Here is a 70,662-nt window from a genome sequence, read left to right as displayed (position 1 = left end):
TGTGGAGCATACCTCCATCCCATATGAGAGTGTGGGAGCTGGACTTTTTAAAGATCATGCCCTTATGGGTGTTTTTTCATTCCCACCTCCTAACGTCACTCCTATCAACATGATTTCCGTTCGCTATGATCCGTGGGTTCTTCCCCCCACTGATCAGATAGAATCTTGGGGCGATGAGATGCCGTTGAGTCCTACTGAGCTCAACTATGTCGAAATTATTTCTGCATCAGCTCCACCTGCTGAACCTGCTCCCTCAAGCAGAGCTCCCAACTCGTATGCTCATTCCCCTTGGCTTGGAGATGACGCTTCTTCGGATCCCTTAAAGGAAATATTTCCTTCTGATGAAGGCATTATCGAGACCATGTCTCTCGAGGAACCCCCTTGGTCTGATCATCACCATCGTTCCTCGTTTCTCCCTACACACCGGGAAATGCTTAGCTGTCTCGAGCAGTTTGCTCCTTGTCTCCCATCCCAACCCCTTCAGACACCCATTCAAGTTTATCAAGTGTCTTATGAAGGAAATATGGGAAACGTCACGTAGACGCAGCCTATCGACATCTTTGTGAAACCAGGGATTGTCAAGCATATCCATGTCGGAGTAACTTGTACTCCAGAGGAAATTCAGCTCTATACTGATCTTTTTTGCAAATTTCATGATGTTTTTGCTTGGTCATACGAAGAAATGCCCGACATTGATCCTAGCATAGTGGTGCATGAGATACCTGTTAGCCTCCTGTTGCGGCAGCTGTTCATATTTCATGATTGACAGGGGAAGTGCCAAATATGTTCATCTTTTCATGCTGCAAAGGTTCCATATTTTGTAAAAAGGCATTAGTGAAAAGTTTAAAAATGTGAAGAGGGTATGCCCTAAAAGAATTATCAAAGGGCAAAAAGAGTAAATTGGTCAAAAAGAATGATAAAAATGAACCCCAAAGAAAGACCAGGAAAGTGACTAGTTTAAATGCCACCGCTAGTTTGATGGATGGCCCAACAGTTCAATCTGGACCATGCCATGTTTAAATTGCTTGTTTTAGACTAGAGAAAGAATACCTGTCCAAACAGTTCAAGCTTGGCAGAAGAGTAGATAGGCAGAGAAATGGAGGAGCCCAACTACTTAATCTGGGTCCTTGGAAGAGATAAGGGTTGATTCAGATAGGAGGGCAGCCAAAAGAAAAGAGGATAATCATGGTTGGCAAGTCTATGTGCACCCATTCAAAAGGAAGAAAAAATGCTAGGTGTATTAGGTTGGGTAGGTAGTTTGAGGTTGCAGAAGCAAGGTTTGGATCACATTTTCTATTATCAATCAGAACTAGTCTCATCAATGAAAGAAATGCCAAAGCAGTTGTTTGATGGCAGAATGATGGAAGCATGTCTAACTTCCTTTCACCTTCCCCTCAAAGTTTCTTACTAACACCCCCTTGAGGACTTTGGGATCTTCCCAACAAGTCCTGTTATCACTTCATTTTTGTAAAAATATCAAGTCAAGTTTTGGCTTTCACAATGAAAAGAAGCCACATTTCTTGTGTAAAATAATTTCTCCATATCCTATTCAAATCTCATGTCTAAGTTTCAGATCATAAACTTGGCATCATTCCCCTTACATTTCCATTTTACAAACTCATATTAACTTCTAATCCTATTATATAGCTCCCTGACTAAATTTTCCCATCCCTATTGTTACAAAAAACTATATAAAATCCCACCCTATAGCATTATAGCTGTGTATATACAGTTTAGGGAAATAATAGTCCATCTGGGACTACTAGTAACCCTTTCGCGTTCTAACCCGGGGTTGTTTTAACCTCTGGTTAAAATAATAACCATGGTCTTCCCCTTTTGTATACAAACCTAACCCTTTTTAGCGCTCATTATTAATGTTTGGCGTTTAAAAAGTTTATTTTAACATTAAACGCTGCCGACGCACATAACACACCAACCCACATTTTCCAAAGTTTTTGACCCCCCGCGGTATAGTATTATTTTATAAATCGGGCGGGTCCCGCGCCTAACTACACGACACCCCGATCGTTCCACCAGCCGTCCGATGCCCAGCGCCCCAGATCAACGGTGGGCGGTCATTTTGAGCCCCTGATCCGCCGGAGGTTAACGTCCGGGGGATGGGCGGTTTCCCTACCGTACCCCCGCCACGTGTCGCCTCCCTGGTGTGTTCGGAGGCCCCTCCCCCAATACCGCCTGTGCCGAAAGGTGGTGCGGGGAAAACCGGATACCACCTTCCGCCCTCCTATGTCAGCCCTGCGTCGCTTCTAACGTCATGTCTTCGTATCCCCGCCGGTGCCCCGTGTCATTGCCACCTCACCTGCTCATGTCATCACCCCGCCAGAGTGTCCTCTACCACGTCTTCATCTGAGTCAGCTGCCACGTCACCCATCTGTACCCGGGACCCGCCGATGACGTCATGCTGACGTCATCACGAAAAAGCACCAAAAGCGCTAATATGCCAAAATTTTCATAAAAACATGCCTTTTCGACCGTTTTGTTTCATTTTCATTGGTTGTGTGCGGGAGCTGTTGTGCCGTTTTTTCGCCCGTTGGTGTCAAAATTCGAAATTCGAACAAATTGCGCTGTCGCTGCCTGCAAATATGCCACCATTGTTCACCATTGCACCAGCTCGACAACCCTCGGTGCCATTTTTACCAGGTATTTGCCAATTTCACCTATTTCACGCTGTTCTTACCATTTTTCTCCATTTTTCATGCTGAAACCGGCAAATTGCTGAATTGAAATCATTCATACGCCTAAAAGACCTACCCAAATTCACTCACTACTCCCCACTGTTAAAAGAAAACCCTGCCAATCCCCGGCAATTCGCGAAATCACCGCAAGAAGCTATTTTAAAGCTCGGGTTTCCATCAAAACTCTACAATAAGCTCAGCATTATCCTTTCTGCCACATTCTACTCATAAACCTCTGCAATCTCACTATAATACTCCCCATTCCCTTGTAAAAATTTTCCCTCATAGTCTTCTATCCAAGGAATTTGCCAAAGAAACTAAAGCCTTATCCGAACTCTGCAAAGTTTTCCTTTTCATCATAATTACAGATATTGAAGGCCATTCCCTCACTTGAACTCATTTTGCAACTCCTTTGCAAATCCTCAGAGTTAGTTGTCAGCAATCTGTTACTGCTGTAAAACTTCATTCCAAATATAACATCAAAAAGTTTATAATGGCCACTCCAACAGCGCTCAGTGTCACTCCTATGAATCCACCAAACAAAAAACATGAAGCCATGCCTCTGGCTAATAAGGATTACCTCATTCAAGATCTAGTTGGGGACAAAAATCACTTGAATACCTTCTGCCAACTAAGAAACAGCTTTATAAACAACTGTGACATGTATGGCATATGGGAATCCAATTTGCCTTATTATTTCCTTCCCTCTGTTAATATTTTTCCTGAGGTTATCCACTTGTGTGCTGAGAACTATGAACCAAATCAGAGAGCTGTCAAGTCTCCATCTGGGAGCATACTCTTTCATATTACTCCTGACTCCATCAACCAGATGCTTGACTTCAAACAGACTCAGCTATTGTTTCCTTTCTCCATGAACTATTTGCTGGATGAAGGCGCCAAGCTTTCCAGCTCTGAAATTGCAAGAATTACCAAGACATTCATGAGAACGGACTGCCAGCCTACAGGCTCGCCTCCTTTCTTATATGACAATTTCAATGAGGTGGGAAAGCTGCTTATAGATATGATATCCTCTGTGCTGGGTTTTAAAACAAGTGAGCACATTGATGAAACAGTGTTGGTCCTGTTGTCTGCATACAGCCCAGGACAGCCCCCTGCTGTCAAGTATAATTATGCCAAGTTCATAGCCAACAAAATACATGATCAGCTAGTGAAGCTGGACAGGGAGGGAGTCTTTAAATACTCATCATATATCTATCATTTTTTCATGTATTACCAGTCTGAATGCTTCCAATGCCACATTAAAAAGTTGGATTCTAAGGGGGAAAGAAGGTCTGTCATCTTTTGGTCATCAGTTTTCCATGAGGTTCAAAACTCTCCATTTTCCTACTGTGAGTTCATTGACCAGTTTGTATACACAGTCTCTTGTCTTCTAAAAAGGTCCCCTCCTCCTAGATTATCATATGACATACAGAAGACCTTGCAGCTGTCCAAGAGTTACAAAATAGGTGATTGGTATCTCTACCAAAATCACATTGTCATTAGAATCTATGGCTGTGAGCTCTGTCCTTACAGGCTCCCAAGATATGTACCAATGAGACTATTTGTATTGGAGTACTATAGGCAGTTCATCAATGCTGATCTTACTCATTTTCATAGTGCCAAGAAGAAAGCTCATCTGAAATTCAAAGACCATCTAGGCCCCTTCATTATGAACAAGAAAGAAGGTTGGCAAGATGCCGATCAAATACTGAGGGACAAATACAAGTTAAAGAGGAGCTTCTGGTGGGTCCCTTATGACCCGGAGGGTTTTATCAGTGCCAGAAGAGTTAAATACAGGCTGATGGCCTATGACCATTGTAAATTCCCACAAATTGAACAATATGCCAACCAAGATGAGTGGCTACAAGACACATTAGTTGAGGAATTGACCCAAGAAGAAATTATGGAAAGAAATGTCAAAGATTTAGAAAAAACTCTTGACTTGGATTCTGCTGACCAGGTAACTTTCAAACTGCCGCACCAAGTCGGAGAAGGCACATCCACTGCTGCAGCTTCACAAGCTACCCAAGGAGCATCTACATCAGCAACAGGTACAGCTAAAGGAAAAGAGCCAATGGATACAGAACAAGGAATGGTCACAGAACAGCCTGCCACTTCAATGGAACAATCTCAAGGACAGGCTCCTCCACAGCAAACAGAGGCACCACAAGTGCCTGTTTTACAGACTCCTGCCCATGAGGAAAGAGGCAGAAAACGAGACCGAGAAGACTCCACACCTGCTAGTGGGTCTACACAACAGCCCGAAGCCAAGAGGCAAAAGGTTGACTCTCCAATTGAGGAGGAAGTCAGTGAGGAAATCCTTGGAAGTCCAAGGAGAGACAGAGAAGGAAGTCAACAAACAGCTACAAGCTCTTTCCAACAAGAGCAAGACAGACAGCATGGCATGGAGGTATCTTCCTCTACACAGCAAAGTAAGAAGCCAGCTAGCATCAAAGCCACCTTTAAAGAAATTAAGGCTCAAAATGAGCTATTAAGAGTACAATTGTATGACCAATTTCTTAAGGCAACACCTGCCAAGCAGGAAAGATTGATGGCAGCATATGACATTAAAGAAGAAAGGATGATTCTCGCCCACTTCAAGCCCAAGGTTCAGCAGCCACAGTCAGCTGCAGACTATGTCAAGAAAATATTAGAGGTCCTGGCCAACGACATTCACCCCATGGATCAAATAGAGTTACATAAGCAAATAGGGGAAATGGTCTATGCCGCCTTGGCAGATGAGGCCACGCTGGCTCATGAGTTGAAGGAATCTTTAAAGAATACAAATACTCAGCTTGATTTGGAAAGAATGTCCTCCACAACCAAAGACAACAGAATTAAAACATTGGAGGACATTATTGTGGACCTAGGGCATGATCCTAAGAACCCCAAAGCCATCAAGGCCCTAATGAAGAAAAAGGAGGACGATATTGTTGCTCTGAAAAAGCAAATGAGGCTCACCTCGACTATGCACCCACAAACAGGAGAATTGGTTCGAGAGAAAGAAGCTGAAGATACAATGGACCTGCTAATGCAAATGAACCAGAGAATAATTGAGATGGAGGGAGAGTTGGAGAAAGCACTACAAGGCAAGCAGGGAGAGTCGACCTCCCAGCCACCTCAAACAGTTCCAACTGTTGTTACTGTTCCTCCTACACAAGCAGCAGTGACCCCTCCCATTATTCCAGCAGCTACAATAGCTACAGATGCTACAGCGGCAACAACAACAGCTCCTGAGTCTAGCATGAGCATGGATGAATTGACAAAAGCTATCAAGGAGCTAGAGCTTCAAGAAACAGAGATAAAAGAGGCTAAAGAAAAGTTGGCCAATCTAGAAGGAAAATATGATAAGTCCAAAATGACAGTGGCTGAGCAGACAAGGGAAATTAAGGCCCTGAAGGACAAAATAAATGCCTTGGAGGAGGGGCTAACTTTGGACAAGACACTAGCAAAAATAAAGAGGATTCTGTGGGCCAAGATTAATCAATCAATCACTGACCAGTGGCGGTCCATTCAGGCCATACATGAACAAATAGATCTAATTGGCCTAGCTCAGTTTGAAAATCAGAGAGCCAGAGCAGCAATGGGAACCATGCCTGAACAGGCCAACAGAATGATTAATTTTTTGAACCATCAAACTAAGGAAGAGTTGGCAGCAATGAAAATTATGAATAGGACGGAGGCCATACTCACAGCAAAGAAAGTGTTGACTCTGAGAGGTTTTGTACAGACACTGGAAAGAAAGTGTCAAGAGGTGCAAAGGGAAATAGATGATTTTAAGTGGAAACTTGCAGCATTACAAAGCAAAGGTTTTCCCAGCTTGCTGACCAGTACTGGAAGGCTGTTAACACGTGAGCAATATTCCACCAGAGTGAACAACTATGTCACAAATCAACTTACTGCATCCTCAGGCTCTACAGCAGAGGTGGGGCCACCTTCTGGGCAGAATCTCCACGATAAGTTGGAAAACTTATTTTTTATTGAACATGAAATTAATCATTTGTTTGAGATGCAACCCAACTATTATAGGTATACAGAGGCCAATGAAACACTCATCAAAATACAAAAGCATCAGTTATCTCCCGAGGATTGGTGGCAGGCAATGCTGGCCATTTTGACCAGGTAATTTCAGTTTTTGCCCCTTTTTATTATTTCAAATCTTGGTTAGCTATGAGTCAGCCAAATGAGGCACGAAAGCACCGGACAGAGCGGTTAAAGAACAGGCAGAGCAGGTTGGAGCAGTGACAAAGCAAAGACATGGACGGCAAGCCCAATAGACCGCGGATTTTAAAAACGCATCCCAGCCAACTCAAATGGACTCAAAAGTCAATTTTCTCTGATAGAATGAACAACTATTATATTCATGTTTACTACAGCATTTACTCTTTCAGCTACTATCCCTTAAGAGTTGGCGAAGAAGTTATGAACTATTAACTCATCATCTAGATATTTTTGTATCTTGTTTTTGTATATATACCTCCCCACAGAACGTATTTGGGGTTGGTTGGTTGATTCGCTCCACTAGAGACTCGCTCTGTATACTTGATGTTTTCCTTGATCAAAGACTGCTGAAAAGCTTGGAGGATGGACTGTTTACTGTTTGTTTAGTGGTTGAAGAGTGAATATGGAATTCTCGTGCTGCAACATCACTCAATAAGTGTTTTCTACCTCTGTTTTACATTGATATATGCTCATATCATACATATGTCACCATCTAAAATAACAAGAAAAATGAATAGCTTAGACTTTGTTTAACTGCACTCTATGCTCAATTTCTGCTGTTTCTTTATGTTTTCCTCTGAATTGGTAATGAATATGAATTCCCTTTGGCTCATATTTCCCCTAATTCACCCATGTTTGACAGTTATCTATGAATTCTTTACTTCTCCTAGATAGAGCTCATTCACCTTCCCTCTGTTACGCTGAAAGAGAGATTCTTAATTGCCTCTCATTCCTTAGCCTTCAATCCATCTCCATTTAGCTTGAAAGTTGTTTCATGTGTAGCTATCCTGCTCCATATTCCTCTTGTGACCAAGAAAACGCACCAGCAGTCCTACTCCATGACTCCATGCCCAATGGTTTGAAACTCTCATATTATACCTACCTCTCTACTTAGAAGCATCATCCTTCCCACCAAAACTTAAACAAAACCCCTTGAACTCAATAACTAGCCTAAAATCATCATCAAAAAAGCTAAATCATTAAGAGAGAGCCCTCTCTGATTGCAGGTAGGCTAGGACCTGCAGTCCAAAGATTGGTTAGTGGTTACCTCGGCCGTATTCCCTTGGGAGTCAAAGGGAACAACCTGAGTGATAACATAATGGCGACTCCACTGGGGAGAATCCTTAGATAATTTCACAAATCAAGTTGGAAAGCTCCGCTGGGGAAATTCTCAGAAAAATCCAAGAAACAACCTAGAAGGTTGCTCCAAAGAGGAAATCTTGTTTTCTGGAGAAAGTGCTCCTTTTCTTCAGAACTTTTTCATGTTTAGATCTGATCTATGATGGTGGACAGAGATCAGACGCACCAAAAGATAAATCATCCACCTGGCGACTCCACATCATCTTTTCAAACAAGACTCCACTGGAGGAGCGAACCCGAAAGAGAAATAGGATCCAGAGCTTCAAGTTTTCCGATCAATCCTACAACCAAATAGTCCATATTCAAAGAATTAATAGTCAGACAGGATGACCGGGTGTGTGGAAGATCTTGCAATAGCTCGAGCTTTAGATGAATTCAGGAAGCTGTTATCCGAATATGAGCTTGATGAAAATTTTTTGAGATTGGTGTTGTTAAAGGTCAAAGCAATACAACAGCCTCAAATCAAAATGTATTTTCTTGATTTAGTTGTTGAAGAACATGAAAATGAAATTGAACTTGTGCATTCTCAAATTCAGTCATGTGATTTTCGTGATCCTAAAAAATTTCTCCAAAATCTTCCTTCTCCAAGTCATGAGGAAATTGTACTACCTTCTGACTTACAGATTGAGGATAATCTTGCTTTCAAGACAAAGACTGAAGTATTGGTTGCAGGGTTTGTTACTGAGGATACAGCTGTTCCATCAGACCAAGAAGGCCCAGAAGAAACTATCCCACATGATGCTTTCGTGGATCCTGTAGCACATTACATGGAGGATCTTCTCAACTCAAAATCTTTAACATGTTTTCTCTATGAGGGCCAAGTATATCAGCAGTGGCCTTTATATGTCACAATTTTGATTATGGGGGCACATGACCGAATAATGTTTCTGATTTCACCAACTGTCAGTCAAGCAGTTCGTTTCTTTCTACAATTGCTTAAGTGGTTGCACTGGTTGTTTCATTTTACCTAACCAGCAAACAGAAGGCTGATTAGTGTAAGTAGGTAGGATTTTGGTTTTTTTTTGTTTGGATGGCAAGCTTGCTACAGTTGAAGCCCGAAGTGAAGGCCCTAAGCTCTTCAAGTCTGTTGTCATATATATAAATAAAGCAGCCAGCGAAGGGAAGTTTTCAGAGTACAGCAACAGTTGAAGACTAAGGCATTCTGACCTGCTGTTCTTGACTTTTCACAAGGAAAAGCCATCCCCAAGTGGAGCCACTGTTAGCCTCCTATTGCGACAGGTGTTCATATTTCATGATTGACAGTGGAAGTGCCAAATATGTTCATCTTTTCATGCTGCAAAGGTTCCATATTTTGTAAAAAGGCATTAGTGAAAAGTTAAAAAATGTGAAGAGGGTATGCCCTAAAAGAATTATCAAAGGGCAAAAAGAGTAAATTGGTCAGAAAGAATGATAAAAATGAACCCCAAAGAAAGACCAGGAAAGTGGCTAGTTTAAATGCCACCGCTAGCTTGATGGATGGCCCAACAATTCAATCTGGACCATGCCATGTTTAAATGCCACCGCTAGCTTGATGGATGGCCCAACAATTCAATCTGGACCATGCCATGTTTAAATTGCCTATTTTAGACTACAGAAAGAATACATGTCCAAACAGTTCAAGATTGGCAAAAGAGTAGATAGGCGGAGAAATGAAGGAGCCCAACTACTTAATATGGGTCCTTGGAAGAGATAAGGGTTGATTCAGATAGGAGGGCAGCCAAAAGAAAAGAGGATAATCAGGGTTGGTAAGTCTATGTGCACCCATTCAAAAGGAAGAAAAAATGCTAGGTGTATTAGGTTGGGTAGGTAGTTTGAGGTTGCAGAAGCAAGGTTTGGATCACATTTTCTATTAGCAATCAGAACTAGTCTCATCAATGAAAGAAATGCCAAAGCAGTTGTTTGATGGCAGAATGATGGAAGCATGTCTAACTTCTTTTCACCTCCCCCTCAAAGTTTCTTACTAACACCCCCTTGAGGACTTTGGGATCTTCCCAACAAGTCTTGTTATCACTTCATTTTTGTAAAAATATCAAGTCAAGTTTTGGCTTTCACAATGAAAAGAAGCCACATTTCTTGTGTAAAATAATTTCTCCATATCCTATTCAAATCTCATGTCTAAGTTTCAGATCATAAACTTGGCATCATTCCCCTTACATTTCCATTTTACAAACTCATATTAACTTCTAATCCTATTATATAGCTCCCTGACTAAATTTTCCCATCCTTATTGTTACAAAAAACTATATAAAATCCCAAAAAATATTAAAATCCCACCCTATAGCATTATAGCTCTGTATATACAGTTTAGGGAAATAATAGTCCATCTGGGACTACTATTAACCCTTCCGCGTTCTAACCCGAGGTTGTTTTAACCTCTGGTTAAAATAATAACCATGGTCTTCCCCTTTTGTATACAAACCTAACCCTTTTTAGCGCTCATTATTAATGTTTGGCATTTAAACGTTTATTTTAACATTAAACGCTGCCGATGCACATAACCCACCAACCCACATTTTCCAAAGTTTTTGACCCCCCGCGGCATAATATTATTTTATAAATTGGGCGGGTCCCGCGCCTAACTACACGACACCCCGATCGTTCCGCCAGCCATCCGATGCCCAGCGCCCCAGATCAACAGTAGGCGGTCGTTTTGAGCCCCCGATCCGCCGAAGGTTAACGTCCGGGGGATGGGCGGTTTCCCTACCGTACCCCCGCCACGTGTCGCCTCCCCGGCGTGTTCGGAGGCCCCTCCCCAAATACCGCCTGTGCCGAAAGGTGGTGCGGGGAAAACCAGATACCACCTTCCGCCCTCCTATGTCAGCCCTACGTCGCTTCTGACGTCATGTCTTCGTATCCCCGTCGGTGCCCCGTGTCATTGCCACCTCACCTGCTCACGTCATCACCCCGCCAGAGTGTCCTCTGCCACGTCACCTGTCCGTACGCGGGACCCGCCGATGACGTCTTCGCGAAAAAGCGCCAAAAGCGCTAATATGCCAAAATTTTCATAAAAACATGCCTTTTCGACCGTTTTGTTTCATTTTCATTGGTTGTGTGTGAGAGCTGTTGTGCCATTTTTTCGCCCGTTGGTGTCAAAATCCGAAATTCGACCAAATTGCGTTGTCGCTGCCTACAAATACGCCACCATTGTTCACCATTGCACCAGCTCGACAACCCTCGGCGCCATTTTTACCAGGTATTTGCCAATTTCACCCGTTTCACCCTGTTCTTACCATTTTTCTCCATTTTTCATGCTGAAACCAGAAAATTGCTGAATTGAAATCACTCGTACGCCTAAAAAACCTACCCAGATTCGCTCACTACTCCCCACTGTTAAAAGAAAACCCTGCCAATCCCTAGCAATTCGCGAAATCACCACAGGAAGTTGTTTTAAAGCTCGGGTTTCCATCAAAACTCTGCAATAAGCTCAGCATTATCCTTTCTACCACATTCCACTCATAAACCTCTGCAATTTCACTGTAATACTCCTCGTTCCCTTGTAAAAATTTGCCCTCATAGTCTTCTATCCAAGGAATTTGCCAAAGAAACTAAAGCCTTATCCGAACTCTGCAAAGTTTTCCTTTTCATCATAATTACAGATATTGAAGGCCCTTCCCTCACGTGAACTCATTTTGCAACTCCTTTGCAAATCCTCAGAGTCAGTTGTCAGCAATCTGTTACTGCTGTAAAACTTCATTCCAAATATAACATCAAAAAGTTTATAATGGCCACTCCAACAGCTCTCAGTGTCACTCCTATGAATCCACCAAACAAAGAACTTGAAGCCATGCCTCTGGCTGATAAGGATTGCCTCATTCAATATCTAGTTGGGGACAGAAATCACTTGAAGACCTTCTGCCAACTAAGAAACAGCTTTATAAACAACTGTGACATGTATGGCATATGGGAATCCAATTTGCCTTCTTATTTCCTTCCCTCTATTAATATTTTTCCTGAGGTCATCCACTTGTGTGCTGAGAACTATAAACCAAATCAGAGAGTTGTCAAGTCTCCATCTGGGAGCATACTCTTTCATATTACTCCTAACTCCATCAACCAGATGCTCGACTTCAAACAGACTCAGCTACTGTTTCCTTTCTCCATGAACTATTTGCTAGATGAAGGCGCCAAGCTTTCCAGCTCTGAAATTGCAAGAATTACCAAGACATTCATGAGAACAGACTGCCAGCCTACAAGCCCACCTCCTTTCTTATATGACAATTTCAATGAGGTGGGAAAGCTGCTTACAGATATGATTTCCTCTGTGCTGGGTTTTAAAACAAGTGAGCACATTGATGAAAGAGTGTTGGTCCTGCTGTCTGCATACAGCCCAGGACAGCCCCCTGCTGTCAAGTATAATTATGCCAAGTTCATAGCCAACAAAATACATGATCAGCTAGTGAAGCTGGACAGGGAGGGAGTCTTTAAATATTCATCATATATCTATCATTTGTTCATGTATTACTAGTCTGAATGCTTCTAATGCCCCATTAAAAAGTTGGATTCTAAGGGGGAAAGAAGGTCTGTCATCTTTTGGTCATCAGTTTTCCATGAGGTTCAAAACTCTCCATTTTCCTACTGTGAGTTCATTGACCAGTTTGTATACCCAGTCTCTTGTCTTCTAAAAAGGCCCCCTCCTCCTAGATTGTCATATGACATACAGAAGACCTTGCAGCTGTCCAAGAGTTACAAAACAGGTGATTGGTATCTCTACCAAAATCACACTATCATTAGAATCTATGGTTGTGAGCTCTGTCCTTACAAGTTCCCAAGATATGTACCAATGAGACTGTTTGCATTGGAGTACTATAGGCAGCTCATCAATGTTGATCTTACTCATTTTCATAGTGCCAAGAAGAAAGCTCATCTGAAATTCAAAGACCATCTAGGCCCCTTCATTATGAACAAGAAAGAAGGTTGGCAAGATGCCGATCAAATACTGAGGGACAAATACAAGTTAAAGAGGAGCTTCTGGTGGGTCCCTTATGACCCGGAGGGTTTTATCAGTGCCAGAAGAGTTAAATATAGGCTAATGGCCTATGACCATTGTAAATTCCCACAAATTGAACAATATACCAACCAAGATGAGTGGCTGCAAGACACATTAGTTGAGGAATTGACCCAAGAAGAAATTATGCAAAGAAATGTCAAAGATTTAGAAAAAACTCTTGACTTGGATTCTGCTGACCAAGTAACTTTCAAGCTGCTGCACCAAGTCGGAGAAGGCACATCCACTGTTGCAGCTTCACAAGCTACCCAAGGAACATCTACATCAGCAACGGGTACAGCTAAAGGAAAAGAGCCAATGGATACAGAACAAGGAATGGTCACAGAACAGCCTGCCACTTCAATGGAACAATCTCAAGGACAGGCTCCTCCACAGCAAACAGAGGCACCACAAGTGTCTGTTTTACAGACTCCTGCCCATGAGGAAAGAGGCAGAAAACGAGACCAAGAAGACTCTACACCTGCTAGTGGGTCTACACAACAACCCGAAGCCAAGAGGCAAAAGGTTGACTCTCCAATTGAGGAGGAAGTCAGTGAGGAAATCCTTGGAAGTCCAAGGAGAGACAGAGAAGGAAGTCAACAAACAGCTACAAGCTCTTTCCAACAAGAGCAAGACAGACAGCATGGCATGGAGGTATCTTCCTCTACACAGCAAAGTAAGAAGCCAACTAGCATCAAAGCCACCTTTAAAGAAATTAAGGCTCAAACTGAGCTATTAAGAGTACAGTTGTATGACCAATTTCTTAAGGCAACACCTGCCAAGCAGGAAATATTGATGGCAGCATATGACATTAGAGAAGAAAGGATGATTCTCGCCCACTTCAAGCCCAAGGTTCAGCAGCCACAATCAGTTGCAAACTATGTCAAGACAAGATTAGAGGTCCTGGCCAAGGACATTCACCCCATGGATCAAATAGAGTTACATAAGCAAACAAGGGAAATGGTCTATGCCACCTTGGCAGAAAAGGCCACGCTGGCTCATGAGTTGAAGGAATCTTTAAAGAATACAAATACTCAGCTTGATTTGGAAAGAATGTCCTCCACAGCCAAAGACAACAGAATTAAAACATTGGAGGACATTATTGTGGACCTAAGGCATGATCCTAAGAACCCCAAAGCCATCAAGGCCCTAATGAAGAAAAAGGAGGATGATATTGCTACTCCGAAAAAGCAAATGAGGCTCACCTCGAATATGCACCCACAAACAGGAGAACTGGTTCGAGAGAAAGAAGCTGAAGATACAATGGACCTGCTAATGCAAATGAACCAGAGAATAATTGAGATGGAGGGAGAGTTGGAGAAAGCACTACAAGAAAAGCAGGGAGAGTCGACCTCCCAGCCACCTCAAACAGTTCCAACTGTTGTTATTGTTCCTCCTACACAAGCAGCAGTGACCCCTCCCATTATTCCAGCAGCTACAACAGCTACAGATGTTACAGCGGCAACAACAACAGCTCCTAAGTCTAGCATGAGCATGGATGAATTGAAAAAAGTTGTCAAGGAGCTAGAGCTTCAAGCAACAGAGATAAAAGAGGCCAAAGAAAAGTTGGCCAATCTAGAAGGAAAATATGATAAGTCCAAAATGACAGTGGCTGAGCAGACAAGGGAAATTAAGGCCCTGAAGGACAAAATAAAGGCCTTGGAGGAGGGGCTAACTTTGGACAAGACACTAGCTGAAATAAAGAGGATTCTGTGGGCCAAGATTAATCAATCAATCACTGACCAGTGGCGGTCAATTCAGGCCATACATGAACAAATAGATCTAATTGGCCTAGCTCAGTTTGAAAATCAGAGAGCCAGAGCAGCATTGGGAACCATGCCTGAACAGGCCAACAGAATGATTAATTTTTTGAACCATCAAACTAAGGAAGAGTTGGCGGCAATTCAAATTATGAATAGGACGGAGGCCATACTCACAGCAAAGAAAGTGCTGACTCTGAGAGGTTTTGTACAGACACTAGAAAGAAAGTGTCAAGAGGTGCAAAGGGACATAGATGATTTTAAGTGGAAACTTGCAGCATTACAAAGCAAAGGTTTGCCCAACTTGCTGACCAGTACTGGAAGGTTGTTAACACATGAGCAATATGCCACCAGATTGAACAACTATGTCACAAATCAACTTACTGCATCCTCAGGCTCTACAGCAGAGGCGGGGCCACCTTCTGGGCAGAATCTCCATGATAAGTTGGAAAACTTATTTTTTATTGAACATGAAATTAATCATTTGTTTGAGATGCCACCCAACTATTATAGGTATACAGAGGCCAATGAAACACTCATCAAAATACAAAAGCATCAGTTATCTCCCGAGGATTGGTGGCAGGCAATGCTGGCCATTTTGACCAGGTAATTTCAGTTTTTGCCCCTTTTTATTATTTCAAATCTCGGTTAGCTATGAGTCAGCCAAATGAGGCACGAAAGCACCGGACAGAGCGGTTAAAGAACAGGCAGAGTAGGTTGGAGCAGTGACAAAGCAAAGACATGGACGGCAAGCCCAATAGACCGCTGATTTTAAAAGCGCAGCCCAGCCAACTCAAATGGACTCAAAAGTCAATTTTCTCTGACAGAATGAACAACTATTATATTCATGTTTACTACAGCATTTACTCTTTCAGCTACTATCCCTTAAGAGTTGGCGAAGAAGTTATGAACTATTAACTCATCATCTAGATATTTTTGTATCTTGTTTTTGTATATATACCTCCCCACAGAATGTATTTGGGGTTGGTTGGTTGATTCACTCCACTAGAGACTCGCTCTGTATACTTGATGTTTTCCTTGATCAAAGACTGCTAAAAAGCTTGGAGGATGGACTGTTTACTGTTTGTTTAGTGGTTGAAGAGTGAATATGGAATTCTCGTGCTGCAACATGACTCAATAAGTGTTTTCTACCTCTGTTTTACATTGATATATGCTCATATCATACATATGTCACCATCTAAAATAACAGGAAAAATGAATAGCTTAGACTTTGGTAACTGCACTCTATGCTCAATTTCTGCTGTTTCTTTATGTTTTCCTCTGAATTGGTAATGAATATGAATTCCCTTTGGCTCATATTTCCCCTAATTCACCCATGTTTGACAGTTATCTATGAATTATTTACTGCTCCTAGATAGAGCTCATTCACCTTCCCTCTGTTACGCTGAAAGAGAGATTCTTAATTGCCTCTCATTCCTTAGCCTTCAATCCATCTCCATTTAGCTTGAAAGTTGTTTCATGTGTAGCTATCCTGCTCCATATTCCTCTTGTGACAAAGAAAACGCACCAGCAGTCCTACTCCATGACTCCATGCCCAATGGTTTGAAACTCTCATATTATACCTACCTCTCTACTTAGAAGCATCATCCTTCCCACCAAAACTTAAACAAAACCCCTTGAACTCAATAACTAGCCTAAAATCATCATCAACAAAGCTAAATCATTAAGAGAGAACCCTCTCTGATTGCAAGTAGGCTAGGACTTGCAATCCAAAGATTGGTTAGTGGTTACCTCGGCTGTCGACACTACCGCATCAGGCTCAATCCTCATAAGTGTGTCTTCTGTGTTGAGTCAGGCAGACTACTCGGGTTTATCGTCTCCCGAGAGGGCATCCGTTTGGATCCCCTTAAAGTCAAGGCTATTCTGAATCTTCCTTCCCCTGCTTCCTTGCAGCAATTGCAGAGTTTGCAGGGCAAAGTGAATTTTTTATGATGATTCATTATGAACTATGCCGAAGTGGCTAAAGGCTTCACGTGGTTATTAAAGCGAGATACCCCTATTCATTGGGATACCGCTGCTCAAGAGTCATTCAAGCGTCTCAAGGGTCTCCTTGTTTCTGCTCCATTGTTGCGTCCCCCGAATTACCATCGCGACTACACTCTGTATTTGGTCGCTGCCGATACCACTATTGGCATGGTTCTCGTTCAAGATGACGATGATGACACTGAGCATGTCATATACTATCTCAGCCGCAATCTTCTAGATATGGAAACTCGATACACTTACGTAGAGAAGTTGGCCTTGGCCAACGTTTCCGCCATTATATCTTGTCGCGCACTATGATAGTGGTTTCTAATTGCAACCCGATGACGTACATCCTGTCACGTCAGCTGCTGGGGTGCAAGTACTCGAAATGGATCGTTATCCTCCAAGAGTTTGACTTGGAATTCACCACCGCCAAGTCTAAGAAATCCCTTGTCTTTGCTGAGTTACTTTGCTCTTTTCCATCTCTTACCGCGCCCTCTCGGTCAGAGGACCATATCTCAGATGAAACTCTGTTCCTAATTAGCACCCTCGATCCCTAGTAAGGGGATATCATTGTATATTTGCAGACGTCCTCTTTTCGTCCCGATGTGTCTAAGGATGCTCGGCAACGGATTCATCATCAGTGTTAGCCCTATCGTATTATAGGGGACACCCTGTACCGTCTCGGCGCCGACTCTGTTCTCCGCCAATGCCTAACATTTGAGGAAGCTGAGCGAGTTTTGAATGATTGCCATTCTGGCGCTTGTGGTGGTCACATGTCCGGATATGCTACTGCTCAAAAGATCCTCCGCGTCGGTTATTTTTGGCCCTCCATCTTTAAGGATTGCATTCTTGCTATCCGCTCCTGTCACGAGTGCCAGATCTACCAGCGGAAGATGCGTGCGCCTCCCGCTCCATTGCACCCTGTTGTTACCGTCGGCCCTTTTGCAAAATGGGGCATTGATTATATGACCTGTAACCCTTGCTCGGCCGAGGGGCATGGGTATATCATCGTTGTCGTTGATTACTTCACAAAATGGGCCGAGGCGATGCCCACATTATCTGAAGACGGTCACACAACAACGCAATTTTTGTTTAATCATGTTATTTCATGGTTCGGAGTCCCTCAGGCTATCATCACTGATCACGGGAAGCATTTCCGTAATCACATGATGACCGAGCTAACAACCCAGCTAGGCTTGCGGCATGATAGTTCGACTCCATACTATCCTCAAGCCAATGGCCAAGTAGAAGTCGTCAACAAGGTTCTAGTTACGATGCTTCAACGTATCGTTGGCATGCACAAGTCTAACTGGCACTTGATGTTGTTCTCCGCCTTGTGGGCCTACCGAACTTCTATGAAGGATGCCACCGGTTTCACTCCATTTCAATTAGTTTACGGACTGGAGGCTACCCTTCCAATCGAGTGCAAGATCCCTTCTTTGAAATTGGCCGTCGAATTACTCCCCAACACTACTCCGGTAGAAGAACGCCTTCTTTACCTAGAACAGTTGGACGAGACCCGTCGGCTAGCCTCTCTAGCTATCAAAGCATAGAAGAAGAGAGTGAAAACTCACTTCGATCATATTGTCCATCCTCGTTCTTTTGTTGAGGGAGATTTAGTCCTGCTCTACGATCAAGCGAATGATAAGCTGGGGGCAGGCAAACTCGAGCCCATGTGGCACGGGATTTATATTGTAAATAGAGTTTTGCAGAAAGGGGCCTACGAGCTAATTGATTATGAAGGGAATCCTCTCGATAAGCCCCGGAATGGGCTTTACTTGAAAAATTACTATGCGTGAACTCCTTGCACTTTGGTTTGTACATACGTGTGTTTTTAGCAGGTGTGCTGTGTGTGTGTTTTCATGTTTTTGGCTTGGTGTGAAGGCGTGATTGCCACTTATTGTGTCTTTTGCTTCTTGTGCAGATGTCTGGTGCACCTTACATTGGTTTCGCCGATGGTGCCTACCGCAGTACCCGCAACTTGTCCTCTGCGGCGTGGGTGATCTACGATCCTCATGGTGAGTTGATAGACCTTCAAGGTGTTTGTTTAGGTTGTACCACAAACAATGTCGTTGAATATAGTGTTGTGATTGAGTTACTGGCCGAGGCAATTAATCTCGATATTCATACATTGGTTGTGAACCTGGACTCTCAGCTTGTCGTCCACCAGCTCAATGGGCGATATTCCGTCAGAGACCATCGGATTTTAAGGTTGTATTTACGTGTTAAATTGTTAGAGAGGAATTTTGATTTCATTACATATCAGCATATTCCACGATGATTAAACACGTTAACTGATGCATTGGCTAATCATGTATTAGACAGACATTTGCGTAACATGTAATCAAAACAGCATACAAGAAGCATGTAAAACACAATAATAGACCATAGGAATATATATATATATATATATATATCTCGTGTGGCGCACCGAGGCGCTCAAAAAATAAGTGTACATGTCCAAATAGAGTCTGTGTTCTCTGTACATCTGAGACACATGTCTCTCAAAAAATCACTAGCAGGAAATAAAAAACCTAGGTGTCTACTGCAGTGGGTTATGCTCCCTATAGCATACCATCGCTCGTGTCACCCGCCTCAATAGGTAGTGCATCCTGGGTTCCACTCCTACTGTGTGGATCTGGAACGCTCTGGGGACCTCCTCAATCCCCATATAATCTGGAATCCCTGTTGTGAGACCCTCAAGGTTTCGGGTCACTGTCTCCACCGTATCATCAACTGGAGGAGCCAAGGCTAGTGCTGCAATGCCCTGCGCATCCCTCCGCGCCTCTGGAGCCAACCCGACGGGTCTCACTGGTCCTACATCTGCATACCATAGCATTCGTCATTAGGACATATACATGAAAAAATCAAAAAAGCATCATAAAAATAAAAATGAAAAAATGTGATCAAGTGTCTTACCACCGTCATCCCACTGCTCTCCAGCGAGCAGCTGCATGTCAGGATCTCCGCGGAAGTCCATGCCGACATACGGCCAATCCTCCACGAAGATCGTCTGGTGCTCCAGCCACTCTCGGAACAATGTCCCCCACGCCACCGGTCGTCCGCCACCTCCTCGTGGCATGACGTGAGCCCATCGTGTGGCCCTTGTCTCACATGGCCTGGGTAAATCCAAATCCATGTCCTGTAACTGTAGTGTCGGCACCCGCTCCAGCATGAGCGGGACTAAGATGGATCCATAACCAAACTGCTTTGTCTCTCCTCGATAGCAGTTGGTGAGTTGCCTCTTCATGTTTGCCGCCACTGTCTTTGCCCAGTTAAACATGGTGGGATTGAGACACTCGAGAGCCAGCCGGAGATGGGTCTTCTAAGCCTCATGTTGGGCTTGGGAGCCTGCTCCCTGTGTCACCATGAAAAACATAGCATGAAGGACCACATCGTCCACTGTTGGGATCGCCAAGTTCCCACTCCTCGTCTTGCGTGCCCGTGGGCACACTTGAGCCATCAGCATCTCTAAGGAGTCGCCCCTGGGTCGCTGCCCCTCCAAAATGGGCCTCTCACCTCGACGGGACAGCCCGGTCAAAAAATATATGTCTGTGGCATCAAACTCGATATCCCGGCCTCGGATGATGAATTTCCCATCTGTGGGATTCCAAGCCCGAATCAGTAGCTCCAGCAAGTCAGGTTGTGATCGCAGATGCGGAGTTAGGAAGAATTTGAGCAATCCGCATGCTCGTAATACGTTTTAGCACCCCACATCAGCGAAAGCTTCTATATCGTTGTCATCATGCGTCCGCTCCTGCCAAACAAATGCCATTGTCACCTACATGACGAAGAAAATTTGAATTAGCACTTCGTTTATCAAATTTCAACACGTCATTTGTAAAAAACATAAGTTCGCGTCGTCATCGCGTCTGTTTTAAAAACAGATGCGATGACGCGAGGTCTCTAGTTCATTTTTTCCGCGGTCATCGTGGAAGTACACCACTTTTCCACAATGACCAGAGCGCGCTATGTGTCAATTTTTTCAGTCATCGTGGACCCGAAGGCCATAGCCGCGATGACCGAGCGACGGAGCTTGGTTCAAAAACCTGCCCAAATTAACACATGCAACATTCAAAATGCATGAAAAAGGTATGGAATTGAAGCGTAGGACAAGGATTACTTACCTGGAACAAGTTTCGAGGTGAATGATGGACGATCAAAGCCGAATTTAGCTTGCCAAATTCGGTGCTCCAAAGTGCTCCACAGTGAAATGAATAGTAACTATGGTAAAAATGGTTGGATTAACCCCTTTTTATAGTAATTTTTGGAAATTAAAAATTATATTTTACAAATGTGGGTTTTTTCTCATTGTTTTGCCACATGGATAGTCAAAATATGGTTTTTACCTATGTTGTTATGTATATTGTTCATTTTATCTCGAATGGGTTTACGCGTGACGTTTTTTTGTGCAGAGCTACAAGTAGCGGAGTTATGACAGTCTCATATACACTTGATCCATAAAGTCGTCTTTAAGCTCTTTTTCGACTTGAAAAATGAAAAGATAGCTGAGTTTTCCTCTTGACTCGTTAAAAGAAACGAGAGGCGATCGCCTTTAAGCTCTTTTCTGACCGTTTAAACACAAAAAGATTGTCGGACTTTTGTCGTTTCAAGCTCGTTATCGGTTACGAAACGACGTGCTTCTAACCGCTTTTCTACTTTTTCGAGTCGAAGTCACTAGTTACGAAAATTACTCCTCGATCGTAATGATCAGGGGGTTCTTTCGAGTATCGTTTTATACTTTTCAGGCTCGAGAGACACAAATTTACGAAAAAGGACCCCCCTGGAGTTTTCTTTTCCGTGTCTTTTTCAAACTCTCTAAACATGAAAAAGACTCTGAGTTTTACCTATGTCGGACTCGTTAAACCCTGACGACATTGGACTCGTCACCATGATGAGACTCGAGCTTCTCCTCCCTAGGGCTCGTTAAACTATTACTAGGTTGGACTCAACAACAGGTTTATCATTGATTGTCTATGTCAGCTAGTCACTCTTGAACATCGACACTTTTTCTTCTTGTCGGGTTGGAACATCTATACATCATCATTTGTCCTTCCGCGGGTTTGGGTTATCATTCTAGCCTCATTCCATCCGATTCATGTCGTCTTCCACTTGTTCCTTATCTTGTGTCATTGATGGGGGAAACATTATGGCCCTCCTGCGACGAGTCGTCTCCTGTCGACATCAGCGCATTATCCAAGAGATTGATCTAGAGATCCCCTTTGGTACCTTAGAGCTTGCATGCCTCAATGGCAAGTTCTTCGCACCTGACGGTCGACTTTCATCATTGGTCATCGATTGGGTGATTCCACGAGTGTTCGACTTCAGCTCCTTCTTCACACTTCGTGGATTGTGCGAGACAATACCTTGAGAACCATTGGCATTATTGGTGGTTCTCTCGCGCTTGTTAACGGTTTTCATCATCGACCAGTAATCAAGCGATTTTCTATCATGCTCAACCTCAGCACATCTATTCGCATGTTAGAATCTGTATTATGATTAGATGGGTTCAAGACCCCGAACTCAGATTACATATGTTCGGGCTACATGGATTGGTTTATGATTACATGACTCATTGATGGATGGCTGCGACCATACCTGAGTCTTCATGGATGGCTACGACCATACCTTTATCATCATCATGGTCTCATTAGCTGGATGGTTGCGTCCATACCACAGACCTAGTTCGTATGTCTTTTGGATGGTTGCACCCATACCTAAACTACATGTACTTCATTATCAGAGATATCAGTTGTACTTGCATGCAGGTTCTTCCAGATGGTGTTACAGCGCAGCCAATTTCGTAAATAATTTCACCCCTCCCTCTCTCTCGGGCTTCATACTTTAGGGGGCATCTGTTACACAGTAATTTGTCACTGCCTTCATCCCAATCTTCCTACTGTGTCATGTGTCCAAATTCATACATGCTCATGTTAGAAAAATGCTCTCTGATGTTGCCAAATGACCCACTTTTCCAAAGGTTTCTACCTCATCGCGTCTGTTGGCTAAATAAACGCGCTGAAGGGTGCTCCAAAATAGCCCAGAAGCGCTGCCATCGCGGAAGTACACCTAATTCGCGCGATGGCCTGATTTTATGTGCCAGCGTGACTGTCGCTTGTAATCTTCGGCAATGACCTGACTAGCTATGTTATTCAATAGCGATGTCAGCACGGAGGACCAGTTATGTGCCCGCGATGATCCAGATTGGGCGAATTTGTTCCAACAGTCGACCTTCCAGATGACTCCAGACCTGGTTGTTGGCCTAGTTTATGTCACCCTCCTTTCTCTGGCGTGGTTGTTCCGTCATTTGTGCTACCCTCCTTAGAGATAAGCTCATTCTTCCACCTTTCATGGAGACTCCTTCTCCTATTTAAACTCTCACCATTGCTATGTGCTGCTAGTTCTTAGTCTTGGGAATGGTTGCTGATAGTGTTGTTAGTATTTGTGAGTTTGCTAGATAGCTGGTGTGAGTGTGACAAGTGTGGTATTGTTGATAGCTTGAGGAAGGTTGTGAAGTGCCTTTAATCTTGTGTAAAACTTGTGAGTGAGAGAGACTTGTGTGTTCGGAGATCCATCTTCAAAGAGTGAATGCTTGAGGAACATGTTGGTTGGATCCCTCTGAGAAGGCTTGTGACGTCAAGACTTTGGTTGTAAGCTTACTCTTATTTCATTATTAATGCAATCAATGATGTTTTCCTATGTCTTGTATGTAATGTACTTGATAGCTCATGACTTCTTGACTTTGTGAGTAAATATATCATTGTTGTTCCGATTACGTGCTTTGTTGTATTTCCTTTGCATTGTTTCAAGTTGATTACTCATTAGGAGAAGGAAGGGAAGCTGGAGCAGCGCAACGGAACTCCATCGACCACCGGTTGAGGTAGGCCTCCAACTATGACTGTTTAGGGAAAGTTATTGTTGATCTGTCCTTGTTTGTGACTAGACCCACTCTAGGGCTAGAGGGGTTTCCTCCGTCCGCAAAGGGAATACTTTCCTGCATCACAATCCCAACCCCACCTTCCACCCTAAGTTGTAACTTACTTTTAATACAAATATTATTTTTTGAAAAAATAATAAATAAACATTAGGATTCCTATAACAAGTAAGCGTAATTCATGAATACTACTCTAAAGATTACCATAAAAGCAATCCAACTAGGTAGCACAAAATCAAATTTTCTATTTTTTTACCATTTACTGCTCTTGCATAATAAAATATATAATTACACATTTATTTCATCAAAATATATAAATACATGTTCATTTTCAACAAAAAGGTTTGAAGCCTCCCCGATGGGGGTGACGCATCAATGGATACACAAATGGATAGGTTGGTGTATGATGCACGCCTAACATCCACACACTCAAGGCCAAATGTTTAAGTTTCATTATGGTGGTAGGCACAGGTGTCAAGGCCTGGTATGCAGACTCTCCATTCGTGGGCGTCGGTATTATAAACCATGTATCCCTTGAGGTTCCACACAGTGAGTTATAGTGGGTGATGAAGGTTTGGCATATTGTGTATTGGAGGGTCGAGATCTGGAGTGCCCAACAGTATGCATAGCTCTGGGCTGGAAAGGGGGAGGAGGAATGGTTTGAGTTGGCCTGCGGCATACCTCCTCTCTTGGTCGGCCCGTGGGATCCTAGTACGTTGCTAACAATCGAGTATAAGCTCTGCGACTGAAGTGCTTGTCTCCTCTTCTTTGGTTTCTTGTCTTGGGGAGAGGATTGGCTTAGTCATGGCTCTCTTTCTGCCAGGAATTGGGAGAGGGGCAACCTCAAAATAACTCCGGGGGTGTTGACATTCTGGTGCTCAGTCTCTTGGTCTTTGTCTGCTCCCCAGGGTCAAAGTTTCGAGCAACTCTTACTGCTCTCCTCTGGAGCAAGGTCTGTGTGCAAAGGTTGGGAGGCAGCATAAAAGACAGCAGGCGCTTGATAGCTTGTGTCCTTGGTTTCGCAACTTCTGGTATCGGTTTTCCCTTTCCCCTGCCTATTCCTATTTGGTTTTTCTTTCCTTTGAGTTCCCTTTTCAAGTTCAGCGAACAGCCTTGGGGGCTCAGGCCTGTGCACACGATTCAGGTTACTCATTTTTCGTTTTGATAGTATGCCACATCATAGGGGTCATCCGTAGCATGGGGGAGGGGCTTCTCACCCTAGAGGTCATCAAGCTAATAATTCTTACAACCATTCCTCTTTAGATACAAGTCGGGACTATGTAGCAGCAGTGAACAGTTCACCGGCCCGCTCCCCAAGACGAATTGTTTCTCCAACCACCCTGGACTCAATCACTAATCAACTACACCATATACAATTGAATATTAGCATTATGAGGGACCAGTGCAACGAGGACCAGAATGAGCTAGTGGCCTACATCAATGATGTGCAACATGTTCAAATTGAAATCTTGGAAAATTTGGAAAGTATGCGTCACCACCATTGCCACACCAATGAGCATCTTCGCTCCCTAGAGGCGCAAGTCGAGCACATTGACTTCCATATGCATGAATGGGTTTCCATCTTTGTTCCACCCCTGATTTTCCACCAAACCAACCTCCTTGAGAGATGTCTTTTCTTGGTTATGTATTCGAGTTTTGATGTTAGTATGGTATGGCCTTTAGGCCTAACGGAAATAAATGTAAATGGTGATTGTAATCAGCTTCTCCCTGGCTCTCAAGTGCCAAAGCCTGGTTGGCATATTAGGACAATGTCATGGGAGAAGAATTTTGTACTCAAGTTTCCTCTTATGATATAATGCAGACTTTTTGACCGACAAAATTAAAAAAAAAAAAACAAAAAGGTTTAAAGTCATTACATCAAATCTCATCATGTCACTTACGGGAATTAAACCAACCTAAGAGGATCCCAATCATTCCTCACAACCACTAGAAACCGGCATAGATCCATCTTAACTATGGATCTATCAAGTACCGAGAGGAATCAAATCTCTCGACGTGCAAATCTATTTTTTGAGTGCAAAACTTGAGGAAAGGAATAGGATAGGAAGATGATTGCATTCCATTTCAAGAGAGTTATTCCATTGGTTTTGCAAGTGCAAGAGACTCGTCATATAGGCGCTATGAGTTTCATTGAATTTTTCTAACTCTATTAGCTTAGCAGTAGTGGCCATCAAGGCTGTGTTGTTTCATTGATTTGTTTCTTCACGACTATATCCATTTCTACATTGAGAAAACTAGGGGACTAATTAGTTGCAAAGTGAAACTAAACAATACTCGTATTAAAACTAGAGTGTCTTTAACCTAAGACCAGAATTACATGAGTGTATCTATGAGATGAAATCAAATTAATTCAAATCACTTAAATCCATTAAAAGGAGCCAAAGTACAAAAAAGACCCAAGTAATTGATTTCCCAAAACCCTCTGGCCTTACACTTGAATGAAGGAAAGGTAGCCCACAAACCAACAAATGCCCACTTCCTCTATCTATTTCAATGATACACCACCGTGCTTAGAGATATGTCAAATCTAGATAGAACCATACACAGAAGAAAACATCCATAATCTTAAATAGCTTCAGGATGCCTCCACCACATAAATTACCCATTCATGAAGTTAAGAAGGGGAATGGGCTACCCACACCAAGTCCTTATTCATATGATGTCGCTAGATATTTTCTTGGGTAATGTGCCTCTTGGGCCTTGGATTAATGTTTGAAATCATATCTAAGAAATTTGGAATGTGCCTACAACCTCATGTTTTTATTAGGGTCTCAGGTTCAAGGTTGGTTGCTATTTTAGATCAATGATTAGCTTTTGAATTCAACTTCATTTTGACAAAATATGTTTACAAATTGTGGATATGAATATGATTGACCGAAGTGAAGGATTTGTTGTTTAATAATTTGATTAACAATAAAGTCTTTAGTAACTAATATGAATTAAATATTTTCACTTTGGCTAATAAAGGTCCTAACGAAAGCCAATATGCTACTTCAACAATGTTCTTAGATGTCCTTCCTGAACCCTAGTCAAATTGGTTCTTCTTGGATCTTCGATTATTCCATCCTCATAAATGTTATTTCTTTCCCAAAAAACAAATATAAAAATAAAAACAAATACATAACCATTTCTATAACAAGTATAGTTGATGAACAATACTCCAAAGACTTTCCCACAAAAGCAAGTCCAATTAGCAAGTAGGAAATTAAGTTTTCAAATTTTTTTAACAATTTTATTTTTATTGTTATAGTAATAATAATAATAATTTAATTTTAAGATCATAACCAAGCTAGATACCAAATTGTTGTATGAATTTTCTTGTGTAGGACAAAAGAGTCTAAGCACAATGATTTGACTTCTAAAGCACAGTGATTTGACTTCTAAAGCCTATGGAGATGTAAGTACTCTAGCAAATTCTAGATTTGAATATATGAATATTTATAATTTATTGCTTTGCATAATTTAAATTTAAATTTTATATTAATTTTTAATTTTTTTTTATCTTTAAATTTAATTTACACTTACTCATCACCATTATTTATTATTTAAGGAAAAGCACATCACATTATTAATAAATGATAATAATAATAATAGTCCACTTTATTAATTTACTAAATACCTTAAATTCAACATAAATAACTAAAAATATATATATACAATAATGACTGCAATTTGATCATTCTAGCTAAGAGATTGATCAACATTTCCTTCTCCTTCTCCTCAGAAATGAACTAGAATACCTGAAATAATTTCATGACTTGAAAAAAAATAAACTAGGATGCCTGAAGATTCTACCCAGTAATTGTTATGATTTAATGATTTTTTTTTGTTTATAACACTATTAATTTTATTTTATCTTTTAATATAATGTATATCAAAATCCAACATAACCAACTTAATTTCATATTTTTCTATCTGCAAAATATTCTAATTAAATGAAATCTTAAAAACATCAAAACTCTAAATTTATATTAACCGGGGAAAAAAATTAAATTATATAGTCTTCATTTTGTATAATATACCAACCTAACTCCAAAAAATTTATAATATCAAAGTATTTAAACAGCATAAATTCGTAACCATGAATGATACGGGAAGGAATATTAGGCAGAGAATGCAATTCTTTCACGTCTAATTATATTGTGCACAGATGACAATTCTTTCACGTTAAAACCCTTGACTCAATCTTGATATTGATATGTAATTTCAAAGCAATATATCACTTTTAAAAGGTCAACAAATCGCATAACAAATATATTTACATCGTAATTAATAATTATATATATATATATATATATATATTTATTAAGATATTAATATATATTAATCACATTACATTAATATTAATATAATTTTAATGTGGTTCACTTGAGGTAGTTTAAGTGGAAATGGGTGGAGATGGGATAGCCGTGGAATGAAGTCTTACATAACCGGAGATCTTAGGTTCCAATTTTATGCTACCCTTCAGCAGTAGCGGGGTGAATAATAAACATGTAAACTCAAAAATTGAAAAATCCTACCAGACTTACAAAAAACATATAACTTTAATGTAATATAATAATTTCCAAATTATTTGAAATCAATCTAATTTAAATTTAAATCTAAACAAAATAATAATAATATTCTTGAATTTAAGCTTCTGCAATCTATAAGTTTAATGAAAAGATTTTTCAGGAGAAATCACATTATAGTATTTTGTCGACCCCTTTACTATAATATGATTTTCGCCAAAAAATCTTGGCATTAAATAATAATATTATTAATCTCAATGACTTCTTACCACACAATCAATTAATAATATTAATACTAGCATTTGCACCTAATGTTGCAAAGGAAACACCGTAAGGCATAGTGTGTGGAAGAATATTGAAATGTGAATGGGCTTTTGTGGGCTTTTTTGAAAGCAAGGGTCGATGATTCTGAGTTTTAATTTGAGGAAGCCATGCCGAAAATCGTTTTTGGGGGTTAAAGTGGTTACGAAATGGAATGCAAGTAGGCATAAATATCCGTTGAACTTGTTTAGAGACCTTTGTTTGTATTTGGTAAAAATTGCGTAGTTGAATGTGAAGGTAAACAAATGAATTCACGTGCAACCGGGTATCCATATTGATTTAGATAGGGTTATTTAAGAAATCATTATTCAAACAGGAAATTAAATTAATATGAAGATATATTGAAAACATGTATTATATTCATTAAAATCAATTGATTTTGTTAACAAAATATGTTAAAACCCATTGACAATGAATTGGTTGTGAAGACATAAACTATCAAAATGGTATTTGATCTTGAAACTTCCTTTTTTAAGTTTCAAATGGAAAATACAAATAGTGAATTGTAACAAAAGAGGTTCGAGAAGCAATATAATATTCTAAAGAGCATTGTGCTTGTCATTCCATATTTGAAGTTGTATCAAAACATGTCGGAGGCATCGAAGACCTGAAGAAGCAGTAATGGACCTGCAAAATATTTATTTTGTTAGAATTAGTAATATGTAAATCAGTGGTGGAAATTTATTAGTAATACTTTGCAGGTGAGTTGTGTTAAAATGAATTTGGAACGAATGGAAATGAAATTACCTTTGCCATCGGGATTTATATATTGTTAGTGGAAGATGCATGGTGAATAATGGCATACTGAATACCATTGGAGATTTATGCGTAGTTGGAGACGCATATTTTTTGCTTGCCATTCTACTTGTAGTTGCTTAGGTATGTTATTTCTGAGTCTATATGTCCTGTTGCAAAACAAAGAAAATGTTAGAATGAGATGTATAGATAATATAAAGACATTCTAATATTTGCTTAGTGGAAGATGCATGGTGAATAATGGCATACTGAACACCATTGGAGATTTATGCGTAGTTGGAGACGCATATTTTTTGCTTTCCATTCTACTTCTAGTTGCTTAGGTATGCTATTTTTGAGTCCATATGTCCTATTGCAAAACAAAGAAAATGTTAGAATGAGATGTATAGAAAATATAAAGACATTCTAATATTTTCTTAATTATTAATGTTGATTAAATTTTGTTGTTGTTGAAATATATGAAAAGTATGTTATGAAATAGAATGAGCTAAATAAATGGAGGAAACCTTTTCGTGATGTTAAAATATGGGTTGGAGCAGATTATCTGGAGGCGGAATTGAACAAAGAATTTCTTCTACGTGTTTTCTGCGAGCAATGTTTTTGTTGTCCTTCATTTTACTGTAACGATCGAAACTGAATGCGGAGCTAATCCAGAGATCTTGTAGAGAAGGTACTCTTGAAATTGTTGTGAATGTGAGACCTTGACGTTCTGTTTCTCCTTTCTTTATGGGGTAATGTAAAAGAGTAGTTCTTATGGAAGAGTTCAGATATTTCTTAGGTCAATTTATAAAATTTCATAAGACCAACGAGGAGAGTAAAATCTTCAATTGCACCTGAACATGCGTAGAACTGTCAACAAAGGAATGCCTCATAGGGTTGACCTAAATTTGAAAGGATCTCAATGAACCCAGCCAAATGACTATGGAAGTACAATCTTCAAATGCAGACTCTGCCAAGATGTGAGTCATCTAATGACTGGCTGCACAAGAAAGGTACAGCAAGTGGAAGGACATTCAGAGCCATAATAGATCTTCCATAGATGGCCTGCTGTGGGATCCAAAAAGTTGAGAGGACGAAAATAAGACCCGGTTAGTTTAGAAGACAACCAAAAGGAAAGGAACCAAAATTATAGAAACAACAGCTACAGAGAAGGCCCATGAGGAAGGAAGAAAACTCCTACAGACTCTCGAGTCTCAGCACAGGAGAAGACCACAATTGAGATCAGGAACCAGGAGAAGAAAACCAACCACAGCCGAATTTGTGAAAAAATGAAATGAAGAAGACCACAGAACATCAAGATCCCTTTGCCAAATCCTCGACAGTGAAAAGTGGATACAAAAATCGATTCAAACAAGGAGCAAAAGCAATGTCTGGTTGGTGGTTTTGTTTTAGCAGAGTAGACAGCGTCCTCTAACAACTAAATTGCCAATCAAACAGGAATAAAGTTTAAATAATCAAGAAAGCATAAGATCCCTTTTCCAAATCCTCGACAATGGAAAGTGGATACAAAAATCAATTCAAACAAGGAGAAAAAAGCAAGTGGAAGGACATTCAGAGCCATAATAGATCTCTAAATCTTCAATTGCACCTGAACATGCGTAGAACTGTCAACAAAGGTATGCCTCATAGGGTTGACCTAAATTTGAAAGGATCTCAATGAACCCAGCCAGATGACTATGGAAGTACAATCTTCAAATGCAGACTCTGCCAAGATGCAGGCCATCTAATGACTACCTGCACAAGAAAGGTACAACAAGTGGAAGGACATTCAAAGCCATAATAGATCTTCCATAGATGGCCTGTTGTGGGATCCAAAAAGTTGAGAGGACGAAAATAAGACCCGGTTAGTTTAGAAGACAACCAAAAGGAAAGGAACCAAAATTATAGAAACAACAGCTACAGAGAAGGCCCATGAAGAAGGAAGAAAACTCCTACAGACTCTCGAGTCTCAGCACAGGAGAAGACCACAATTGAGATCAAGAACCAGGAGAAGAAAACCAACCACAGCCGAATTTGTGAAAAAATGAAATGAAGAAGACCACAGAACATCAAGATCCCTTTGCCAAATCCTCGACAGTGGAAAGTGGATACAAAAATCGATTCAAACAAGGAGCAAAAAGCAATGTCTGGTTGGTGGTTTTGTTTTAGCAGAATAGACAGCATCCTCTAACAGCAGTAAAGTTAAATTGCCAATCAAACAGGAATAAAGTTTAAATAATCAAGAAAGCATATATATAACTGAATCAATTCAATTGGGAATTAATTTTGAATCAAAATTATAAGACTATGTATCTGTTGTGGCTAATGTACAATTGATGGCAAAGGATTTTCTATCATGGTCCATGGATGAAATACTACATTGGTTAAGTTAGAATTATTCCCCTTCAGTACAAAGTATAGACCAGAGATTTAAAATACAATTTAAAAACCTACATATTAGAGTGTTAAGATACAATGTTAACCCCATTAAGTGTGAAAGGCCACGTCCCCAAATTTTCCCAACTAGTACTGATAACTCCCAACCTTTTTAGAGAACGTAAAGCATCAATTCTTTTTGTTGGGGAAAGAAGCTACCCAATTTTCTTTTTGTTGGGGACAGAAACTACCCAATTTTTGCCCTTGCATGGGAGTGGGGATGTGTTGCATGAAGGATTCTCAAGTAGAAACCAGACAAGAATGCATGAAAATCAACCCTAGGCTAGTTGTGGTAAACTCTCACCAGTTCACAACTAACCTTAGAAGAGGATCTTATCATGATACTAAATGAAGGATTATGCTTTTAAAAAATCTTAAGTAGCTATGAAAAAGATTAATGAGAACACATTTCTACTTTATTCTTCTAAAAATCCTTATCAGGCTAAGCGAATATACTTCTAATTTATGCATTTCAATCAACCATCAACCGACATTACCCTCGAACATATCCCAACTCAATGTGGTGTCCACTGAATGTGCTTTGGCAATGCCAATTCTCCAGCCAATCAAGGATGACATCATGAAATTCCAATGTAACATTTGGGATAGAAGCAAGCCACCGAATCATGATAAATCAATGTGCAAATCTAAGTTGTTGTAGAAACTCATGCAGATGTATAGTAGACAATATTTTCCAGTGCCATTTGCTTCAAATAGGACCCTTAGAAGCATAAACAATATGAAATTTATTTGTTGTTCAGCATAGGCTCCCTTGTTTTAGTTTTCCTTTTCTAATCTTTGAACTTGACAATAAGATACAAACCAATTATTGCATTATTCATCATTATTTCTGACTATCGTGGCAACAGAACGAATCACTGACAGAAGTTTGAATTTAGAGAAACCATCTGAACAAATCATTGAAAACAAGTCTCAGCACAGGAGAAGACCACAATTGAGATCAGGAACCAGGAGAAGAAAACCAACCACAGCCGAATTTGGGAAAAAATGAAATGAAGAAGACCACAGAGCATCAAGATCCCTTTGCCAAATCCTCGACAGTGAAAAGTGGATACAAAAATCGATTCAAACAAGGAGCAAAAAGCAATGTCTGGTTGGTGGTTTTGTTTTAGCAGAATAGACAGCATCCTCTAACAGTAGTAAAGTTAAATTGCCAATCAAACAGGAATAAAGTTTAAATAATCAAGAAAGCATAAGATCCCTTTGCCAAATCCTCGACAATGGAAAGTGGATACAAAAATCGATTCAAACAAGGAGAAAAAAGCAATGTCTGGTTGGTGGTTTTGTTTTAGCAGAATAGACAACATCCTCTAACAGCAGTAAAGATAAATTGCCAATCAAACAGGAATAAAGTTTAAATAATCAAGAAAGCATATATATAACTGAATCAATTCAATTGGGAATTAATTTTGAATCAAAATTATAAGACTCTGTATCTGCTCTGTGGCTAATGTACAATTCATGGCAGAGTGGACATTCTCTAACAAGGTGGGGACTCTACTGAGCATTCATGTGTAATATCCATCTGATGCTGGGAAAACTTTTCCAAAAAAGGCACTCTTGGAAACCTGGAAACTATTCAGAATGAAAACATAGTACAAATTCATGCAGCTTTCTGGCCCACAGGCATACAATCTAGGGCCAATCAAGACTTTTAATAGCCTGGATAAATGAAAAGCAAGATTCCTGAGCTATATAATAATAAATGCAGAATACAATTATGTTGTTGCCCTTTTAGAAAATGTCATATCAGTCGTCATTAAAGTGGGGCTATGCTCCTGAGGGTCAGAGACAAAAAGCTTGTGTGAGCTTGAAATCTCCCCCATTTTGTTGAACTGGAAATACATATCTTGACTTTCTTCACTGTCCATGTTTTAACATGATTTGACCATAGGATGGTCTGTGTCAACAAGTACCTACAGATTAGAGTGTTAAGGCAGGGGATCTAATATACATAATGCATATAAAAGAAGGAACTGTTTGGTCTGGCTCAGATTATTGCTGAAACCGATTTCATGACCCAAAAAGTATCTAAACAATTCTGAGTTTTTAAACAATTCACACTCAGTGGAAATGACAAAAAGGGTTTCTGTAATGAAAGTACACTCAGTGGAAGTATAAAACGGATAAAACTTGCAGGAAATAGATGTTACAAGTGGCTCAAGAGGATTTCAATTTTTTGGATTCGGTTGGTTAGCACCTAATTCAACTATGAACGTATGAGAGATACTTACAATGAAATTATGCTTAATGGTTCAATGCCTCACGCATGTACCCTTTACTATTGGTTGGTACCCCTTGCAAGATTCAAGTAATTTTTTACCAATGTTTATCTCAGGTATTATAGACCAACGAGGAGAGTAAAATCTTCAATTGCACCTAAACATGCGTAGAACTGTCAACAAAGGTATGCCTCATAGGGTTGACCTAGATTTGAAAGGATCTCAATGAACCCAGCGAGATGACTATGGAAGTACAATCTTCAAATGCAAACTCTGCCAAGATGCAGGCCGTCTAATGACAGGCTGCACAAAAAAGGTATAGCAAGTGGAAGGACATTCAGAGCCATAATAGATCTTCCATAGATGGCCTGCTGTGGGATCCAAAAAGTTGAGAGGACGAAAATAAGACCCGGTTAGATTAGAAGACAACCAAAAGGAAACGAACCAAAATTATAGAAACAACAGATACATAGAAGGCCCATGAACAAGGAAGAAAATTCCTACAGACTCTCGAGTCTCAGCACCGAAGAAGACCACATTTGAGAACAGGAATGCTTCTTGAGGTTGGTTTGCAGCTCTAAAAGGGGCATTGTCTCAGATTATGGACTTGGGAGGTGATTTGCTACTTTTGATGCAAAAAATGAAACATACACAGTCGTTAAGCAAATAGTAAATGTAATATGCAACCATTGATCTATGCACAGTAATGAACCAAAGTTCATGAGACAAAACTTAACACGTATTGCACATATAGCAACAGTTTTACACACCCATTCTATCTATGAGCAAGATATCCAGAGGTATCTCTCACATGAGACAGTGAAGTAACAGGGATTTCAGATAACAGTAGTTTAAAAAATCGATTATGCACATGAGCAAAATATCCAGAGGAACCTCTCACATGAGATAATAATAATGCATACCTGAAAAATCTTGTAGGGATTTCTCCTTACACAGAGTAGAATCAATCCTCCATACACCTGCAGGTTTTCACGAACAGCAACAGTGACCCAAATATATATAAAACCTCATAACTACCACCATAATAGGCAGAGGGCGAGGGCAAAACGATCTGCAGGAAAAACGGCCTACGCGGCCCTCATGCAGCGAAGAAAGTCTCCTCGTCCTCTGCGGCCCTCGTCGAAACCCTTCTCCCTTCTCTGCAGGTCTGCCACCCTCCTCTGCAGCAACTCCGCTGCGCCATCCTCAACACCCCCGCCCTCCTCTGCATCAAACGCGGATATCCGCGGGCAGGACGGGTTTAGTGAGGTCGTTAGGGTAAAGTTTGGTACGTAACAGAAACCAATTTATTAACTAAAACCGATTTATTAACGTATTAGTTACTAGCAATTGTCCCAAAAGGTACAAAGAGAGGCCGATAGGATTATTAAATTGGAATTGTTGAATTTTTCTAGAAGAGTTAATTGGTTTGTGGAAAACCTTGTTTTCTTGGAGTGGATCATTGTGCAATTACTTTTCTTTAGATGTTTTGTTTATATCTATATTACAAGGAACACATTGAATGTCTTATTTCATTTCTGTTATCCTTACTAATATCCTTTCCGTGCTTTTTCTTGATCAATTTGATGAAATATTCCATTATCCTTTGGTAACGCTGGCTGGCTAGCTGGACCATGTAACTCTCGCATTTTAATGCAGTGAACGATCTTCGAATCCCCTGGAACTTCATTACTTTGCTCATGATTTACGACCAACCTTGGAACTTCATTACTTTGCTCATGATTTACGATCAACTTTCATCGAATAAAATTATGAAATATTGCGTTTTCTTTTAACAAGGTGGAAAAACCTATCATAATTCAGTTGTCAAACCAGCAGTGAGGACAACTATCTTTGGCTGTTAACAGTTAATGCATCGCTCTTATTCAAGGAAAACCACGCCCCAACTGGAATAACCTGCTGGTGGTCAGTAAGGGGGCAGAGTTTCACACCTGCCAGATGTCTCTGGGTCTTGGGCCTTAGACAAGCAGAAACAGTATTAGGGCATTGAAACATTGTTATGACAGCAATGTGAAACATTTCTTTTTTATCAAACAAAAAAGCAATGAACCTCTTGAAACAAATTGAACATCTTTTATAGTTGAAGGAAAAAGTGAGATTGTTGATATTAACCTCTTCAAAAAAAATGAACCTCTTTTATAGTTTAAGGAAAGAGTGAGATTGCTGATATTAAGTAGTTCACAGTGTTTTTCTTACATCTTAAGTTATTATAACAATATTTATTAATATATCAAAGCTCAACATGGTATTTACATAGATCTGAACCACCAGCCAGCTCATAGTTATACTCAAGAGTGTTTCTCTGGGGCTGTAAGCCATTACAATAATATTCATCAAGATATCAAAGCTGAAGATTTGAACCTGGATGAGAAAGATAACAATCATTTCACCCAACCACCGGTCAGCCTACAATTATACTTGAACACATTATAACAAAAATCATCAAAATATCAAAACTCAACCTGTCATTGGTGGAGACTTAAACCTAGATGGAAAAGATAACAATGATAACAATCATTCCACCAAATTAAATAACCACAATCAAGAAAATCCAAAATATTGTTAATCATTGTATCAAATAAAACTCTGATGAATAGATAAATTGGCTCTGGCCCACATTTAAGTCAACTTTATAATAAAACAAAGATGCTTCAAAGCTCAACATGTCTTTGGTAAAGATTTAAATCCACATGGAAAGATAACAATCATTCCATCCAATTAAATAACCGCAAATATGTAAATTTAATCAGCCTTACATGATTTATTCGATGGATATAACTGTTAACTTAATGTGGATATAACTGTTAAGGCGTTTCGAACACAGGCCAATGGAATCTTCTGTGTAGTGTCGTCTTTAGTTAGTAGTCGGTCATTTTCGTGGATAAAGCGAACGCACCACCCAGGTATTGTGGTGGTGGTGGGTGCTGCGTAGTAGTAGCGTTATATGCGGCGTCTATGGCTTTTGAAAAATGCACGACTTTACACATTTGAGATGCTGAAAGGTAAGGCTGTCCCCTATCCAACCAGAAACAAATGCATGTGTCATCTATGATTAAAGTTTTTGTCTCATCCTTTGTCCAGTTCACAAATATTTTGTCCATATCCATCCTGGCCCATCTCCTTTCCTGCTTCAGAATCCCACATATACATTTCACTTAATTTGGGAGTTTGTTTTTTAAGAAAAGACTCACTCTCTGCCCACAGGATAACAAATATGAGAAAAATAACAAATATTTCTCTTTTTCAATTGGGTACAAACATCAACATGGATGGAAAAAGGAGAAAAATTGTCTATTAGCATTAATGTTGTTTTTCACTTTAATGTTGTTTTTCACTGTTTTGGTGTATTGCTATGTAAACCTTACAATGTAATCTCTGTTCAAATCATATTGTAATTGATATTTATGTGACGTAAGAAGTTTTCATTTGTGCTTGCAAGTAGGATTTAAAGATCATAATAATAGTAGTTGTTAGGTTATAGTGGTAGTAGTTGAAATTAACTCCATGTCACCAAAAAGCAAGAAGTAAGAGACCAACAGATTCTTCTCAATAAAAACCAAAAACATCATCTTTTTCTTATTATATTCCATCACATTATTTAGTGTAATATTTTATGGTTATTGTTCATGTAATGTTACGAGTTATCTTTTTCTTATTCTTCTTATTATTATTCATACATTTGATGTTATAAGTAATCTTGGAATATTTCTATGTTGAGATTTTTGTCCTGACGTTGAACCACACTGGTTGGTTCGAAACGCGTCGACAAAAGATTGATTATGTGATTTTGCCGAAGATTATCTTGACAATGTTATGGATCACAGAAGTCTAAATTCCTTAATCACCTTCTTCTCAATGAATTGTATTTTCCTAATAAAACCATCGTTTTATATTCACCAGGCCAATATGAAACATCATACATTGTAACAAAGAGGTAACAAGAAGGTGGATGATGATATTAAGCATCAATTTTCATTAAAGCTCTGAGCTTCGCTGGCTTGGAGAGTAAATTGAAAAAGTTTCTCATCTCTGTGAAATACCATTATTACACCTCAAAATAGATTTAACAATGCCACATTAAAAATGCTCTGAACATAGACCGAAAAAGCTAAAACCTCTCTGACACACGTAGGTAGGCAGAGCAGGCTTCCCTAGTGACAATGAAAAACACAAGTGCCTAATAAACAGACAGTGCTCTGTGTTTCCCAAGTCTAGAATCAAACATAGGTACCTAAAAAACAGAGAGTTATAGCTCTGTGTTTCTCTTGCCCTATATCAAAAACATCGTCTACAAATTATTAGGTTGATTTTATAATTAGGAGGCTTTCCCCCTTGAACAGTATGGGTATTAATCTTCCTGAGGTGTAGGCAGGGGAGAACACTTGTGGTATTAGTAATGGGAGTTTGATCTTGTCCAGTAATGGCAGATGCAATAATCTGGTTGTTGATCTGCAGTTTTTGGCAAGCTAAGTGGTTTCAGTTTGATAGACACCTCAGTGATCCTGTTTAGAAGCCCAGTTTGTATATGTAATCTTATATAGTGTTTTTTCATTTTAAATTACCCATCCATCTATTGCAGGCTCTAGGCCCATCATTTACCAGCCAACTTTAGGAGGCTTTCCCCCTTGAACAGTACGGGTATTAATCTTCCTGAGGTGTAGGCAGGGGAAGACAGCTGTGGTATAGTAATGGGAGTTTGATCCTGTCCAGTCATGGCAGATGCAATAATCTGGTTGTTGATCTGTAGTTTTTGGCAAGCTAAGTGATTTCAGTGTGATAGACACCTCAGTTATCCTGTTTAGAAGCTCAGTTTGTATATTTAATCTTATATAGTGTTTTTTCATTGTAAAATTACCCATTCATCTATTGCAGGCTCTAGGTCCATCATTTCCCCGCTAAGCTTTAGGAGGCTTTCCCCTTGAATAGTATGGGTATTAATCTTCCTGAGGTGTAGGCAGGGGAGGACAGCTTTGGTATTAGTATTGTGAGTTATTCCTGTCCAGTAATGGCAGATGCAATAATCTGGTTCTTGATCTGCAGTAATTGGCAAGCTAAGTGGTTTCAGTGTGATAGACACCTCAGTTATCCTGTTTAGAAGCCCAGGTTGTATATGTAATCTTATATAGTGTTTTTCATTGTCACATTTTTTGATCTTCATCTCAGATAATGAAGGCATCCCTATCTCCTGATTCATAAAAATGTGCAAAATTGTATGCACAGAATTCCAAATTTTGAGGGATCCATACTCGGTTTCCCTTACGGTGCTAATTTACTCATTTGTTGTTGCAGGTTGACTGTTGGTCAGGAGACTGCAGCTTTTCTGGCTTCATGCGAAATACCGTTGAATGCTTGGGAAGAGTCAGGTCGTGCAAATAATTCAGAGAGTTTTAGTCTGAAGGAGCATGGAGGCGTTACATATGTTGCCTTCCCATCATTTCTCAGAATTGAAAGTTTCATCGATGGAGAGGGGACTATAGAAACAAACAACCAGGTATTCTCAGATTGCCTCAAGGGTTACGATGATAAACAGCCCAAGTCCATCAGGGAGCTCTTAAGTTGTTCCTGGATATTATGGAGAAAACAAATTTCCAAGCAAAGGTAAAGTGATTTATCTAAATGCACCTGTCAAAAGTAAACTCGATTTCACAACAAGAGGGTTTACTTCTGTTATTATAGATGAAATTATTGAAATTCAAAGGGAAAAGTAACATTGTGTTGATGTATTCCAGATCGATCAGTTACAGGCTTCTACTGACTCCAGACAAAGAAAACTCAAATCCATTATATTTGTGGGTCATTCCTTGGGAGGGGTAGTTGCAACTTGCAACCTTGGCTACACTGTGGTTCCTGGAAAAGAGGATAAGGCAAATCTCTTCCTTTTGTATCACATTTGGTTGCCCTCTGGTCGGAGATGAAAGACTTGTTGAAGCAGTTGGCCGTGAGAATTGGGGAGGCAACTTTTTTCATGTGGTTTCCAAGCATGACATTGTTCCTCGGATGCTCCTTGCACCGATTGAGGCAATTTCTGCACCTTTGACTGCTATTTTTCCCTATTGGCATGGCAAAGTTCCATATTCTTTTATTCAAGACGCTTGCCGGATTCTTCTTAATAATGTCCTGCAGTATACTCCAAGCTATGTGTTTGATTCTCAAAAGTGGTCGGACAGGATCACACAGAGAAGCCCATATAGACCTGTTGGCACTTACATGTTCTGCTCAAGCCGTGGTGCAGCTTGTATTGAGAATTCTGACACCGTTTTGAAGATGCTTCATTTGACAATGCAGAGCCATGAAAAGCCCTGGGATACTACAGAGGAGGACTGTTTTTCAGAGCATATAATGTATGCTTCAGTTTTGAAACATGTCATAGAAAACTCCAAAAATGGGAGAAAATTTGCATTTAATCCTGATTCAGAATTATCTTACGACATGGGAATTTCAGTGCAGTTAGAAGCTACTGCTGTTGGAGCTCAGGTAATACTCGATACTTTTCTTAAAATAACATCTAAATAACAGAGACAGAAACTCTAATGTTTAAGTTTTTCATCTAGTTTTTACATTGATAAATACTGGTAAAATATTTTGAAAAATATTGGTAAAATATATTGAAAATAAGTATATTACGGTTAGTTTAAAGTGAACTGCAAATTATAAAATCAACTTGATAATAAAAACAGAAACAGAAAATCATTCTGTAAATTTGAAACCAGAGTTATTAAACACTTTGATTATGAGAAAAGGTTGTTCCAGTGTAAATAGATATAAGTAAAGATAGATATTTATGCCATTGCATGCATAGGATCAAACCTACTCTTCATATTTTGTTATTTACGTACCGGTGTATGTAATTATTTAGGTTTCTATTCAACTGAAAAGATGTTCGACTGTGTTTTCTGATCTATATAAAATTTCCTTAATTTAATGAAAGATAAAAAGCTGGGATGATATAACAGACTGAATGAAAATGCCACAATACTCTTAATTTATACCTTAACCTGTTAGTGAATCCTGATTCTTGGTGTATACACGGTGGATGATGAACAATAGAGAGTCTATTCTCGCTGTGTGTTTGGAAATAGAACCATGAAAGAAACAGCATAGTCACTGCATTGGTGCTTTGAGGAATCAGATTAAATTAATACATTATATAATTTATTTCAGTATAGGTAAAGAAGCATCTGAGACAATAAAGCTTATGTAGTCACCAGTACCACTGATACTATGAACAAAATTGGTCCAAAAACCATGGACAGGAACAATACAAAGAAACACAGGCACGGCATTTGCGCTTGACAAATCAGATTAAATTATTACATCGTATTGTTTATTTCAATATCGGTAAAAGAGGAATCCGAGACACAGTACACCCCTTGTAGCCACAGCTGATACTATGAACAAAATTTGTCCGAAAACCTTGTACAGATTATTTGATCTTTGAAGTGATTGCACAGATATGCTAGAGCTACTAAACACACTGAAGCATAATGCTTATCACGTTGGGAAAAAATGTGTTAGCTACTGAATTAGCTACCCAGTAGCTTATCACGTTGGGAAAAAATGTGTTAGCTACTGAATTAGGTATAATATTTTGGCAATATATATGATATGAGTTCAGAGGATTGCATTCCTTTCCCAACCGTGTCAACCCATACCAGAATATGCACAAACAACAGAATGGCTGACACCTGGATCAAGAGTTCTTGATCACAAGACAAATTCTCAGTAAATAAATTATATAAGCCCGAAAACACTGGGACAATCCTTGCCTTCTGAAATAAATGGCACGGACCTAAACAAACCAAATTAATAATTAACACTCTTCTGCATCTGATTTTAGGGTAATTTCATGACCCAGTGGTGACTATGAAACAAGGCCTAAAAGTCGAATAATTAGAATTTAGAGATATAAAACATGGTAACTGTAGAGGGCAAGGAGCAAAACCCGCATGCTGGATACTATAAATTTTTATGCAATGGCAGCTGATGATGTTAGCACCAATTATGGTGATAAGGAGAGGGACTGGATTTAGGAGAAGGGAGAGCCAGAGCAGATATTGAAATAAGAGAGCATTAAAGTTTATAATTGACAGCAATAGGGTTTGTGGTTTAGGTGTAGATGTTGGGTTTTCTGTACCTGTTGGATCAGTTATTCTCTCCATCTCCTGCTGAAGATGTTGCGGAGCCGGCTTCCTGCGAGTCTTTGAAGAATCTTCTTGGCACCTGCAACCTCCATCTCTGCGAGCTTTTGCAGATGTTGACATGCTCCAGCTGTGGCAATCTTCTTCCGCAGATGTTGACATGCTCCAGCTGTGGCAATCTTCTTCCTGCAAGTTTTGCTGGTTGAGAGAGCCAACAATGCAGAAAGGGGGAACTTTTTAGCCAGAGTTTGGTTTCTGGGATCCAGCAATTGCACCAGACGGGCCACGCTCTTGTCATCCTTGATGAATTCCTTCCTGTTGGTCTGCACAACAAGCAATGCAGAAAGTGCCTGAGCAGCCGCCTCCTGAGATGTGCTTGGCTTGGCTTCCAACATCTTCACCAGAGGGGGAATACACCCTGCTTCACCCAATGCCTTCTTGGTTTCATTGCTGAATGAAAGATTGCAGATAGAGGAAGCAGCCAGTTGCTGGACAGTCGAATGCCCATTTTTCAGAATAGAAGCCAACTGCTTCAGAAACCCTGAAGAAGAAACCAAGGCTTTAGCAGTGCTGACAGAAGCAGAAAGACTATTTATCGCTCTGATGACGAGCTCCTGCGATTTGGGCGTAGTGGGTTCTTCTAAAAGACGTAACAAGGTTTGAATTCCGCCTTCTTTGGCAATCAACTGACGCATTTTCTCATCTTGGGAAGCCATTGCATGCAGGCACTCTATTGCATTTTCTTGCGCAGACGGCATACCAGATTGAGCAAAACAGTAATCGCCTCTTCTTCCGCCAGCGGCCACATTCCTCAGCGCCCCTACAGCCATGGCCTGTGCAACCGGGGTTCCCGATTTGCAAATATGAATCAGCACTGAAACCCCACCATTAGCCGCAATTCCCCAAGCATTTTCTGCATTGCTCGTCAGCACTCCAATGGCCGCCGCAGCCTTTTCTTTACACAACGAGCTCCCGGTTCCAGGAGCCGAACCAATGGACCTAAAGCGCCCTCCCCAGGGACGCTGTAAACAGGGTATACTGAAAGAACCAATGGCTAGGTCGTGCACAACAGATTGCAGCATTGTAGACGAAAAGCTTAGGAAGGCCTATCGGCTTAATTATTAATTAGCATACCGTTGATTTCTCTTCAATCGTTTAACATTACATCTAATGACTACGATGACTACTATTAACACACGGAGGCATTTTGGGGTTCATTTCAAAAAAACACCTCACGGCGTAAGAATACATTCTCTTATAGTTACGGGGTTTTGGGGTTCATTTCAAAGGAAAACCCCTCACGGCGTAACAATACATTCTCGCAATAAATTACATTCTAATCCTAATAAAATACAAATTTTATATACATGAACATAATTCACGACAAATATTTGAATGTAATCAATCCAAATCTATCCTTAATTTGACAATAAAACATATTAAAAGACATTAAATAAATTACTTGATAAATTTTACGAAAATTAGGATTCACATGGTTGCAAGAGAGATATAGAGATGTCGCAAGCTGAAAGTCTTGTACATTAAAATTTCGCTAATCTCTTTAACTTGGATCGTGGAGACACTGAAGCAGAAACCAAGTATGCCAGAAACATCACGACTCTCTTTAAGTTGGAATATGTAGAGAAAACGACTGAGAAAACGAACTCAGCCAGAAACATTAATTCAAACCATGCCGATCGACCTTTGGAAAAAGGTGAATCAGATACAAACCCAGCCAAAAACATCAATTCAGAGCATGCCGACCTTTAAGAAAAGCGGAAGTTTAACAGTCCGGGCGTGATGAGGAGGGTCTCCCCCATGCCGCCTCGAACTGCCGAACGAAGTCGTCGCTTAGCAGACCTTCCTCATTCACCACAGCCGACCATGTTCTGAAGAAACTCAGGTACTCTTGCAGGGTCCTCGTCTCTTCGATCTCCAATTCAATGACCGATTCTCCTCCCGCGGCAGGATGAGAAGGGAAAGGAAAGGGCAGAGTCCTGTACTCTTCGGATACCCATCTCCCGCACGGGTCGAAGAAGGGCAGAATACGCTCAAAGAACCGCTCGAACACTTCGTCCACCGCCGGATTGACGGACGGTTTTGTGTACACCCACACCGCAATCACTCCCCCGGGCTTCCTCAGAACGCGCTTTACTTGCGCGTAAAATGCGTTCAGATCGAACCAGTGGACCGCGGCGGCCACCGTCACGAGATCCACCGAACTTTCAGGGCCGACAATCGAATCAAGTGCGTCGTCCGTCAGCAGGGGCGGCGTGAGGACGTACCTTATGTTGGGCCTCCTCTCCGCCTGCTGCAGCTGCTCCTTGCTTATGTCTGTGGCTATTACCCGCTCGTAATATTCGCTAATCTGCAGCCAAAAAAAAAATTAATTATAAACAGCCGCGATGATCATCTGGGTTTCGTTATGCATGTGAAGGCAGAGACTGACTTGAAGAGCAGCTTGTCCATTCCCTGTGCCGACGTCCCACGCAAGTTGGTGTTTGGGCGTGAGAGAGGAGAGCAACGAGAAAAGCCGAGGCGGATACCGAGGCCTCGCGTTCACATAATCCTTGGCCACGCTCCCGAACACAAACGCTCTTTCTGCTGCCATTCTTTCGGGAAAATAAGAAGAAGAGCAGAAACAAATTCTCAAATTTATTCCGGAAAACTAACTCCAATCCCAAGGATTAACCAATTGTAGAGTCGGGTCAAGGTTGATTTTGTCGTCGCCGTTTTCGGATAATTAAAATTATATTTTTACATCAATAAATTAAGACAAACAAGTTTTTCCATTAAATTAAGTCCATTGTTAAGGGATTATTAAAGTTTACGGGGAGTGGTTTATATGTTTTATATATAATGAGGTATAATGACGTGTTTTGAAGGATTATTATATATTTTTGGTGATTTTTTTTATGTGGTGGGAAAATTTATCATAATTTAATTGTCAAATTAGAATTGAGGAGAGTCATTTTTTATTGTTAATGGCGAATGAAGGCTGACACATCACTGTTATTCAAGGAAAACCCCTCCACCTATAATAACCTTATCCGTTTGTCTATTCTAACATCCTCCATCGCATCATTGCTATATTTGATTCAATTTCAATTTAGCTGGCTGTATAGATACATCTATATAGTTTTTCTTTTTGAAATTTGGTGATGCTTCTCTTAAATAGACACTTCGCATATATATTCCCTAAATTCTGCTTTATATATGATAGCATATGTCCCATGTCAGCCTGTTTTTTGGAGAATCTTTAGACCAAACATCTTGGATCATGGCTTCACATGCCACCTTTATGTATCTCATGAAGGCTTTTATATTATCTTAATATAAATGATACACTGCTTTTTTTTTCTAAAAAAAAAAAAAACCTTATCCATTTGTAGAGCTATTAACCAAGCAAAAACGATTTTAGAACATACTCCAATGCCCAATATGATATTTATTTTCTATTTAGTTTTTAATGTTTCTAAACATTTGACACACACTTCATCACAAAGAAGTGCCTCTCAAATTTTTAAAAAGATTAAAAGAATACAAATAAAAATATCATATTTTTAAATATTTTTATAACTATCAATAAAAATCAAATAATATGACCTTGGAAGAGCGCGATTTCTCTCTGGCGATGGTGAAACCCCCGAGCCCTTGACTGCGCTCGGCAGCTCCGCTGCTGGGTCGCAGCTCCCGCTGCGAGCCTCCTGCTCCGCTTGCTCCTCCCTCCCTGGGCCTTCCGCCCCGTCTCCCGCTGCTGCTCGTGCTGAGGCCGAGGGCAGCCTGCTGCTCCCTCTGCTGGGCCTCTTGCCTCTTCCCTTCTCCTGCGAATCGCCTCCGGCATGATGGGATCTCCTGATACAGGTCAGGCCGACATGGAGAAATCTTTTGCATCACTTATCCCAGAGAACAATCCAGAAGGGATCCGACCCACGGCTTCAAAATTTATCAAGAAGCTTGATGAAATACCGGAGATCCCTCTCCCCCCAACCCTCCCAAGGAGATCCGCTGTTGCCTTGGCAGAACGAGGACTAGTTGGGCAGTTCACGGGGTTATGGCCGTCCTCCCGAACTGTCCAACGATGGGTGGAAAGAAATTGGAACGCTATGGTTCAGGGGAAAATTGCGATAAGATTCTGTGGAAGAGGCTTCTTCACCTTCCTCTTCGAAACTGTGGAGGACCGCAACCTAATCTTTAGGAATGGACCATACTTCATGGACACCAGAGGCCTTTACCTCAACCGCTGGACCCCGGACTTCGACCCAGAAATGGATGTCCCCAATGCAGTCCCGGTTTGGGTTCGCCTTCCGCATCTGCCGCTTCACTGCTGGGCTGATGAATCAGTTAGAGCAATCGGAAACGGAATAGGGAAATATGTGGACAGAGCGGAGCCAAAAGAGAATATGCACGCCTGTGCGAGGATCTGCGTGGAAGTGGATTTGGGCAAAGGATTACCAGAAGCTGTCAAGCTCAGAGTTGATCAGTGGACACACATACAGCAAGTGGATTACGAGCAACTTCCCTTCAAATGCAAGGTATGTCACGAATATGGTCATTTTGCTAATAGGTGCTCTAAAGCTAGAACAGAAGTCAATGCCAGCTCTGAACCCCCAGAGGAAACATGGGAAGTAGTAAAAAAAAAAAAGAAATCAAACCCTCCCCCTGAACCAGAGGTGCCCCACACTGATATCCCTCCCATCTCCGCCGTCCCATCAAGCATGGATCATTCCATTCCCTCATCCTCCAACCCTTTCGAAACCCTAGCCTCAGAAGAACCCTCATCCCCCCTCCATCCCCCAAGGGCAACAGAACCCCCCCCTCCTCCCCCCTCCAGGCTTCCCCCCCTCGCACAGTGGAAAGGATCCTAACAAGGAACAAAACAAAGGAAAATATTACAGCCACGGATCCACCAAGGAAAGTGGGAAGGAAATCGAATAAGGAAATAAGAGATGAGAATGCAGCAAAAGAGATGACCACAGGAACACAGCAACCAATAGACACATATCTTGACAAGAACAAGGGAAGCGGCGAAAAAACGAAGGAGAAAATCGGGCCTCACAACAAAATAGGTAAATGATGATTTTGGTCTCTTGGAACTGTAGGGGGATGGGCTCCTCCCTAAAATTAAACGCAGTCCGTGATCTCATGAACTCAGAACAACCAGACTTCCTCCTACTCCAGGAGACCAAAATTAGTGAACAAGAATTCCAAATCAGCACCTCAAAGTTTAGAAGGTATTCAGGAACAGCCGTGAGTGCAATAGGAGCATCAGGAGGCATAGGTGTATTATGGAAGAAAAGCAAATGGAATCTCATAAACAGCAATCCAAACAGGTGGTGGATTAGAATCGACATGCAAAGTCTAGATCTGAGGGAGGAATACACAATCTACAATGTATATGCACCACCCCACTTTAGGGACAAAGCCACTTGTTGGGAATCATTGAAAGCAGATATAGAGGCCTTACAAGGAAGGAAGATCTTTCTTGGAGGAGATTTGAATCTAATCAGGAACGCAGAAGAAAAGCTTGGAGGGAAGTACTTCACAGATCCATTTAGAGACAAATTGGAGGACATCATACAAGCTCACAAATTTATAGACATCCCCCCTCAAAATGGTCGCTTCACATGGTCTAACAAAAGGATAGGCAGAAACAATATCAAAGAAAGACTTGACCGAATTCTTGTTCAGGAGAGTGCAGCAATCAGCTTTCACAGGGTCCACAGTTCAATCCTACTGGGCTTCACTTCTGATCATAGACCTGTAGCGCTGCACTTGGAAAAAGAGGAGAATTTGGGCCCCCTCCCATTCAAATATAACAAGACCTGGGATGCCATCGAGGACTTCAAATCTCTGATCAAGGAGACATGGAGGATAGAGATAACAGGCTCACCGCATTATGTCTGGGAATCAAAGATCAAACACCTAAGGATCGCCATAAAAAATTGGGCAAAAAACCACGCAAACGAGGAGAGGAGGACAAAAACCGAGTTGCAAAGAAGCTTGGAGGAATGGAATCAGGAAAGGGAGACAGTTCAAGAAACAGAAGAAGATCAAAAGGTAGAAGCGGAGATGCACAAAGCTTTATACAACCAGCATCGAAAAGAGGAGGAAGAGCTCAGGCAAAAGTCTAGATGTCTCTGGATCAAGTCGGGGGACAAAAATACCTCTTTCTTTCACAACTGCCTCAAGTTAAGGAGAGCTGGAAATAATATAGGTAAGATAAGGTTTAATGAGAAAGATTTAACAGAGAGTGAGGAAATCAAGGAGGCCGCGACAAATCACTTTCAATCCCTGCTCTCAGCTGACCCTCAGTACAAAGAAAACCCGGACTTCATCAACATTATTGAAAGAAAGGTTACTGAAGTTCAAAACAGCAATCTGGATAAAGAAATCACTATAGAAGAGGTGGAGTGGTCCATCAACAGCATGCCCCTGGACAAAGCTCCAGGCCCGGACGGCTTCACGGTAAGCTTCTACAAAACCCATTGGGATATTATCAAAAAAGATTTCCTCAGAATGGTGAGAAACTTCCACCTCAAAAGCAAATTGGGAAGTAGTGTTAAATCTTCGTTCCTAGCCCTCATCCCAAAGGATCCAAGCCCCCAATCTTTTGATAGGTTCAGACCCATCTCCCTTTGCAATGTGTCTTATAAAATTATCTCAAAAATCCTAGCTAATAGGCTGAAACAAATTCTCCCTTCTATCATTTCTGACAATCAAGGTGGGTTCCTTCCCAAGAGGCACATAACCGATAATGTAATTATGATTCAAGAAGCAATTCACAGCAGTATAGCTAGAAACGAGAAAGGAATGATAATCAAGTTGGACATGGCTAGTGCCTTTGACAGGGTAAATCACGCCTTCCTGGAGACTGTGCTTGCAAAGTTTGGGGTTTCAAGGAATTTCATCAATAAGGTCATGGAATGTGTCTCTCAGAATTGGACAGCTCCGCTCATCAATGGGAGGCCTTGCAGAGCCTTCATAAGCACCCGTGGATTGAGGCAAGGTTGCCCCCTATCCCCCTTTCTCTATATTATAATGGCGGAAACTCTAAGCTTGCATTTAGAAAACAAGAGAAGGCTGAAGGAAATCACTGGAGTGGATATAATCAGAGGAGCTAAAGGGATCAATCACTCCCTATTTGCAGACGACACTCTGCTAATAGGTGGAGCTTCAAGCCTTATGGCAAGGAGATTCAAGGCCATCCTTGATCTCTTCCTTCAAGCATCGGGGGGAAAACTAAACAACAACAAATGCAAAATATATACCTGGAATGTTCCAAGACATATAACTCAAAGGATTGCTATGATTCTGGAAATTCCAGGCCAATCTAGTTGGTCTCACTTCATGTATCTAGGACTCCCGCTGGCCAAAGAATCAATCAAACACGAAGTATGGGTTAATTTGATCGAGAAGCTTAGAGGCAAACTTCAAAGTTGGGGGATGCACTGGCTCAATCTAGCAGGAAGAACAATCCTTATCACGTCCATCTTATCTGCCCTCCCTATTTATCAATTCGCCATAACGCTCGCCCCCTCAAGTATCCATAAACACATGGAGCTCATCCTTAGAAGCTTTCTCTGGAAGGGTGGAAAGCAAGAAACGAAGAAATTCAGTCTTGTAAAATGGGAAAAGGTCATCCTCCCCATAGAAAAAGGCGGGCTAGGAATTAAAGTGCCCAGATTGGCAAACTTGGCAATGGGATTCAAGTTAATATGGAGAATTCTAACTGAGAAAGACTCCTGGTGGGCAGAGGTCTTGAAAAAAAAATACCTAAGTGGAAGCAACAGCAATATCCTCTCCGACACAATCACAGAAAGACAATGCACCCCGGTCTGGAAGCTGATCAAAAAATCTTTAACTCTCCTCAAATCTCATATCTCCAAAGCCCTAGGCAATGGGAAGCAAACCAGCATATGGAAAGACAAAATAATGGGACAGGAAGCCAAGGAAAAGCTTCCCCATCTGAGGCCGCTGCAGCAGTGGATGTCTGATAAAAATCTCACAACTCTCTTTGACATTTCAAATTGGGACCATGACAGCTGGAAAGGCTGGAAAATCAGGCATCTTCCTGATGGACTAAAGGAGCAATGGAACAACCTTAAACTCTCATTAGCAGGAGCAGCTCCCACAAGCAAGGGGAAAGAGGACAGTTTCATATGGGATCCAAATGGAGGCACCTACTCGGTTAGGGAAGGTTACAAAGCGCTCCAAAAACAAGCTGCATTGAATAATTGGCAATATCACAAGAACGCTTGGAAAATCGAAAGTATCCCGAAGATAAAACTCTTCAATTGGACCTTGCTTCATGGCAAGCTCCTAACAGCTAAGAATTTGAGAAAAAAGGGGATCTAGGGGCCTTCCATCTGTGTTATGTGCAGGAAAGAGGAAGAAAGCCTCAATCACCTCTTCATAGAATGCCCAATAGCATCGACATGCTGGAAGCTCATAACCAGCCCTCTAGAGACAGGGGAGGTTCCCAACCAGGTCTCTCTCCTTCAGAAAGGCTGGGGGAAACTCTCTCCCTTTCCAACCAAAGACACAACCCTCGCCAAGAGACTCTGGTCCAGCATTCCCTCCAACCTCTGCTGGCAGATATGGCTCGCCAGAAACGCAAGCATCTTCAAAGACAAAAAACCTAGGATCTCAAATATCCTGGCCAAAACTGTTGCGCTTATAGCTGAGACTATTGAAGCCAACGGGATTCAACAAGCTGACCCGGAATACTCAACTGAGCAAGTGAAAGCATGGGTTCAAAGATTCAACTGCAAGCCAAATCCAAAATTCAAGACAATCAAGGGATCTGGACAGAGTGAATGGAAGATCAGAGGGTCAAAAGAGGAAGTTAACAACTGGATCCAAAGGCAAAAAAGGCACACACTACACTTCGACGGGGCCTCAAAGAACAATCCAGGCATAGCTGGAGCAGGGGGAGTTTTAAAGGACCCCCAAGGAAAAACGATGGTTACATATGAATGGAGCTTGGGGACTTTGTCAAACAACAAAGCAGAAGCATATAGCCTCCTTTTGGGGATCTCCATAGCGCGGAGGAGGGGAATTCATGACCTTCTAGTGATGGGAGACTCAGCAATCCTAATAGCAGCCTTAAACAAGGGGAACAACTTCAACCAATGTGCCCTGAACAGAACAAAAGACAGAATCTTTGAACAGGCCAGGGGCATGAACAACGTGACTTATAAACACGTCCTCAGAATACATAATAAGACAGCTGACGAGCTGGCCAACAAGGCCATCAAAAGACCCACGGGCCAGGTGAGGGAGAATGAGGAAATATATGATCATGATATCCCATAGATATATCTTAATCCCAATGCATCTGACTGTTAGTCACCTCAGGCATCTAACTCGAGACAACAGGCCAGCGAAAAATAGATCTTCTGCTCTACAAATCGATCTCGACTGCCAAAAAGGAGGGTACAGGACAGGGAATCGGCCTCAGGACCTGAACATGCAAGAAAACAACAGCATTTCTCTTCGACACTCTCCCGGAATCAAAGGAAGGCGTGATCATGCCCATACTTGTTACAGAATACAAGGACGGTCACAGAGCACCTCAGATCACTCGAGGACAGATATGATCAGTCACTCCGCCTCCATTCATGAGTGGGAGATCGCCCGTTGCATCCTTTTTAAACTCATCAAGAACCCAAAGGCCCTCACTACTCATCAAAACCATAGCGCGCGCAGGAGAGCCCTTCTGGATCGGAGGCAGTGCCAAGGTGGTCTTTTCTGCAGTAACAAGGCTAGCACCGGAGACCAAATACACTCTGAGATTCTCTTAGTGAACGGCAATAGCTGGCTTTCCTTTGCGCACAGTGGCACCAGGCATCGAGCGCAAGCAAACTCCACGAGGGCGGACTTACCAGATCTCCATCTGAGCTGGGTAAACAATCTTCCATTTATCTGTGTTCTTTTCAATACTAACAGTTGGTTCTGTGCTCCCAGCACTGCTCTCAATCATCAACAGGGCACTCACCTCAACTCTGCCTCACCAAAGCAATCCGGCTACACAAGCGGCAAGCCTCATAACTCCTCAGCATCTGACAAAGCCTTCACCGCTCCCAGCAAGATGGCTGACCAGAACAATCAGCAAGCTAACCAGCAGCAGCCAAGGAACCCGATGGATAACATATTTAACAACAGAGATTGCCATATGTGCAAGGCACATGTCATTATGATCAATGCTCTGAAGAAGCAGGTGAAAGAACTCACTGAGGACTTTCACGCGGACAGAAACTCGAAGAGAAAGAAGCTGGAGAAGAGGAAAAAAGAAATCGAAGACCTTAAGGATCGCTGCATCCACATGGAGGCAGTCATTGACCACCTCCGCACCTTAACTGAAAGCCAGCAAGGAGAAGCTTCAACAAGAGTGAGCAAGAGGGAACCTCTCCAGGATGACTCGGTTACCCAACATTCCCCCTAACTCATGCAGTGTAGTTATAAATGGATAGGAGGATCCTTTGTAAGGCATTATAGCCGTTTAAATTCAGTATTAAGTGTAGTTAAGAAGAGCTTCGAGAACTATGGGTCTGCGAGCCCAATTTTGAATCTCAGCTCTTGGAATCTTCCTCTTATTGTAATAGTTTTCGAATCGCAAGTTTTATAATACACAAGTAGACGACTTTGTTAAAAATAAATAAAAATAAAAATCAAATAATATTAACAAATATTTAAATAATTTGTATCTATATTATAAATTTGTTTTCTAATTTTTTTTATTAATATAAATATAATGATAATTAAATTTTAAATTAGCAAATACTATAGAGTAACTAGTACTAGCGATTTAATTTAAATATAATAATGTTGCAATTTGATGAATGGATTATATATATATTCTAGTTTTATAAAATATATTATACGGTTAATATATATTTAAGCTATAATTGTTTTATATTTAGATTTAATTTAAAATGATTAAATTTAAAAATATAATTTAAATTTGAAAATTTGAAAATTATTTTTATAAATTTTAAAAAATCAAGATACAAAGTATTTAATCATTATATATAATACATGCTCAATGTTATTTTCAATGAATTACGTAAAAGTTAAAAATGAAAAAAAAAGGAGTTTGATTCTTCTGGACGCGGGGTAGATTGGAATTTAAAATGGATCGAGTATTTGCAAATTATATGAGTAATTTAAACATTTGATTTTTTAACTTTTTATGAAAATTAAATTATATTTGGAAAGTGGAAAACTCTTTAATCTTTATCTCTTGGAATATAATGTGTAAATTATACCAGTAGTTTGAATATTTGATTTTTTGAAATTTTTATGATTTTATTTTCTAGTTAGTTTTCAACAATTAGCTTGTTGTTTTCTAATTAATTTTGCCCAAAATATGATTTTATGTTTTTCAATTAAGATGAATTAAAATATTTTTTATACTAAATAATTATTCTAAAATTAATAATGACCTTCAAAATGGTTCATAACATAATGCTTTTATAAGACAATTTTTCTTCTAAGCAAAAACTATAGATAAAAGATGGATTTACTTAATGTATAATTAAGAGCAAGAATTAAATGTGCTAAGCAATCAAAAGTTATCCATTAACTTTAATTACTATGTTTAAAATAAAATTTATTTCCATAGAACAAACTATTAAACTACTATATTTCCATGTAACTTAATTAATATTTTACTTTTTCTATTTAAACATCAAATTAAAAAAAAACAAAAAAAAAAAAAAATTAATATCAAGTAAATGAAAAAACCAAAGGCTGGCACATATAATAAATAATAAAATTATTTTTTTAATTAATTTAATATAGAAATATATAAATTATTAATTATTTTTTGAAAAAAAAAAATTATCAATATATGCACAATGTTTTTCTTATCCATCTTTATTTTTTATCTAAAACTAACATGATGATTATTTTGAACGGAAAATAATAAGGCTATATATATTCTTTATTTAAGATATTTGATTGTAATATAACAATGAGTTTGTAAATGTTTCATTAGAAATAACAATTTATAATTTTTTGTTATTTGCTATAAGCATGGTGTATAAGCATGGTGTAATGTATTGATCAAAAATTTATGGCACTTATTTATAGTTAAACATTATAAATTTATTTTTTGTTATTTTTTATTATTGTTTGAATTTATTTATTTGTAAAGTGATTGGTTGAGGTTTTATTATTGGTTATTTAGTAACTTTTATATCTAGATATAAGTCTTCCAGATTAATCAAATTGTTAGGATTTGGTCCACATTTTGAACCAACTAATGTGGTTCATCCTCAGGACAAAGTGAGAAATCAAACCATTTGTAGGAATAAATAGTATGGATGCATCATTGCCCAGAATTAGCCAATACAAATTAGAGGTTGGTAAATTAATTACTAAAAATTAGCCGTTGATAAATTAGTTAAAAAAAATTATTTAAAAATTGGTGGTAGAGAGATATTGGTTAAAAACTAGCTATAAAGGGAATAATTTAATATAAAATATTTTTTACAAATTTATTGACTTATATAAAATAATTTTTAATAATATCACTTTATAAAATATTATTTGAAAGTGGGGTATCTAAATTCTCTATCTTAATTACTAATTTTTTGTTAATTTTATTTTTTGAAAATGACTTTTTTTTTTTTTTTTTTTTTTTTTTTTTTTCCGAAGGTGGCAAAACCTATCAAACTCAGGTGTCAAACCAACAGTGAGGACAGCCATCTCTGGCTGCTATCCGCGAATGTCGGTTTGACTCATCACTGTTATCAAGGAAAACCACGCCACCTGTAATAACCCGCTGGTGGTCCGTAAGAGAGCAGGCTTTCACTTCTGCCAGATGCCTCTGGGTCTTGGGCCGTTATTATTATATTAAAAACATATTTTAATAAATTTAATTATAATCAATTTTATATATTAATAAAAATAAAACACACACAAATATTATATTTCTTAATTTTTGGTGATGACATTTCACGATATAATATTTTATTAGTCATTTTATTTTTGTAATGAAATTTTTGTGTTTGTAATTTTTTTCATTTAATTAAACTATATTTAAACTAAGAAGTAAGTAATAACTACTATATATATATTCAATTGTGTGTTTAAAATACATAATATAGTTATAACCCTTGTTATATTCAATTGTGTGTTTAAAATACATAATTATTAGTTAGGCCGATAGGCCTTCCCTTTGAAAGAGACTTTCGTCGTCCCTTTGTTCCTCATGCTGACACCTGGCGGAATGGGCAATTTGCTTCGTATTTGTTCAAGCATGATTATCAGGCTGACACCTGGCGGAGTGGTTTCTGCAGCCGATTTTACAGTCAGTTGTTACCCATTTTACTCCTGAGTTCCAGTACACCACTTGGGTGCAGCACAATCCCAAGTCCAGGTGCATGCACCTGTCTGCACAAACTCACTCCTCCCTCTGCATTCGATAGGGTTTAGAGGTCTGTTCTCAGCCTGCAATTCTTGAGGGGGTCAAAATTTCTCAAAGCTCACGCGCTTTGTTAATGGATCCTCAGTCCAATTCTCAATGCAAGTTCAACGCATTTTCTTGATCTTTGTACATCAAATCCTTCAGACAAAAGCAAAATCGACAACAGCAATGTAGCGACTCTGTTTTTCTGAAATCCTGTGCGTGGTATCGGGAGCTCTGGAAGTACAGACGGGTGGCTTTGAGAGTTCTTTAGCCAGCCACGGCATTGAAATTCTGTGCATAAGATCCTCATTAATGAATGATCTGTTTCCCTTTATCTTTAGCCGAAGGACTAAATGGTAGACCCCCCTTTTTAATCTTGCTTTGAACGGAAACCCAAAGGGTTTTGATCCCATGATCTCCTTATACAAACCCAACAATACTTTTCTCGGCAGGTAAGTGCTCCATGATGGGCACCAGTGGTGCTCCCAAGAGGTCCATCCGACCACCGCGGCAAAGGTTTAAGGTTCCAGGATGGGCTTCCTTTGATGCCCAACAGCGAGGTGGGGTTCCTAAGGCTGACATGGACCCTTTCCCACCTTTTCCTCCAAACTCGTCCTCTTCTAATCATCTGCAGAGAAAGCCAAGTCAGGGTTCTGTTATGGACAAGAATTATCTGAAAGATAGAATGATGTCTTGGCTCTGGTGCGGCACTAAAATATTTCCTTTATGTCTCCAAATTCTAGAGGCAAACCCTGGAAAGGATTTTCTCAATTAATAGAAAAGGTTGATGTTAGGCCAGAGAAATTTATTGATCCTTATCCTAATACAACCCTGGCTAGCACTGTTATGCTGCAGGGCGTGACAGAGGAACATTTGGCTGCAGATAAACTAAATGCTAAGGCAGCTGCAGAAATTCTTCAAATTAGAAATGAAAAACATAAGGACATTTGGAAGTTAGATCTCCATGGGCTTCATGCAGCAGAAGCGGTGCAGGCCTTGGAATTGCGATTGGAATTGGGCGCACCCGTTGTTTACTAAGGGAAAAAGAGGTGGTCACCCTTGGTCGGTGATGGTCGTTGGGGTTCCATACCCACTATATAGGAGCAGCTGAGAGGCGAGGACAGGACAAGACATATCGTAGAAGGAAAAAAGTTCCAATCTTCTTCTCATCTTGTACTGTCCTCCTTACGAGTCGCTTTCATTCCACGCGAACTTTTTATACATGACAGACTCAGTCCGTATTAGACCATCAATTCAATTCGTGTTTCAGGTCCCTCTATTGATTTTGGGAGGTAAGATTCTCTGATCCCATTCTCATATTTCATATAAGTTTTATTAGTGGGACACTTGTTTTCAGGAGCTTTTCCATTTTATTTTCAGTGGGTCGTATCTGAATCTGGGATCCCATGGACCCATTTACAATCCTATTTTTTACTATGCATTATCCTCTGTGTTTCTGAACGCTATTTTGCCAATTGGGGTAGGTAGAGAAGACGGCTAATACATCTATAAGGAATGCGAGTGCAAGTTGTGGGGGCATCAAACTGTTTTGGGTGTCTGTGAGTGTGCAAATTTGGGTAAATGTGGAAGACTAAAGCGTTGTTGCAATATAGCTTTTTGGGCTTCCTGCATTGATAATCTAGCGACCCAGTTTTTATTTTTTCTGGAATCTATAGTTCAATTTGATTTCTTGGTCACCTGGATCATTGATATGGAAGAAGCCAATGGTAAGCAAGCATTCTGGTTCTTGCCATTTTATTTAGCTGAAAGTTAATTTATTCCGACATAATTTTTCGTTTCTGGTTTTCGAGCTTGTTTATGTGATGGGCATGTGTGCACACACCCATCAGTGCCTTATTAGACGAGATATACATACAAACCCCAAACACATATAATATGCAAATACCCATTCTTTAAACTGAAAACAGTGTGTTTCAATACAAGAAATGAGGAAATAGGAGGACCTTGTTATGACAATTTATCACATGTTTTCTGATGCAGTTGTAGAATCCAAGGATGGGACCATCTCTGCAGCATCGGCATATACAGGTCATCATGAAGGTTAGATTTTGCTAGGTTATGCTTGATAACAATATTTTATGCTACTTTTCAATGGATTTGTTCTATTTGGGATCATGAAGATCGATGCAGAAATCTGCATATAATATGCAGAGTGATGTTCTTTTACGGATTTTTGGACAAACTTTTGTTTTTCAAAGATGAATTCTGCGATTTGAAATCTAATCCACAATAGAAAAAGCCATGAGGCATGGATGGGGAAAATTGTTTAGCAGCTTTCAAGTGGACAATTTTTTTAGCAGCTCCTCAAATGAGTCTTGTATCTGCTTCATGAATTTCCTGTTTTTCGTTGTTGTTGCTCAGCTGTTCAAGACAGAGATATGAAATTCTTGACCAAGGCTGTTGAAGAAGCACACAATGCAGTTAATTGTGGCCATGGTGGGCCTTTTGGTGCGATCGTGGTTCGTAATGATGAGGTTATTGCGAGTTGTCACAACATGGTTCTCAAGAACATGGATCCCACTGCACATGCAGAGGTTTCGGAAAAATATTGGGGCAGCGTCTCCTCTTCTAGGACATCCCCGCAGTCTCAGTCTTCATGAAGAGGTTTCTCAATTTCTCATTATTGTACTGGAAGAGGCTAAAAGTTTCAGTGGTCTTGGACTCTTGGACATTCCTTCTATATTCAACCAAATACATTCTGGTCTATGGTTCTAGATTTCCTTCCCTTATGATTAAGGATAATATGAGTTCAATCTACAAATCAGAACACTTGAAATCACCCGAAAACTGGGCTTTAGGTAATGTACTGAAGCTTTTGCTCTCTTTTAAGTTATTTTCTCAATGCTTATGCTTTACTTAGCTCTAAGTTTAAAAGGAAATTATTGTTTGTTGTACAGTTGAGAAGGCCAAGTTCTTTTATATTGCTGGCTTTTTCCTTGCAGTCTCGCCTGAGTCGATTCAACTTGTGGCTGAACATGCAGCTCAGAAAGGGAAGGTAAAGTGTATTGTAATCACTTTAGTATCTGGAATCAGAGGGGTTATTGTGTTATTGGTTATTTGGCAAACTAACAATGTCCATGCCAAATGGTCTTGTATTTCATGTCGTGCAGATATTTATGATGAATCTTGCATCTCCTTATATCTGTGAATGTTTTACTGAGGCATGGAAGAAAGTTTTTCCGTAAGACCTACTTCTTTGCATTGTTTTAGTCTGATATCTAGATAGCAGATGATTACGCAGATAGAACTTAAAACATTTCTATTTTCATACCAAGTTGATTTGGCTTCTTTCTTCTATGATATCCGAATTCCCTCTGTTATAACTTATATTTATTATACTGTTTGAAATGTTTCATGATATTTGGCAATTTTACCTCAGGTATATGGATTATGTTTTTGGAGATGAGACTGAAGCAAGGACTTTTGCAAAGGCGCAAGGGTGGGAGGTAAATTATGTGATCTTAATTTCTGACCAATATACTTCTGAACTTGAATGGAGTAGATGTTTACTAAATCTTTTGCATTTTCTAGACTGACAATGTTGAAGAAATAGCCCTAAAGATGTCAGCACTGCCAAAGGCAACTGGAACTCACAAGAGGATAGTTGTTATTACACAAGGTGCAGATCAAGTAGTCGTTGCAAAAGCTGGAAAGGTAATTATTTTTGATCTTTTGTCTTTTGTGTTTATAGCTGACATTGAGATTAAGAGAAGATTTTTCTTGAATATTGTACTGGAAGAGGCTAAATGTTTCAGTGGTCTATGGTACTGGTCTCAGGAATATAAACAAAAGACAAAAGATCGAAAATATATACCTTTCCAGCTTTTGCAACCACTACTGGATCTGCACCTGGTAATTATTTCTCAATTTCTCATTATTGTACTTGAAGAGGCTAAAAGTTTCAGTGGTCTTGGACTCTTGGACATTCCTTCTATATTCAACCAAATAAATTCTGGTCTATGGTTCTAGATTTCCTTCCCTTATGATTAAGGATAATATGAGTTCAATCTACAAATCAGAACACTTAAAATCACCCGAAAACTGGGCTTTAGGTAATGTACTGAAGTTTTTGCTCTCTTTTAAGTTATTTTCTCAATGCTTAGGCTTTACTTAGCTCTAAGTTTAAAAGGAAATTATTGTTTGTTGTACAGTTGAGAAGGCCAAGTTCTTTTATATTGCTGGCTTTTTCCTTGCAGTCTCGCCTGAGTCGATTCAACTTGTGGCTGAACATGCAGCTCAGAAAGGGAAGGTAAAGTGTATTATAATCACTTTAGTATCTGGAAGCAGAGGGGTTATTGTGTTATTGGTTATTTGGCAAACTAACAATGTCCATGCCAAATGGTCTTGTATTTCATGTCGTGCAGATATTTATGATGAATCTTGCATCTCCTTATATCTGTGAATGTTTTACTGAGGCATGGAAGAAAGCTTTTCCGTAAGACCTACGTCCTTGCATTGTTTTAGTCTGATATCTAGATAGCAGATGATTACGCAGATAGAACTTAAAACATTTCTATTTTCATACCAAGTTGATTTGGCTTCTTTCTTCTATGATATCTGAATTCCCTCTGTTATAACTTATATTTATTATACTGTTTGAAATGTTTCATGATATCTGGCAATTTTACCTCAGGTACATGGATTATGTTTTTGGAGATGAGACTGAAGCAAGGACTTTTGCAAAGGCGCAAGGGTGGGAGGTAAATTATGTGATCTTAATTTCTGACCAATATACTTCTGAACATGAATGGAGTAGATGTTTACTAAATCTTTTGCATTTTCTAGACTGACCAGTCCCTTTTGTTTTGTTTCATGCATGTAATTTTGGTTGTATTTATTTCATTAGGAGAGATACAAGTTTTGATACAGAGGAAGTTATGCACATTACATAATGTACTTTTTCTTCTCCTTGTGAGGGATTTTTGTCTTGTTAGCAATGTACCATTCTTCGTCTGTTTTTTCTTTGTTGTTCTATCATATCCAAGAATGTACTCTTTCTTATAATTGGAAGTAATTTATATCTTACCAAGATTAAAATTGTACTCTATTATTCTCATGTACCAGTCGCGTCTGTTTATTGTTTTTTTATTAGGAGTGATAAAAATTGTCATTGCCCATTGGTAAATCATAGAACAGTCTTCTGCTCTTTCTTCTCTCTGTTGTTCCATTGTGCCAATGATGTGTACTTTTTTTATCATTGTAAGGAATTTATATCTTACTATTTGGCTTCATGTATATCTTATATCTCACTACTCTTTCTTATCATTGGAAGGAATTTATTTCTTACCATAATTTATACCAATCTCTTGTTTCGCTTCTTGTATCATATTTTGTTATAATTGATTTTTATTAGGAGAGGCACAAGTCGTGATAGGGAGGAAGCTATGCACATGTAATTTGCCAAGGGACTTTCTGGTGTTTAAAAATTAAATTGCCACATATCTCCGCTGGTCTGTAATGAGCGTATTAGCTGTTAATTTGTTAATGTTTGGTTTCATGGCACTTTTAATGAGAATTATCGAGTAGACAAATTTTGCATCAAGTGCTTTTCTCTTCTTTCAAGAAACAAATGGTTCACGTTATCTTAGTGTCCTCTTTTTTTTTTTTTATAAATGCTGAGATCATCATATTTGTTATCATTTCAGGTTACGTTGTTTCCAGTGATTTTGATTCCGAAGGAAAATATTGTTCATCCAAATGGAGCAGGTTTGGATATATTCTTTTGTCTAATGCTTAAATGTTTACAAAACATAGGTGTAGACAAGAAAATACTGAATTCTCTTCCCTTTCATTGTTGTTTTGGCAGGGGATGCATTTGTAGGAGGCTTTTTAGCTCAATTGGTGCTAGGTAAATCTGTTAAGGAATGTGGAAATTGTGCGGCAAATGTCCCTGCTAATAATGTGCCACAGTTTTTGGTAGAAATCAATAGGGAAACCAACAGGCCTGGGGCCCTTACCAATTTCCATTGAGTACACAACTGACCTCAGTTCTTCCTGGACGAGGACCCATGTTTAGTCAGCAGCTGCTAAAAGGTCCCTACTAATAATGTGCCACAGTTTTTGGTAGAAATCAATAGGGAAACCAACAGGCCTGGGGCCCTTACCAATTTCCATTGAGTACACAACTGATCTCAGTTCTTCCTGGACGAGGACCCATGTTTAGTCTGCTATCGGGATTTGAGATATCAAAAGGCTCTGTTAGCAGGTTTTGGTGGTAAGATTTTGTTGCTGTCTTAATACACAGAGCTGATCTGAGTTCTTCTTTCCAGCCTTATTCTAGATGTCTTGTTTGCTTCTCTTCTCCCTTCGGTAGTTGTGTGAAAGAAAGCAGTTGTCACAGACCAGAGCTTTCCCCCTTCACGATTCATTCATCAGACAGCACCAGTAGGCTATGATATCCTCATGGCTGTGCCTTTATGGTCCTCAGACCTTTCTATTCTTTTTCCTCATGGCTAAGATCTTGTCTTTAGATATATAGGTCAATTTTTATAGGAGATTTCTTTTGCACTCCCCTTTGGAGCAATTGTATGTATGTGGAAGGAAAAGCAATTATGATATCGCTATTGATTTGCCAAACCATTGTTATGTACTTTTTCAAGTCTGAAGATGTGTAACCTGTGGTTTAGCTTGGTACATTCTCTTGTATACCAGTTTACTTTGAATTAGTAAATATCATAAGCCCAGTAGCGATTTAAGTGTATGTCTGCATGGCAAACTGCATTGGGCTTGAAATTTTCTCAATTAATAGAAAAAGTTGTTGTTAGGCCAGAGAAATTTATTGATCCTTATCCTAATACAACCCTGGCTAGCACTGTTATGCTGCAGGGCGTGATAGATGATGCAAATCAGAAAAAGGTTGCAGTAGAGAAACTGAAGGCCTTGTGTGGTTGGGTTGATGAGAGCCTGATAGAGGATGTTTTAGTGGCTTTTAATTATGAGCTTGAACAAGCCTTTGCTTCCCTGGAGTCTATGGCTGTGATGACGTTGCCGGAGAATTCAGATCCCTCTGATGCATCTGAAGCTGTTGAGCATTCTCTACCTGATCAGAGTTCTGAAGGAAGTGGCCCTCTATTGCCTGAGTCCTTGGGTTTTGAAAATTTACATGTGACAGTTTCAAGAGGACACATGCCAACTACTCCTCCTCATCCAGAATGGGAGGAAGATGATGTAGATAAGAAACATCCAAAGGAAGCATTGTGGATGCTCAGGTATATTTTTCCAGCCTATTTCCATGAAGTCCATTGAATTTTTTTAAGGTGATCATTACTGATAATTGGGAAGGCATGAACATATATTATCATCGCTTGTTTTCAAGCAGGGCTGCAAATCGACATTCAAGGGAAGCTGAAAGAGCTTATTTGCGAGGTGATCACAGCACTGCTAGGAATATTTCTCTAAAATCAAAAGAGGAACATTTGGCTGCAGATAAACTAAATGCTAAGGCAGCTGCAGATATTCTTCAAATTAGAAATGAAAAACATAAGGACATTTGGAAGTTAGATCTCCATGGGCTTCATGCAGCAGAAGCGGTGCAGGCCTTGGAATTGCGATTGGAATTGGGCGCACCCGTTGTTTACTACTAAGGGAAAAAGAGGTGGTCACCCTTGGTCGGTGATGGTCGTTGGGGTTCCATACCCACTATATAGGAGCAGCTGAGAGGTGAGGACAGGACAAGACGTATCGTACAAGGAAAAAAGTTCCAATCTTCTTCTCATCTTCTACTATCCTCCTTGCGAGTCGCTTTAATTCCATGCGAACTTTTTATGCATGACAGACTCAATCCGTATTAGACCATCAATTCAATTCGTGTTTCAGGTCCCTCTGTTGATTTTGGGAGGTAAGATTCTCTGATCCCATTCTCATATTTCATATAAGTTTTATTAGTGGGACACTTGTTTTCGGGAGCTTTTCCATTTTATTTTCAGTGGGTCGTATCTGAAACTGGGATCCGATGGACCCATTACAATCCTATTTTTTACTATGCATTATCCTTAGTGTTTCTGAACGCAATTTTGCCAATTGGGGTAGGTAGAGAAGACGGCTAATATGTCTATAATGAATGCGAGTGCAAGTTGTGGGGGCATCAAACTGTTTTGGGTGTCTGTGAGTGTGCAAATTTGGGTAAATGTGGAAGACTAAAGCGTTGTTGCAGTATAGCTTTTTGGGCTTCCTGCATTGATAATCTAGCGACCCAGTTTTTATTTTGTCTGGAATCTATAGTTCAATTGGATTTCTTGGTCACCTGGATCATTGATATGGAAGAAGCCAATGGTAAGCAAGCATTCTGGTTCTTGCCTTCTTATTTCGCTGAAAGTTAATTTATTCCGACATAATTTTTCGTTTCTGGTTTTCGAGCTTGTTTATGTGATGGGCATGTGTGCACACACCCATCAGTGCCTTATTAGACGAGATATACGTACAAACCAAAACACATATAATATGCAAATACCCATTCTTTAAACTGAAAATAGTGTGTTTCAATACAAGAAATGAGGAAATAGGAGGACCTTGTTATGACAATTTATCACATGTTTTCTGATGCAGTTGTAGAATCCAAGGATGGGACCATTTCTGCAGCATCGGCATATACAGGTCATCATGAAGGTCAGATTTTGCTAGGTTATGCTTGATAACAATATTTTATGCTACTTTTCAATGGATTTGTTCTATTTGGGATCATGAAGATCAGTGCAGAAATCTGCATATAATTTGCAGAGTGATGTTCTTTTACGGATTTTTAGACAATTTTTTGTTTTTCAAAGATGAATTCTGTGATTTGAAATCTAATCCACAATAGAAAAAGGCACGAGGCATGGATGGGGAAAATTATTTAGCAGCTTTTCAAGTGGACAAATTTTTTAGCAGCTCTTCAAATGAGTCTCGTATCTGCTTCCTGAATTTCCTGTTTTTCGTTGTTGTTGCTCAGCTGTTCAAGACAGAGATATGAAATTCTTGACCAAGGCTGTTGAAGAAGCACACAATGCAGTTAATTGTGGCCATGGTGGGCCTTTTGGTGCGATCGTGGTTCGTAATGATGAGGTTATTGTTTTAGTCTGATATCTAGATAGCAGATGATTACGCAGATAGAACTTAAAACATTTCTATTTTCATACCAAGTTGATTTCGCTTCTTTCTTCTATGATATCCGAATTCCCTCTGTTATAACTTATATTTATTATACTATTTGAAATGTTTCATGATATTTGGCAATTTTACCTCAGGTATATGGATTATGTTTTTGGAGATGAGACTGAAGCAAGGACTTTTGCAAAGGCGCAAGGGTGGGAGGTAAATTATGTGATCTTAATTTCTGACCAATATACTTCTGAACTTGAATGGAGTAGATGTTTACTAAATCTTTTGCATTTTCTAGACTGACAATGTTGAAGAAATAGCCCTAAAGATGTCAGCACTGCCAAAGGCAACTGGAACTCACAAGATGATAGCTGTTATTACACAAGGTGCAGATCAAGTAGTCGTTGCAAAAGCTGGAAAGGTAATTATTTTTGATCTTTTGTCTTTTGTTTATAGCTGACATTGAGATTAAGAGAAGATTTTTCTTGAATATTGTACTGGAAGAGGCTAAAAGTTTCAGTGGTCTATGGTACTGGTCTCAGGAATATAAACAAAAGACAAAAGATCGAAAATATATACCTTTCCAGCTTTTGCAACCACTACTGGATCTGCACCTGGTAATTATTTCTCAATTTCTCATTATTGTACTGGAAGAGGCTAAAAGTTTCAGTGGTCTTGGACTCTTGGACATTCCTTCTATATTCAACCAAATACATTCTGGTCTATGGTTCTAGATTTCCTTCCCTTATGATTAAGGATAATATGAGTTCAATCTACAAATCAGAACACTTGAAATCACCCGAAAACTGGGCTTTAGGTAATGTACTGAAGCTTTTGCTCTCTTTTAAGTTATTTTCTCAATGCTTAGGCTTTACTTAGCTCTAAGTTTAAAAGGAAATTATTGTTTGTTGTACAGTTGAGAAGGCCAAGTTCTTTTATATTGCTGGCTTTTTCCTTGCAGTCTCGCCTGAGTCGATTCAACTTGTGGCTGAACATGCAGCTCAGAAAGGGAAGGTAAAGTGTATTGTAATCACTTTAGTATCTGGAATCAGAGGGGTTATTGTGTTATTGGTTATTTGGCAAACTAACAATGTCCATGCCAAATGGTCTTGTATTTCATGTCGTGCAGATATTTATGATGAATCTTGCATCTCCTTATATCTGTGAATGTTTTACTGAGGCATGGAAGAAAGTTTTTCAGTAAGACCTACTTCTTTGCATTGTTTTAGTCTGATATCTAGATAGCATATGATTACGCAAATAGAACTTAAAACATTTCTATTTTCATACCAAGTTGATTTGGCTTCTTTCTTCTATGATATCCGAATTCCCTCTGTTATAACTTATATTTATTATACTGTTTGAAATGTTTCATGATATTTGGCAATTTTACCTCAGGTATATGGATTATGTTTTTGGAGATGAGACTGAAGCAAGGACTTTTGCAAAGGCGCAAGGGTGGGAGGTAAATTATGTGATCTTAATTTCTGACCAATATACTTCTGAACTTGAATGGAGTAGATGTTTACTAAATCTTTTGCATTTTCTAGACTGACAATGTTGAAGAAATAGCCCTAAAGATGTCAGCACTGCCAAAGGCAACTGGAACTCACAAGAGGATAGCTGTTATTACACAAGGTGCAGATCAAGTAGTCGTTGCAAAAGCTGGAAAGGTAATTATTTTTGATCTTTTGTCTTTTGTGTTTATAGCTGACATTGAGATTAAGAGAAGATTTTTCTTGAATATTGTACTGGAAGAGGCTAAATGTTTCAGTGGTCTATGGTACTGGTCTCAGGAATATAAACAAAAGACAAAAGATCGAAAATATATACCTTTCCAGGTTTTGCAACCACTACTGGATCTGCACCTGGTAATTATTTCTCAATTTCTCATTGTTGTACTTGAAGAGGCTAAAAGTTTCAGTGGTCTTGGACTCTTGGACATTCCTTCTATATTCAACCAAATACATTCTGGTGTATGGTTCTAGATTTCCTTCCCTTATGATTAAGGATAATATGAGTTCAATCTACAAATCAGAACACTTGAAATCACCCGAAAACTGGGCTTTAGATAATGTACTGAAGTTTTTGCTCTCTTTTAAGTTATTTTCTCAATGCTTAGGCTTTACTTAGCTCTAAGTTTAAAAGGAAATTATTGTTTGTTGTACAGTTGAGAAGGCCAAGTTCTTTTATATTGCTGGCTTTTTCCTTGCAGTCTCGCCTGAGTCGATTCAACTTGTGGCTGAACATGCAGCTCAGAAAGGGAAGGTAAAGTGTATTGTAATCACTTTAGTATCTGGAAGCAGAGGGGTTATTGTGTTATTGGTTATTTGGCAAACTAACAATGTCCATGCCAAATGGTCTTGTATTTCATATCGTGCAGATATTTATGATGAATCTTGCATCTCCTTATATCTGTGAATGTTTTACTGAGGCATGGAAGAAAGCTTTTCCGTAAGACCTACGTCCTTGCATTGTTTTAGTCTGATATCTAGATAGCAGATGATTACGCAGATAGAACTTAAAACATTTCTATTTTCATACCAAGTTGATTTGGCTTCTTTCTACTATGATATCCGAATTCCCTCTGTTATAACTTATATTTATTATACTGTTTGAAATGTTTCATGATATCTGGCAATTTTACCTCAGGTACATGGATTATGTTTTTGGAGATGAGACTGAAGCAAGGACTTTTGCAAAGGCGCAAGGGTGGGAGGTAAATTATGTGATCTTAATTTCTGACCAATATACTTCTGAACATGAATGGAGTATATGTTTACTAAATCTTTTGCATTTTCTAGACTGACCAGTCCCTTTTGTTTTGTTTCATGCATGTAATTTTGGTTGTATTTATTTCATTAGGAGAGATACAAGTTTTGATACAGAGGAAGTTATGCACATTACATAATGTACTTTTTCTTCTCCTTGTGAGGGATTTTTGTCTTGTTAGCAATGTACCATTCTTCGTCTGTTTTTTCTTTGCTGTTCTATCATATCCAAGAATGTACTCTTTCTTATAATTGGAAGTAATTTATATCTTACCAAGATTAAAATTGTACTCTATTATTCTCATGTACCAGTCGTGTCTGTTTATTGTTTTTTTATTAGGAGTGATAAAAATTGTCATTGCCCATTGGTAAATCATAGAACAGTCTTCTGCTCTTTCTTCTCTCTGTCGTTCCATTGTGCCAATGATGTGTACTTTTTTTATCATTGTAAGGAATTTATATCTTACTATTTGGCTTCATGTATATCTTATATCTCACTACTCTTTCTTATCATTGGAAGGAATTTATTTCTTACCATAATTTATACCAATCTCTTGTTTCGCTTCTTGTATCATATTTTGTTATAATTGATTTTTATTAGGAGAGGCACAAGTCGTGATAGGGAGGAAGCTATGCACATGTAATTTGCCAAGGGACTTTCTGGTGTTTAAAAATTAAATTGCCACATATCTCCGCTGGTCTGTAATGAGCGCATTAGCTGTTAATTTGTTAATGTTCGGTTTCATGGCACTTTTAATGAGAATTATCGAGTAGACAAATTTTGCATCAAGTGCTTTTCTCTTCTTTCAAGAAACAAATGGTTCACGTTATCTTAGTGTCCTCTCTCTTTTTTTTTTTTTATAAATGCTGACATCATCATATTTGTTATCATTTCAGGTTACGTTGTTTCCAGTGATTTTGATTCCGAAGGAAAATATTGTTCATCCAAATGGAGTAGGTTTGGATATAATCTTTTGTCTAATGCTTAAATGTTTACAAAACATAGGTGTAGACAAGAAAATACTGAATTCTCTTCCCTTTCAATGTTGTTTTGGCAGGGGATGCATTTGTAGGAGGCTTTTTAGCTCAATTGGTTCTAGGTAAATCTGTTAAGGAATGTGTCGAATGTGGAAATTGTGCGGCAAATGTCCCTGCTAATAATGTGCCACAGTTTTTGGTAGAAATCAATAGGGAAACCAACAGGCCTGGGGCCCTTACCAATTTCCATTGAGTACACAACTGATCTCAGTTCTTCCTGGACGAGGACCCATGTTTAGTCAGCAGCTGCTAAAAGGTCCCTACTAATAATGTGCCACAGTTTTTGGTAGAAATCAATAGGGAAACCAACAGGCCTGGGGCCCTTACCAATTTCCATTAAGTACACAACTGATCTCAGTTATTCCTGGACGAGGACCCATGTTTAGTCTGCTATCGGGATTTGAGATATCAAAAGTCTCTATTAGCAGGTTTTGGTGGTAAGATTTTGTTGTTGTCTTAATACACAGAGCTGATCTGAGTTCTTCTTTGCAGCCTTATTCTAGATGTCCTGTTTGCTTCTCTTCTCCCTTCGGTAGTTGTGTGAAAGAAAGCAGTTGTCACGGACCATAGCTTTCCCCCTTCACGATTCATTCATCAGACAGCACCAGTAGGCTATGATATCCTCATGGTTGTGCCTTTATGGTCCTCAGACCTTTCTATTCTTTTTCCTCATGGCTAAGATCTTGTTTTTAGATATATAGGTCAATTTTTATAGGAGATTTCTTTTGCACTCCCCTTTGGAGCAATTGTATGTATGTGGAAGGAAAAGCAATTATGATATCGCTATTGATTTGCCAAACCATTGTTATGTACTTTTTCAAGTCTGAAGATGTGTAACTTGTGGTTTAGCTTGGTACATTCTCTTGTATACCACTTTACTTTGAATTAGTAAATATCATAAGCCCAGTAGCGATTTAAGTGTATGTCTGCATGGCAAACTGCATTGGGCTTGAACTTTTCTAAAAAATTAAGTTGTATTTAAAGGAATATGGTGTCCAAAAAAAAATAGAACTCCAAACATCAAATCTCTTTTGCTCCTTCTAGGCTTGAACCAACATCTCTTTAAGAGAAATTCAACAATTCTAATTTAATAATCCTATCGGCCTCTCTTTGTACCTTTTGGGACAATTGCTAATATAGTTATTCAAACAATTATGTAAGTTTTTAAACCATTATTTATGACATTAAATTTAACTATGAGTTGTTTCTTCTTTATACTATTTCCATGATGTTATTAGTTGTTTTTTCTTTTACACTATTTCCATAATGTTATATGGACTCTTTACGTGAAAGCATATTCTCAAAGTTTTCGCATTAATAAACAAATTCTCTTAAGCAAAGCCATGTGTTTTGAAGTTTTAATTAGTATTTATGTTTTTGAAGTGGAAATTTACATTGTTGGATTTTTTAGGTTAGGTTAATATTTTTATGATGTTGAATTTTTTTTATGTTGTGTTAATTTTATTAGATCGTTAAATATCATATTCATGTTTATTTTTTATAAGAATGTATTAAAATATATAACGGTTAAAAAAAATATTAAAAATATATAAAATCATGTATTAATGTGGTAAAAGTTGAGAAATTATGATATATTTGTAAATAGGAAGGTTTGTAAATTTGAAGGGATTTGGTTTATATAAATTTGAATATATATATATATATATATATATATATATATATATATATATATATAAAAGAGATTTAGTTTTCATACAATTGAAAAGATTTAGTTTAATAGGTAGATTTGAAGAGACTTATTTTGATGTAAAGGGAGTTGTTTGCATGGAATTAAGTTTAGCTTCTTCTTTTTTTCCTGAAGCTACAATTTTGAAGAAATATAGATTTTTTATATAGTTTTAGTTTTAAAAAGACTTGAAATTTTTTTTAGAAGATCAACATCGAGTTGCAATTTTAAGGATACATAAAATTTGAAGAAGTAGAAGTTTTAAGGAAGCCACACATTTTAGTAAGCCATAAATTTGAAAGGACTTTCAATTTGAGGAAGATGTAGCATGTTAAAAAATGGAAAGGCAAGGGAATTTCAAAGGTCAAATAGGAATAACTAAAAATAATTATAATCTCACCTATAATATATCACATTTATTAAAATTAAAAATTTATGACCCTCAACAAGTTAGCTACTTCATGCCACATCAACAAGTATATAGCTAACACAGGGTTGAACATATG

The 70,662-nt window shown here is 39.4% G+C and overlaps 6 protein-coding genes and 3 pseudogenes across 9 annotated transcripts; 7 read left to right on the top strand and 2 right to left on the bottom strand.

Annotated features, from left to right (window-relative positions):
• Positions 1–29,011: 29,011 nt before the first annotated feature.
• LOC149155504 (uncharacterized) lies at positions 29,012–43,451 on the bottom strand. Its single transcript, XM_089445654.1, has 3 exons — positions 42,144–43,451; positions 29,322–29,479; positions 29,012–29,201 (listed from the first exon to the last, which is right to left on the bottom strand). The coding sequence occupies exon 1, from the start codon at positions 43,227–43,229 to the stop codon at positions 42,156–42,158; it is 1,074 nt and encodes a 357-aa protein (XP_089301780.1). The 5' UTR covers positions 43,230–43,451; the 3' UTR covers positions 29,012–29,201; positions 29,322–29,479; positions 42,144–42,155.
• A 297-nt stretch (positions 43,452–43,748) lies between these two features.
• Positions 43,749–44,810, bottom strand: LOC149155503 (uncharacterized; annotated as a pseudogene). Its single transcript, XR_016263661.1, has 2 exons — positions 44,597–44,810; positions 43,749–44,515 (listed from the first exon to the last, which is right to left on the bottom strand). The product of XR_016263661.1 is annotated as an uncharacterized LOC149155503 (transcript).
• A 1,182-nt stretch (positions 44,811–45,992) lies between these two features.
• LOC149155502 (uncharacterized) lies at positions 45,993–51,465 on the top strand. The gene is made up of 3 exons (XM_089444442.1): positions 45,993–46,682; positions 47,329–50,387; positions 50,532–51,465. Exons 1-3 carry the CDS (start codon positions 45,993–45,995, stop codon positions 51,463–51,465), a joined length of 4,683 nt encoding a protein of 1,560 aa, XP_089300568.1.
• Positions 51,466–57,164: 5,699 nt separating this feature from the next.
• On the top strand, positions 57,165–58,185 carry LOC149155501 (guanosine deaminase pseudogene; annotated as a pseudogene). Its single transcript, XR_016263365.1, has 3 exons — positions 57,165–57,291; positions 57,566–57,625; positions 57,947–58,185. The product of XR_016263365.1 is annotated as a guanosine deaminase pseudogene (transcript).
• A 143-nt stretch (positions 58,186–58,328) lies between these two features.
• LOC149155500 (adenosine kinase 1-like) lies at positions 58,329–61,555 on the top strand. The gene is made up of 7 exons (XM_089444440.1): positions 58,329–58,383; positions 58,483–58,580; positions 58,696–58,766; positions 58,965–59,031; positions 59,117–59,239; positions 61,231–61,291; positions 61,392–61,555. The coding sequence occupies exons 1-7, from the start codon at positions 58,329–58,331 to the stop codon at positions 61,553–61,555; spliced, it is 639 nt and encodes a 212-aa protein (XP_089300566.1).
• Positions 61,556–62,284: 729 nt separating this feature from the next.
• LOC149155499 (uncharacterized) lies at positions 62,285–63,168 on the top strand. The gene is made up of 2 exons (XM_089444439.1): positions 62,285–62,793; positions 62,904–63,168. Exons 1-2 carry the CDS (start codon positions 62,285–62,287, stop codon positions 63,166–63,168), a joined length of 774 nt encoding a protein of 257 aa, XP_089300565.1.
• Positions 63,169–63,726: 558 nt separating this feature from the next.
• On the top strand, positions 63,727–64,642 carry LOC149155498 (guanosine deaminase pseudogene; annotated as a pseudogene). Its single transcript, XR_016263364.1, has 3 exons — positions 63,727–63,856; positions 64,130–64,189; positions 64,512–64,642. The product of XR_016263364.1 is annotated as a guanosine deaminase pseudogene (transcript).
• A 136-nt stretch (positions 64,643–64,778) lies between these two features.
• LOC149155497 (adenosine kinase 1-like) lies at positions 64,779–65,195 on the top strand. The gene is made up of 2 exons (XM_089440535.1): positions 64,779–64,873; positions 64,959–65,195. Exons 1-2 carry the CDS (start codon positions 64,811–64,813, stop codon positions 65,118–65,120), a joined length of 225 nt encoding a protein of 74 aa, XP_089296661.1. The 5' UTR covers positions 64,779–64,810; the 3' UTR covers positions 65,121–65,195.
• Positions 65,196–65,422: 227 nt separating this feature from the next.
• LOC149155496 (adenosine kinase 1-like) lies at positions 65,423–68,662 on the top strand. The gene is made up of 7 exons (XM_089444438.1): positions 65,423–65,477; positions 65,577–65,674; positions 65,790–65,860; positions 66,059–66,125; positions 66,211–66,333; positions 68,329–68,389; positions 68,490–68,662. Exons 1-7 carry the CDS (start codon positions 65,423–65,425, stop codon positions 68,660–68,662), a joined length of 648 nt encoding a protein of 215 aa, XP_089300564.1.
• The last annotated feature ends 2,000 nt before the right edge of the window (positions 68,663–70,662 follow it).

This window comes from Pinus tabuliformis, chromosome 9, assembly GCF_031772625.1.
Source record: "Pinus tabuliformis cultivar Carrire ecotype Pingquan chromosome 9, CPIR1, whole genome shotgun sequence".
In the NCBI taxonomy this organism is placed as follows: Eukaryota; Viridiplantae; Streptophyta; class Pinopsida; order Pinales; family Pinaceae; genus Pinus; species Pinus tabuliformis.
Note: the sequence above shows the minus strand (reverse complement) of the source record. Positions and strands in the feature narration are given on the sequence as shown.

What these genes read in the sequence shown, in the direction of transcription:
- LOC149155504 (XM_089445654.1), bottom strand. Translation starts at nt 43,229, where the DNA reads ATGCTGCAATCTGTTGTGCACGACCTAGCCATTGGTTCTTTCAGTATA.
- LOC149155502 (XM_089444442.1), top strand. Translation starts at nt 45,993, where the DNA reads ATGGGATCTCCTGATACAGGTCAGGCCGACATGGAGAAATCTTTTGCA. An exon ending in AACTTCCCTTCAAATGCAAG is followed by an intron (nt 46,683 to 47,328) that starts GTATGTCACGAA and finishes CTCCTACTCCAG; the next exon opens with GAGACCAAAATTAGTGAACA. An exon ending in CAAGCTGCATTGAATAATTG is followed by an intron (nt 50,388 to 50,531) that starts GCAATATCACAA and finishes TGTTATGTGCAG; the next exon opens with GAAAGAGGAAGAAAGCCTCA.
- LOC149155500 (XM_089444440.1), top strand. Translation starts at nt 58,329, where the DNA reads ATGAGTTCAATCTACAAATCAGAACACTTGAAATCACCCGAAAACTGG. An exon ending in ACCCGAAAACTGGGCTTTAG is followed by an intron (nt 58,384 to 58,482) that starts GTAATGTACTGA and finishes TTTGTTGTACAG; the next exon opens with TTGAGAAGGCCAAGTTCTTT. An exon ending in TCGTTGCAAAAGCTGGAAAG is followed by an intron (nt 59,240 to 61,230) that starts GTAATTATTTTT and finishes TTATCATTTCAG; the next exon opens with GTTACGTTGTTTCCAGTGAT.
- LOC149155499 (XM_089444439.1), top strand. Translation starts at nt 62,285, where the DNA reads ATGTCTGCATGGCAAACTGCATTGGGCTTGAAATTTTCTCAATTAATA. An exon ending in GAAGCATTGTGGATGCTCAG is followed by an intron (nt 62,794 to 62,903) that starts GTATATTTTTCC and finishes GTTTTCAAGCAG; the next exon opens with GGCTGCAAATCGACATTCAA.
- LOC149155497 (XM_089440535.1), top strand. Translation starts at nt 64,811, where the DNA reads ATGGATTATGTTTTTGGAGATGAGACTGAAGCAAGGACTTTTGCAAAG. An exon ending in CAAAGGCGCAAGGGTGGGAG is followed by an intron (nt 64,874 to 64,958) that starts GTAAATTATGTG and finishes TGCATTTTCTAG; the next exon opens with ACTGACAATGTTGAAGAAAT.
- LOC149155496 (XM_089444438.1), top strand. Translation starts at nt 65,423, where the DNA reads ATGAGTTCAATCTACAAATCAGAACACTTGAAATCACCCGAAAACTGG. An exon ending in ACCCGAAAACTGGGCTTTAG is followed by an intron (nt 65,478 to 65,576) that starts GTAATGTACTGA and finishes TTTGTTGTACAG; the next exon opens with TTGAGAAGGCCAAGTTCTTT. An exon ending in CAAAGGCGCAAGGGTGGGAG is followed by an intron (nt 66,126 to 66,210) that starts GTAAATTATGTG and finishes TGCATTTTCTAG; the next exon opens with ACTGACAATGTTGAAGAAAT.